The sequence below is a fragment of the Castanea sativa genome, chromosome 8 (assembly GCF_040712315.1).
Source record: "Castanea sativa cultivar Marrone di Chiusa Pesio chromosome 8, ASM4071231v1".
Taxonomy (NCBI): Eukaryota; Viridiplantae; Streptophyta; class Magnoliopsida; order Fagales; family Fagaceae; genus Castanea; species Castanea sativa.
The window spans coordinates 27,308,454-27,380,542 of NC_134020.1; the positions used below are offsets into that span (position 1 = coordinate 27,308,454).

Consider the following 72,089-nt stretch of genomic DNA (forward strand, 5'->3'; position numbering starts at 1 on the left):
AACCAGCAGCCCCTCTAGAATGACTGAGTTCCGGACAATCAGCCTCTGTAATGTAGTGTACAAGCTCATTTCCAAAGTATTGGCCAACCGCTTGAAAGCTGTCCTACCCTATTTCATCACTGAGAACCAAAGTGCCTTTACTTTAGACAGGTTGATTACGAACAATGTTTTGGTGGCATTTGAACTCATGCACTACCTGAATCACAAATCTGAAGGAAAAGAGAGCTACATGTCTATCAAGCTCGATATGAGTAAGGCGTTTGATAGGGTGGAATGAGACTTTGTTAAGGGGGTTATGGAAAAAATGGGCTTTGACAGGAGATGGATCGCCCTTATTATGGAGTGCATATCCTCCGTCACATATTCGGTGATCATTAATGGTGAAACTCACGGAAACATCACCCCCTCCAAAGGCTTGCGTCAAGGCGACCCTCTCTCCCCCGGCCTCTTCCTCCTTTGTGCCGAAGGTCTTTCTGCCCTTATTCACCAAGCGGCTAGGCACCAATGCATTAATGGCATTTCCATCTGCAGGGGCTGCCCCACAATCACCTACCTCTTCTTCGCCCATAACAGCTTATTGTTTTGTAAGGCAAATACCGCAGAGTGTAAGGATCTAGTAAACATCCTTAATGCTTATGAGAAGGAATCTGGGCAGAAAATCAATGCTGATAAGTCATCTGTCTTCTTTAGCCCAAACACTCCCCTTGAAGTGAAAGATGATATATTGAGGATCCTCAGCCCTATGTAAGACACTAGGCACAAAAAATACCTCAACTTACCCTCATTAATTGGAAAATAAAAAACTCAGGTGTTTGCTGAAATAAAGGAGAGAGTGAGCAAAAAGCTGGCTGGCTGGAAGGGAAGGCTTCCCTTTATTGGGGGTCGGGAAATTCTCATTAAGGCCATCGCCCAAGCTGTCCCAATGCACACTATGAGTTGCTTCCAGTTGCCTAAAACTCTTTGTGACGATTTTGAGCAAATGATGAGGAACTTCCGGTGGGGCCAAAGAGACCTAGAGTCAAAGATGGCTTGGATTAGTTGGAAGAGGATGTGCAAATCCAAACTTTTTGGAGGTATGGGCTTTAGGAACCTCCAAGCTTTCAACTTAGCTTTATTGTCCAAGCAAGGGTGGCGGATCCTTTCAAACCCCGAATCCTTGGTGGCAAGGATTTACAAAGCAAAGTATTTCCCTCATGGCGATGTTCTAAACTCCAAAAAAGGGAACAATCCTAGCTATGCGTGGAGGAGCATACACAACAACCTAGAAATCATTAGAAAAGGCACACGGTGGAGGGTGGGAAACGGCAAGCGGATCCATATTTGGGAGGATAGATGGCTCCCAACTCCGACCACCTATAAGGTAATCTCCCCCAAAAAACCTTTTGACAACTTCCCTATGGTTGCCTTGCTCATTGATGAGGATACTAAATGGTGGAAACCGGAGCTTGTGTGGTCCCTTTTCCTTCCTTTTGAAGTTGCCAGCATACTTAGAATTCCCATTAGCTACAATCTCCCAGAAGATACTCTGATTTGGATAGGGAACAAGCGTGGCACCTTCTCTGTCAAGAGTGCTTACTACATTGCTTTGAAGGTAGTTGAGCAAACTGAAAGCGGGGAGAACATTAATAGCCACTCATCCTCACCCTTTTGGAAGAAAATTTGGCAGCTCAAAGTCCCTCCAAAGGTCAGAATCTTTGCCTGGCATGCTTGCAAGAATGGCCTTCCCACCATGCTCAATATCCAGTGCAAAAGGTTGAACTCTTTTGGTTTCTGCCTTTTATGTGACAAAGAAATGGAGTCCACTTCTCATGCCCTTCCGCTCTGCCCCCATGCTAGGAAAACTTGGGCTCTATGGCAAGATTGCCCGATGGACATTACAGTCTCAAATATGGACTTTTTGGACATTGCAAACCAGATCATGGAAAAAGGGAACCCCGGGGATTTAGACATCTTTTTCATGACAACTTGGACCATTTGGGGAAATAGAAACCAAGCTGCCCACAATGATGCGCGCATCCCTCCTTCTCAAGCGTGGAACTTAGCAAACCAAGCCCTTTATGCCTTCAACAACGCCTGCTCCCAGTCCCCCCTCATGCACTCTACAGCTCATGTCAAGTGGATAGCCCCTCCCTTGGATTCTTTCAAGATCAATGTGGATGGCGCCACCTCTGACCCTGGAGGGCTCTCAGGCATAGGAATAATCATTAGAAACTGTGTAGGCAATCCCATTGGAACTCTAGGTGAGCCCCTCCTATCCAACTACCCCGCCTTGACCACAGAGGCACTTGCCCTCCATCAGGGTGTCCTCTTTGCATTGGAATTGCAGGTCCATCACGCCATCTTTGAATCTGATGCACTGTCGATGGTCCAAGCTCTATCTGTGGAAGACTTTGTAGGTGAGGTGGGTCACATTCTTAAGGATATCAAGTCTCTTTCAAGTTCGTTCACCAGCTGCTCCTTCAATCACTTGGAAAGGGAAGGCAACAGAGCAGCACACGCTTTAGCAAGAGAAGCCAAGCTCTCGGGTCAGACTCAAATTTGGAAGGGTGTCACTCCCCCTCCAATCCAACAGATTCTAAGGGACGATTTGTTGTAATTTTATGTTGTCTGCTCTTAAGTTTTACCCCTGTACTTTGTTGTATTTCAATTTCTTGTTGGAATGTCAGTTATTCCAAATTTACCCAACAAAAAAAAAGTAGAAAGTTTAATTGTTCATTGCATACTAAGAAAACAAATCATACTAATAAGTTAATGCAAATAAGTTATCATTCTACCCTAACAAAAATTCAAAAATTACAAAACTAAAAAAAAAGAAAAAAAAACTTTTTCTGTACCAGCCGGTACGCTTGGTATGGCCGGTATGCCTGATATTTAAACCGGTACGAAATGTTGACGTTTCTATACTAGTATACGTATTGGTACGGTATTGACTACCTTGGCACAAATAGAGATGTTTATGCAAGAGAGAAATTATAATAACTATCGTGTCAATAATAAAAAAAATTATAATAAATAAACTTAATTATAACCACTATCTTAATTTAGACACTTGTTAATAGGACATTATTTATTTATGAGTTGAAAGTAATTAAAAATATAATTATATTAAGTGGGTTTTAGCTAACTCAACTGGTAAAATCTCTTATGGTTGAATAAGAGATCTGAGGTTCAATCCCCACCTACACCAAAAATTGATTGATATCTTGTAAATAAAAAAATAAAAATAATAAATTAAAAAAAATAAAAACCAAATATATATTTTTAGAATAATAAGAAAAAAGCCAAATCACATGCACACTTATATTTTGCTTATTTCAAGAGAAAATACAAATAAAGAGAGAAAATAATATTCAATGATCTTGTAAAGATTTGATGATCTTCCCCAAAGATTTGATGGAATATATATATAAAAAAGTCCCCAATTAGTTTATTAAGTTATATATTTATTTAAAAGAGATGATTAGTTCATGATATCTTTCGCTTCCCCATATGAATGTTGTCAATTCTAAATTCACCCCTTTGCTCTACTGTTAGTTTTTATTTTATTATTTATTTATTTTATTTTATTACGAAATTCTCCGTTACTAGTGGGGGTCGTAATTCTTTCTTTATTCAAAGTGGTTTAAGTATGATTTTGATCTTAATGAATAAAAGAATCTTTATCATTACAGGTTTTAGCTTTTAGGTTCGGATGGATTAACAGGTTCGGATCCGAATCTATCAAATATAAATCCAATAGAAAAAAAATTAGTTTAAAAGATGAAAGATAGTAAAAGAGGCTTGGGTCACAAGCTAATTAAGGTCACCGGTGGCTGTTGGCATCAAATGTTTTGACTTTGAGCATGTCAAAGTAGACAACAAAATTGTACAACAAGTAATGGACACTAGTTCCTCAACTCTTGTAGCCCAATTTGGCTTTAGCTTTTGCTTCGCTTTTACCTCTCCCCCCAATTCTCTTCCATCAGTAATTAGATCACTTTATAACTAAATTATCAATTTCTTCTTGTCATGTAACATCTAGAGTTATGGCCAATGATTAGGGTATTGGTATAATGTAGGTGATCACAAGTTCAAGCTCTCAAATGTGATGCCGGAATGTTGGTTTAACTTAAGGATGATTACATTCTCACACTTAAAATCAATGACATTTTGCGTCTTTGATAAAATTGAGGTTACTTTATGGTTCAATCTACTTGAGGGAGTGCTTGTGAATCCCCTACTTAAGACCCCTCCTTTATAGTTTAGCTATTTGCTCGAGCGCTCAATAGTCGATATTGATGGATTGTCATTGAGGAATATAAAAAGATGCCAAGATTATGTCTTCATTTAGTTGTCCTTATTTATGACGATGTGTCAAGTTGTACTTATATGTCTTTATCCAATGATATTATTTGTAGTAATTACTAACAATTTAGAAATTGGGTCTTTAAAGCAGGAAAATATTTGCAAAAAAGGCTTTTGTGAAAAAAATACTTTACAAAAGATGTCCACATGTATTTACGTAAAGCCGAAGGTGATAGAATTATTTACCGATAGATATCTTGAACAAAACTATTATTTGTTTGGGTTCATTTACTCAAATTATTATTATTATTATTATTAACAAACATAAGAAACTAAAAGGAAGAAAACAAAAGAGCCCCTCCCTGAGAGCCCGAGTTTTGTGAATGAAAAATATCTCATGGATGGTATGGGCTGCCATATTTGCTCCTCTAGCGACCCAAATTGGAAGGAAAAGATAGGAGATAGAGCTGCCAGTTCTATAAAATTGCTATGACGTTTCTAATTCTCCAATGAGGCTTGCAATAACTGCTTCTTAATACCTAAAATTGAATGCAATTAAGGGAGTCTCTCTCGATTATAATAGCTTCACAGTTGACCTGTGATTCAAATTAAACCACGACATTATTTCTAGAAGAAATTATTTACAGAATAGTGTCAACCACGAAATTATTTCTAGAAGAAATTAGTGTTAAATTGTTAATAAAAAAACAACCGGAAATAAATTATCCAATAGTCTACCTGCCCCCTTTCCAAGTTAATTAATGATCACAATTTCGGGTTTCACACTTATGGATCATTATTATAATTATTATTTTATGAACCACTAATTGGTGATTACATCACGCAAACCTGTATCAAGTATTTATTTATTTTGTTTACTCTTTAATCAAGTCACATATGATATAAATTATGATCCAAATAAGTGCAACACAAACGTCAAGGTGTTTGGTCATGTTCTTTTGTCTAAACAGCTCATTTCAATTATTTTAGTATTTGTGAATCTGTGATCCATTTCTTCCTCACCCAAAACCAATTGTTCTGGTGCATGCCATCGTTACCACGTGGTGTGCAATTAAAAAAAAAACATTAACGCGTATTTTTATGATTTTTTTTATTTGCTGAGTAAATTAATTATTTTCTTGGAATCCACCACACTTTAATCTCTAATCATCTTGATATTTTAAAAGCTTGATGAAAATATATATAGAATTGTAATTTAATCCATGATGAAGATAACGATCTAATGAAAGGTTATTGAACATTGTAACATTATTAAAGAGAAATATTAAATAAATGAATCAAATCTATAGTTATATGTATTTATAGTAAAATTAACATAATATGTCAACATTGATTAGTAAATTTTTTTTTATTAATATTGTTGGTGCAAAAATCCCATTTTTTTTGTTGAGAATCTGGTGCAAAAATCCCACTTGATCAACAATTAATTATATATGTGATTTTAGATTGCACTAAATAATTTCTCGACCAACAGAAATTTATGAACACCATAAAATTAATGTGACAGTAATGCCATAATATATGTTATTTTTAGTTATATACAATAAATAAAAATTAATAATTTATACGATTTTAGATTATACTAAATAATTTCTCAATCAATATAGATTTATGAAAAACATAATATTAATATGATTATGATAACATAATATATAATAATAAAGATTAAATGCATAATTCTAGATATGATTGTTCAATATTTATTTTGAGGTGAAAACGTACTCAAACAGCTTACTTTTAAAGAGGTTTATTTTGGGTTACACGTGACTTTTTTTTTTTAAAGATATTAGCTAAATTCCCGCATGATATGCGGTACAACTTATTATTAATTCTCTTCAATATTTTAATAATTTTATCAAGAATCTTGTATATTAATTGGTTGACACTTCAATTTCTAATAGAGATATTCATGCTTTAAAATCCCCAACTATCGATGTATAAAAAAATTTTGAATAAATTTCCTTGTAAAAAATTGTAATATTTAGTTATTTTATAGACAAAATAAAAAATTACACTATATATGTGTGTGTGTGTGTGTTCACAAATTGAAAATTGCATAATATAGTGGTTAATAGATAAGCATGTTTCATGCCAAAAATGCATATATCCTTCAATTATTATTATTTTTTACATTCTTGATTATGTGTTACTAATTTTTTTCCCTTTTTGTTGGACATTGCTTCAATTGTTGCATGATATAGTGTTTCAATTTTTTCTTATACATAAAATAAATTGTTTCTCATATAAATCTTAGAAAAATTATATTAACATTTCATCATGCTATAACAAAATAAATATATTTATTCTATTACATACACGCGTCCGCGTGAACACACACACACACACACACACACACACACACACACACACACAAACATTACATGTGACTGAAAGGACTTAGGAAATTTAAAGAACTAATATTTATTTTAGTGAATTCACAAATATTTAATTTTTTATGGCTTTTGTGTCAATTGTTGTCAAAGCAACTAAACATGAATAAGAAATTCATATTCTAAATTTATTATTATTATTCCAACTAAAAATTATCTTATATAGAGTTTATAAAAATAATCATATAAATTCATTTGATATAACTAATTAATGCACAACTATAGATAATTAATATATGCATTTACTCTATTAGCTAATTTAATGAACTAATACTTTGATATAAATGCAAACTTTGTTGATTTAGAACCCTAAATAAAGAGAACTTCAAGAAATGCGTCACATGTCACAACCTCATACTCTCTAATATAAGGCCTCTACTTATATATATATTGATTGATTGATTAATTATGTGATTTGAACTTATGATGTTTATTTAGTGATGCTTGCCTTTTGCTATTAGATATAGACACTAAGTTGCTTCTTTTTATTAATTTGATTTAGTCTTAGGTTTTTCGTTTGGTAAAAAGAGTTTATTAGTTGGGATGGGGGTTAAGGTTTGAACTACAAAAAAAATGTCATTATCATTATGTTATCATTTCCCTTATAAAGATAGCTCTTATAAAGGTATTTCAATTTAAATTTTTTAGAGAATCTTTTAGAGGTTCGGTTAGCCTCTTTTTACATTAGTTTCTTTGTAATAATATCTCTTCCCTTGGGGAGAGTTCACTAATCTTGATCTATCATCCATTATTTTATAGAGAGGTGCTACGTGCACAACATTTTTACAACAAATCATAGATGGTTAGTTGTTATTGGTTCAAATTTGAGCCTAACACTAAGATTACTTTTTTGCTCTAACAATAACAACCAGTAACAACCTGCCATTTAGGACTTGTTGTAAAAATGTTGTGAAAATTTTATGGATATATCATTTCTCTATTTTATATCTTTCATAGAATAAAATAAGAATGTAATTAATAATTAAATACAAAAATAGCTCGTGTGTCACATCAAGTAGGAGAGGTGTCTACATTGGTAACCCATGTTTATAAGTTTGATTCAATGAAACAGAACTAGGTTTACAACTTCTAGCTTCATAAAACAAAAGCAACGATATCCATACATGTTGACCTATTACATAGTCAAGGAAAACCAAAAGAAAAGTGAAAAAAAAAAGAAAAAAGAAAGAGAAAAGGCATGATAGTCCAATCCAAGGCAGTTGCGTGATAAGGACTAAACCTTAAATTATACTAATTTTTGGGTAGGTGCTAGGTTGAATCAGCTGATTCAGGAAACAGGAGAAGGAACAAAGAAATCAAAAGGAGAGCAATATCCAAATTGTGCAGAATGAGAGATAACTAAAGCAAATACATTAAAATATGGCCAAATTAAGAGAGCTAATTAAGACTAATCAAAATACTTGGTCCTCAAGGTATATAAGCAACAGAGAGAAAGAGAGGCTTAGTTCCCAAGCAACGGAGACAAGGTCACCAATGGCGTCACATAGGTTGACCATGTTGAAGCAAATTCATATAAGGCAGGGTTCACATGTAATAGAATTGTAGAAGTTTAGGATGTTCACATTTGAGGGAAAAGTCGTTCTTAAAATTTCTGCCACATTTGACTTGAAAAGTCTCCCCTGTAGAATGATAAATAAGATCCCCCCCGAGGTGAGGATGATGTTGGTGGGCCCAGCAGATAGATGGACCCCCTCAGATCAAAGCTATGTCTAGACTCTAGATTCACTCATGTCCTGTTAGCCCACGGAACTTATTGTGTGGTGTTTACTATTATTTTTTCTTTTCTCTGTTTTGGGGTCGTGCAAAGTGACAAAGTGTGTACTTCAAATAGATGATACTAGAATGCATTCAGCCAAAAAGAATGCCAACAATATCTGGCACTTTAAAAGCTTAACCGCATACTTCTCCATCCTGATTGATTTATTTTATTTTATTTTATTTTAAAGGGAATATTATAATAAACTATCCTGATAATTAAGGTAATATCAAAAGTTTTTGGGTTTTAAATATTAATTCCATTTGTACATTATTTTATTTATTTTTTAGTTTTTCTTTTCTTCGCTCTTTTCCTTCAGATTTCACGCCATAAGCGCTCTCTCTCTCTCTCTCTCTCTCTCTCAAGCCATAAGGGTTTCCAGACTTAGTAAAGGATTTTTTTTTCAAAATAATATCAATTTTTAAACAATTTCATTAGTTAGCACGAATTGATGTGAATGAGTTTTAAGTTAGCACAATTTCGTTCGTTAGTGTCAATATAAATTTACACAATTACTGTAGTAATAATTTATTTTTCTGTAAGTTTACATGAATTGATGTAAATGAGTTTTAGGTTTAGTTGAGTGCTCTTTTACACAAAATCTAAACAAATTTGAACACGTGATTGAAGAACTCAATCAAAATTTCTTTCCACGTCCTCCAGATTCATATGTCCGGAGATTCATATACTCCAAACACATAGCATAGAAACTGCGGTATGAGTAAGCTGAGAAGACTGCTTATCTCTTTCCTCTGTGAATAAAACACCCTATGATTGTGTATTTAACAATGTACACTAGTAATACTTTTTAAGGTCAAGTTTGTAAGGATAAGCTCTAGTTTCCTTTAGTTTTCCCCATCGATGATTTAGGGCTTGATGTAGGAAAGATAAAGAAATCTATAAAAAAATAGACGCAAAAAGAATTCACAATAATCATCCCAAGGCACATTGTTAACACATTATAGGTTGAATTGGCATTTTCGTGGGGCTCAAGACATAAACCTCTTGTGGCATCTATTTTAAACAATTGGCCTACCCACTAAACACTGAACAAAGTAGAAAGAAATATTAACGAAGGATATCAAATTCAAGTTTAAAAAAACAGAAGAAAAAAAGAAGAAAGAAAATTAAAGATATTACACAAGAGATGAAGAGAAATGATATTTTAGTATTTTTATTAGGGTCATGCTAACGAGTGCCCTTAGGGTATTGGTTAACAATCTGTTTTAAGAAAGTTTTGACACCAATTTTATAAGAAATGAAAAAAGTTGTTAAAACATTAATTGTTTTTTTTTTTCCCATAAAAACTTTTTTTAAATGGATTATTAACCAATACTCTAAGAACATTCATTAGCATTTTCCTTTTTATAAAAGAAAACTTATATAAAATGTTTAGACACGAATTTCAAAAGATGGGTCATGATGATGCTGAGATCGTCAGTCAAGCAGGTTCGTCTAGATAGGTCAGCACGGGCTTCATCTTTGTACCTGCAAGGTTAAGGATGGAATCCTCTTTGAGTGGTCATCGGTGTGGTGCAGACCACGGAGTCTCTGATGGTAAAGTCAATGAATGGAATTGGCAAAGGGGGCTTATGAGAGCTAGAGCAAGTAAAGAAAGTATCGGTGTTTCAACGTGTGTGTATATACCTGCTTTAGTTTTAAAGTGTATCTTATATATATATATATATATATATATATATATATATATATATATATATATATATATATATATGCCCTTTTCTTCCAGCCATTGTACCCTATTTAAGGTGGCATAAGTGCCTCTTTTGTAACGCCTCTGTGCTCATTCAATGTGGACTTTGATGGGTCTCCAACGGTCTTCTTGGCTGATTCGTAACCACTTGAGGTATTGAATGTTCCTCTTTATGGCTCTTCTACCATCGTCCATACTGGGTCTAGGTGGACGATGGTACTTGATGGGCTCGTCTGGACAATGATATTTATTGGGCCTATTAGCTCCCCCCCCCCCCCAGTTCTGTGGTCGTCCTTACATGTAATGACCACAAAGTCGCATTTAATGCGTAGTGGCGGCGCCGTACGTGTCATGGCCACGTGGCACATTCTGACTGTTGGATGCTTATTTTTGGTTCAAGGGGCTTTTGGTTTTCCCGCTGGTTTTTCAGTTTCCTAGGTTTGGTTTTTTAAAAACTCTTTGCTTTCTTCTCCACTTTATCACTTCTTGCCATTTATGCATCTTTTTCTGAGCTTCTCAATCTTTGGTGTCTCCCCCTTTTTTTTGAGCTTGAATTTCTGAGCCTTGGAGTTTTTGAGGTACGATTTTCTTTCCCTTTTCTTTTGCTTTTTTTTGTAGCGACATTCTTTTGCCTTTTCTTGTTATGTTCAGAAATATGTTCTTCTTTTTCTTTAGTTTCCACGCTTGGAAGTTCTGAAATTTGGCAACTATATCCCTCTGTCTCTTTTCTTTTTGCGTGATTAAGGGCATCTTTAGGTTCTTTCCATACCCATTGTCCTTCAATTGAAGGGTTTGTAGTTGGGGGTCACGATTTGGATTTGGTATTGATTGATCTATTTCCTTTATTGCGTCAGTCTATAGATTGGTTTGAGGAGTTAGTGGGTAGCCGATGAATCATTTCTGAGGTGAGGTCTAGTGAACTAGAAATTGGGTTGTCGTCTAGTGATGACCCTGTTAAGGCGGAGGTGGATACTGCTGCTTCTGACCGAAGAGAAGTTAGGGCTTTTCATGCCCTCGGGGAGGCGTGTGGTTTGGACTTTGACACCCTCTCTAGGTTTAGAGATAGGTTTCAATTCCCAAAGAGGGTTAGAATTCGCCTTCCCTACGAAGAGGAAAGGGGTTGTCATTTCTTGCCTAGGGAAGTGTGCTTTTACGAAGCTGCTTTCTAGTGCGGTCTTAGGTTTCCTGTCCACCCCTTCATTATGGAGCTCCTGAACCATTTCAACATCGCTCTTAGGCAACTTATGTCGAACTTGTGGAGAATCGTGATTAGTTTGATGGAGATATGGATGGTCATCACTGAAGGTGACATGATTAGGGTGGACAAATTCATACACTTGTACCGTTTAAAGGAGTCAAAGGAGTACGGGTACTACGAACTTGTGTCCTGGGTTTGGAAGATGAGGATCATTACTGATCTACCTTTGTCCTTCCGATACTGGAAATCAAGGTTCTTTTTCGTGTTTGGGGACGGATGGGAGACTCCTTCTAATGAACTTTGGGGCGAAGTTCCTAGGTTGCTTCGTCGTTGGAGAGCCCTGAGTCTAGGTGCGCTATCTTCTTGCCAATCCTTTCTTTTTCTTCTTTTTCCTTAATTTGTTACTAACCTCCTATTTTTAACGTGTGTGCAGTTAAGAAGCATCCAAAGCTTAAGAGTAGGTACAAGAAGCGCGTCCAAGCTGCTTCTGAATATGCTAAGACAATTGACGACTTCGACGACTTGGTCGATCTGAGAACTTTAGCTCGTCACTGCCTTGGTTCAGAGCCTTTCTCCTTTGTTCTGCGCGCTATTGAAATTGAGGAGAAGAGTAAGTGTTCATTTGGTTCGTCACTGCCTTGGATTTTTTTTTGACAAGTGTTTCTCTTCTGTAGAGATGACGATGAAGTTTAACCAAGAGGTGTACACCAAGATGAGGGCCAGAAAGAACGAGCCTTTCTCGAACCTCGGGAAAAGGGTGGTACGGGTGGTTGAGAAGGGAACTCCTTTGTCCCCCTGTGTTTCCGTCCTTGAGGCCACGAGGGTCGTGTCTCCTACTACCTCGGTGGAGGAAATCACACCTCGTCCAAAGAAGCAGCAGGTGATAGACATGGGTAAGGAGAAGGTTGACTCATGGTCGTTAAGTGTTTGGGACGACACTGGCCTAGCTCTAACAAGGACGCATGATGTCTTCACTGCCGAGGATCTTAAGGTGCTCTTGGGAATACCCTCCAACGAGATCGTGGGTCGTCACATCCACAAGCTCATCTAAGTGATGTACTTGTATTACTCTTTTATTTTATTTTATTTTTTGCGCATGAATCTGAAGGTTTGGTGTTTTACATGATCTCTTTTTCAAGTGTTGGGAGAGGCGATCCACATTACGTCGGAGTACTTGAGTCACGAGGTGAAGGCTGCGTTAGTGGGGTCCAAGGTGGAGGCTCTAGAGGCGGAGAATGATAAGCTAAGGAGGGAGCTTATTTCTGCCATGAATGAGGTTAACACTGCCAAGGAAAATGCTAAGGCTTTGGCTGACGACCTGAGGACTGAGAAGCAGCTGACCATGGAGAAGGATGAGCAACTCCAAGCTGCGAACCAGAGGGTCAGGACCATTACTGCTAAGGCCGTTAAAGCCTTTCAACAAACTGAGGAGTAAAACAATGTTCTCTTCAGTTGGTACTACAAGGGCTTTGAACTTCTTCGACAATATCTCATCAAGCACCTTACTAGCGTGGACTTAGGGAGTCTGAACATGGAGGAGGTGGACAAGGAAATGGAGATAGACAAGGCTTCTCAGTTCGCGGTTGTTGCTCTTGAGGGGAATGCTCCAAAGAACACTCTTGTTGGTGGTGATGAGGCTGCGGCTTGACATATAATCTGTCTAGTATACATATATATATGTGTGTGTGTGTGTGTGTGTGTGTTTGTTTGTTTTTTGGTGCCCATTGTGTTTTTTGGGCTCTAATTTCAAGACAATGCTTTTTGACCAGTGTTTTTTTAGGCTTTAATTACTGCTTTCTAGACAATGTCCTTTACCTAGTGTTTTTGGGTTTTAATTGTTGATCATAGGGAAAATATATTTATGCTATGGTTTATTTTTGTACCTTTGATGGTTTTTTTTCTTCTATTATTTTTATTGTCATTATGCTGACATTCTTGGTGATTTGTGTGTGACTTGCATTTTTACAAGAGTCTTTGTCTGCTTTCGTTTTCCATTTATAACTTGTATCCGTCCAAGGAATTTTGGTAGTCATTCCTTTTTGGGTTGTTTACATCCAGTTAAGGAATCTTATCACTTGGCTTCGTTAGTGATTTACATCCATTTAAGGGAATCTTATTACTTAGTCATTTTTAGGTGATTTACATCCAGTTAAGAAATCTTATCACTTGGCTTCGTCGGTGATTTACATCCGTCTAAGGGAATCTTATCACTTAGCCATTTTTACATGATTTACATCCAGTTTAGGAATCTTATCACTTGGTTTTGTCAGTGATTTACATCCGTCTAAGAGAATCTTACATTTTTAGGTGATTTACATTCATTTAAGGAATCTTATCACTTAGGCATTTTTAGGTGATTTACACCCAGTTAAGGAATCTTATCATTTGATTTCCTCAGTGATTTACATCCGTCTAAGGGAATCTTATCACTTAGCCATTTTTAAGTGATTTACATCAATTTAAGGAATCTTATCACTTAGGCCTCGTCAGTGATTTACATCCATCTAAGGGAATTTTATCATTTAGCATTTGTTGGGTGATTTACATCCATTTAAGGAATCTTATCACCTTGGCTACTTTCGGTACTCTACACTTGCATACAATTTGTTGGAATTTTTGGCTGAATAGTACGTTTATTGCTTTATTTCAAATGAAGATGTCACTTTTGTGAATACAATGATACGTTACATTTATTGATGATATTTCTTCAGATGCTTGATGTTCCATGGTCGTGGTAGCTTCTTCCTGTCCATTGTCTCCAGGTGGTAGCTACCCTATCTGTTAGGATGTGTGCTCTTAAATCTTATTGTATGATACTATGTATGACATTATGTATGACTTAATGTTATGATAAATAAAATTGTTTTATTATTATCTAAAATAATGGTAACATGAATATTTGGACATTATCATGTAGTCCATGAGATGCATAGTATGTGATTTATATGAAAAGTCACAGAAGATATAAATTACAAGTTCTTTGTAAACTCAGAATTCTAGTTTGTAGTCGGTGATAAAATTGGGCATTTCATCTGCGAAGACTATAACATATCAACTAAGATGATTTGTCTTAATCATGGAAGTAGAGACTTCTAGTTGGTATGCTAATATGTTTTAAGAGTTAAGACATATTGCATTGGACCGCTGTGAAATTTATTATTTTCCTAACGACTGTCAAATGAATAATAAATTTCACGACTTCTATTTGCATGAACTCTTAATCTTGAGAGAATAATGGACATGATCATAAAGTGTAGGTTACTTTGATATATCAGGAGTGAGATCTAAAGTCACGATCAAAACCTCAGTATGTTGGGTAGCCACATTTAGTATTGATGGAACATATATTCTCAAGATGAAAATTCATAATCTCTTAACAGAGATATAAAATATTCCATTGAGATAAGTTTAATGAGTTTAGTTATTCAGAGTGTTAAGCCTAACCACTTTAGTAAGGAGATACAAAAGTAAATATTTATGAAATTAGATTTCATAAATATATGATGAATAATTTAAAAGTATTAAACCGGGTACTCAAAGATTAAAATGTAGTAATCTTTAAAGTGGTAGTCTACATTCATGATTTTGTATTATTACGAATATTTTATAAAGGGGTTGCATGTATAATAAAGTCTTGGGATATAATTTATTAATAAGGCTTAGAGTGCAATTATATTTATATAGTGATATTAAATATAATTAATGGTAACTCAGGGCTTGTCAAGAGTTGACGGAAAAACCCAAGATCCATTGGAGCTAGTGTCTTATTGGTCCCTTTTGGTCCCACTCCAAGCCACACATTAAAGCTCAGTTGGAAAGGCCCAATAGGTCATCCCAATTAGATAATCAGTTAGTTATAAAGGGAGAAATATACATAATTTTTTTTTTTTGATATTAGAGAAAGAGAGACATCATTGTGAAATGATGTGTATGTGTGAGTAAAACGACTTAATTATTCTCTCTTGAAAACTGATTGAGAGACCACACTTCTTGGGCGTAAAGCGAAATTGGAGTGAAGATTAAAAGTGTTCCCAAGTACTTCTAATATTTTGTTTTGAATTTCACCACACCAAGGTACGCTATCTTGTTCTTAAATTCTAAAATTTACATAGTACATGTTATCAATTATGAATGAAATAAATCCATGTTTGTTTTTTCTTCTGTGTGTTTTGTATGAGATATAAAACCAAATTTTCCAACACTGTCTCGATTAATGGATGACCTTGTAGGGCCTTTCCCAGGCTGGTCTAAGCTTCCCTTGGGTTGGATCCTTTGTCGCCGGAGTGACTTTGTGTAGAACAAGGTCTTCTATGTCAAGTCTTCTGAGCTTCACCCTTTTGTTGTAATAATTAGCCATCTTCTGCTGATACCTCGTCATCTTCTGGGATGCTAAATCTCCTACTTCGTCCAGGCAATCCAGATTGACTCTCAATTAATCGTCGTTACTCTCTTCATTAAAGGCCGCTCTTCTCATGTTGGTGACTCCTACTTTGACTATGATTACTGCCTTGGTGCCATAAGTAAGTCTAAAGAGTGTCTCTCTTGTCGGGGTTCTTGTTGTAGTTCTGTATGCCCACAAGACATTTGGCAATTCCTCTGGCCATGTGCCTTTTGCCTCCTCCAGTCGAACTTTAATGATCTTCAGTAGTGTTTGGTTCATCACTTCCATCTGTCTACTGGCTTGCGGATGACCTGGAGATGAAAACTGGTTCTTGATCCCCAATCCCGAGCAAAAGTCCCTGAAGTCTTGGCTGTCGAACTGTCATCCGTTGTCTAATATGATTGTCTGTGGTATCCTGAATCTTCAAACTATATTCTTCCATACAAAGTTCTGGATCTTTGCCTTTGTGATAGTTGGTAGTGCTTCTGCTCCAACCCATTTAATAAAGTAGTCAATCGCAACCAGTAGGAATTTTACTTGTCTCTTACCTTGGGGTAGTGAGCCCACGATGTCAATCCCCCACTAGGCGAATGGCCATGGGGAGGTTATGGGCGTCAACTTCTTTCTTGGGACGCATTGAACATTCCCAAACCTCAGACACTTGTCGCATCGTTCAACGAATTTCTTTGCGTCTCTTTACATAGTAGGCTAGAAAAAACTTGTTTTGACGAACTTACTTACCAAGGATCTTGGGCCTGCGTGGTCTCCACACACTCCTTCGTGAATCTCTTCCAGGATGTACTTAGCTTCACTTTCTCCGACACACTTTAGGTAGGGCATTGAGAACCCCTTTTTGTACAAGGCGTCGTTCAAGATGGTGAACCTGGCTGCTTTCTTCTTGACTTTCTTGGCCTTCTCGACGTCTGCCGGAAGTCTCTGTCTCGGAAGAAAGACAAGATCAGGGTCATCCAGCTGTTTTCGTTTTGAACTGCAAAGGTGTGAAATTCTTCAATGCTAGGACGCTTCTAGACTTCCATCTTCAAGTCTGTGATCGACAATTCTACTTTTGACAATGCCTACTTCACTATCTCATCTGCTTCTGTATTCTGGCTCTTGAGGACTTGTACGAATTCTACCCGATCAAATTCTTGGACCAGATGCTTTATTAGCCTCAGGTATTTCTGCATCTTGTCCTCCTAAGCCTCGAATTCTTCCTTTATTTGTCCCACCACCAACTTAGAATCACTTTGGAGGCTTAGGTTTCTAGCCCCCCAACGCCTTTTCTATCCTTAATCCCATTAGTATTGCCTCGTACTTCGCCTTGTTGTTAGTGGTGGGATACTGAAGTTGAACTCCATATCTGAGTGTATCTACTTCGGGGGTGCTGATGATAACCCCTACTCCGCCTCTTTTTCGGGCTGACGATCTGTCAACCTAGATCGTCCATCTCTCCGCTTTGTCATGCGCTCCTTCTTCGTCAAGGGTCATGAACTCGGCGATAAAGTCTGTTAAAGCTTGTGCCTTGATCGCTGTTTTGGGGTGGTACTCAATGTCGAACTGGCTTAGTTTGATCACCCATTGCACCATACTTCCTGCAGCCTCAGGCTTGTTTATCGACTTCCTTATGGGTTGATCCGTCATCACCAAAATAGGATTCGCCTGGAAGTAGGAGCGCAACTTACGAGAGGCTACAATTAAAGCGAATGCAATCTTCTCGATCCGGGGGTATTTTGCCTCAGCTCTTTGGAATGCTTGACTGACATAGTAGACCGAGAATTATGTTCCATTCTCTTCTCGAATCAAGGCTGCGCTCACGACTGTAGCTGATACTGCTAAATATAGATATATGTCTTCTCCTTCTTTGGATGGGCTCAGGAGAGGTGGATTGATCAGGTAATGTTTAAGCTCTTGAAAAGCCTTCTCGCACTCCTCCGTCTAGGTAAAAGCTTGTTTCGTCTAGGTAGAAGCTTGTTTCAGAGTTTTGAAGAAGGGCAAGTATTTGTCTGTTGCTTTAGAGACGAACCTGTCGAGTGCTGCTATCTCCCTGTTAGTTTTTGGACTTCTTTCACCATTCTTGGCAATGTCATCTCCAATATGGCTCGTACCTTTTCTAGGTTTACTTCTATCCCCCTCTAAGACACCATAAACCCTAGAAACTTCCCAGATGCAACCCTGAAAGCGCACTTGCTAGGATTCAGCTTTATCTAGTATTGTCTGAGAGTAGTGAAGGTCTCCTTGAGGTTTTCCAAGTGTGCAGATTCTTCCTTGCTCTTGATGAGCATGTCATCCACGTATACCTCAATGTTTCTCCCAATCTTACTGAACATTCTGTTGACTAACCTTTGGTAGGTTACTCTTGCGTTTTTCAGCCCAAAGGGCATTACCTTGTAGCAGTAGAGCCCCTGATTGGTGATGAAGGAGTCTTCTCCTGGTCTTCCTTTGACATCTTAATATGGTTTTATCCCGAGAACGCGTCCATGAATGTAAGGAGCTTGTGTCCTGCCATGAAATCCACAAGTTAATCTATTCTTGGTAGGGGGAAACTATCTTTTGGGCAGGCCTTATTCAAGTCTGTGAACTCTACACACGTCCTCCACTTCCTATTTGCCTTCTTCACTAGGACGACATTGGCCAGCCAATCTGGATAGTAGATCTCGCGAATAAAATCTGTTACAAGCAATTTGCTTATCTTCTATGATTGCTTTGTTTCGTTCAGGGGTAAAGACTCGCCACCTCTACTGGACGGGCTTCCTTTCAGGATCTACATTTAATCAGTGTTGGATGAACTCAGTTGCTATGCCTGGCATATCCTCGTGACTCCATACGAAAACGTCTAAATTTCCTTTAAGGAATTGGACTAGCCTTCTTTTCATCTCCTCGCTTAAAGTCGTCCTTATCCTTGTGGTTTTTTTTGGCTCCCTGTCTACCAGCTTCACAATTTCTAGGGCTTCCACTTTCTCTTCTTCCTTCTCCTCAATCATCCATGTATGGTTCTCCTTTGTGGCTAACACCGCTTGGTAGCATTCGCTGGCTAGCACTTGATCTCCCTTTACTTCACCTACGCCATTCTTCGTTGGGAATTTTACCTTCAGGTAGTAGGTGGACGTGGCTGCCTACCAGCGGTTGAGTGTGGGCCTTCCAATTATCACGTTGTATGAGGAGGGACAGTCTACCACTAGGAAGTCGAGCTGATGAGTTAACTGTCGGGGGTAGGACCCTACCGTGACCGTGAGTGTCATTATACGTTTGGGATACACTTGATTTCCATTAAAGCTGACAAGGGGGGACTTAAAAGGCCGTAACCTTTCGGGATCTACCTTCAGCTACTGAAAAGCGGAGAGGTAGATAATGTCTGCATAACTACTGTTGTCTATGAGGATTCTCCTGGTGTTAAACCCTTCTATCATGAGCATGATAACCAAGGGGTCGTCATGTGGCTGCTTCACACCTTTGGTTTCTTCTTCTAAAAATAGGATGTCCATGTCTGTCTTTCTCTACTGAAGGGGTGGTATCTTGTGGACGCTGTTTACTGTCTCTATTGTGACTTCTTGAGGAATTTGAAAGATCCACGTGTGGATGGTCCTCCTGTGATCGTTTTTATTTCTCCTATCGCGCTTTGTGGATAGTGAACCCGTTGTCCTTGTCCCTCAGAACAACTTCGTGCTTCTCCTTGTTATCACTTCTAGATTTGCTAGATTCCCCTTTCTTCATAAACTTCTGCAGCTTCCCCTTCCGAATGAGTTCTTCTATCTGCTTCTTCAGGTTTCTGCAATCTTCAGTGTAATGCCGTGGTCGTTATGAAAACGGTAGTATTTCTTCTTGTCATGCATATTAGGTGATGAGTGTAGCGGCCTTGGCCATTTAAGGCAATGTTTGTCCTTAATTTGCGTCAAAATTTTGTCAACAGACATAATCAAAGGGGTAAATTTACCATCTGAGGGGTTTTATCATCCTTTTGCTTATTTTGTTGGTACCCTAATGGTCTCCCCTTTCTCTTTTTTGTCCCCTCCGGTCTTCTCCCTTTCCTTCCCTCTCCTTGGGCTTCTCCTTGTCCCTTATTGCTGCTAGGGCATCTTCGGTGTTCATATACTTATCCACTTTCAACAGCATTTTTGCCATCGTCTGAGGAGGGCTTTTCGCAAGTGTGACCACGAACTCTCTGGACTTCAATCCAACCTTGAATGTTGTCAGTTGCACTTTGTCATCTACTTCATCCACCTCCAAGGTTTCTCTGGTGAAATGTTTATCTCCTTCTCCCCTTGCCTAATGGTGAGCAGGTGGTTTGCCGGCCTTTTTGAGTGTTGTCCACCGACGAAATGGCGTAAAAAAGAATTGACCAATTGCTCGAAGCTATCAATGTAGCTTACTAAACCACCCCCATGTTGCTCCCTTGAGAGTGGTGGGGAAGGAACGACACAGTATCTCATCAGGGGGTTGTTGAAGACCCAGAGTTGTCTTTTAGGTGTTGAGGTGGTCTAGCGGATCTTTCAGAACGTCGAATGACTCGAGTTTTGGGAGACGAAACTTTGAAGGCATGGGGCATTCCAGGACCTTTGTTGTAAAGGGCGAGTCCGTCCTCCTGACCATCTTGTCTACGTTCCAATCTGTTTTCTCCCTTATTCCACTTCTTAGCTTGTCCATCTCCCTTCTCATTTCCTTGACGAGGTCTGAGTTCGCTCCCTCAGGGGTATTTGGTCGTCGATGGTCGTTCCTTCTTTGGCTATCTCCATCGTCGTTTTGGTTGGTCCCAAAACGATTATCTTCCTGCTGAAGTTGCAATCTCATCTCCTGGTTCTGCCTTGTGAGTTCCTCTATGCTGGCTATGAGTGTTTGGATTTTTAGGGCTAGTGCTATAGAATCTTAAGGCGTGCTGGACTCCATTTGGACCATAGAGTTTAATGGAACTATGCTTTCGAACTTAAGTATGAAATTGTCATCTCCACAGACGGCGCCAAACTGATGATGTCGAGATCGTCAGTCAAGTAGGTTTGTTCAAATAGGTCAGCACGGGCTTCATCTTTGTACCTGCAAGGTTAAGGATGGAATCCTCTCTGAGTGGTCACTGGTGTGGTGCCGACCACAGAATCTATGATGGTAAATTCAGTGAATGGAATTGGCAAAGAGGGCTTATGAGAGCTAGAGTAAATAAAGAAAGTATCAGTATTCAGCGTGTGTGTATGTGCTTTAGTACTGAAGTGTATCATTTATATATATATATATATATATATATATCTCCTTTTCTTCTAGTCGTTGTACCCTATTTATGGTGGCATAAGTGCCTCTTTTGTAACGCCTTTGGGCTTATTCAATGTGGGCTTTGATGGGTCTCCAACGGTCTTCTTGGCTAATTCGTAACTGTTCGAGGTATTGAATGTTCCTTTTTATGGCTCTTCTACCATCGTCCATGCTGGGCTTGGGTGGATGATGGTACTTGATGAGCTTGTCTGGACAATGATATTTATTGGGCCTATCAGGTCATATAAAAGTCAACTATCATTGAGGTGAAGTGAAATGGAAGGATGATGAAATAGCATTATTCTACTTAGCTAAAATAAAATAAAAGTAAATAATTAACATCATTCTAGGATATAAGACCATGGATTAGCATCATCCTAGAATATAACGGATTATCGACGGGCATATTAGTAAGGAAAAAGTATTTGTTTTAAATAAGTAAGAAGGATAAAGGATTAAATTAATACTTCTAAAAAAAGGATTAAGTTAATAGGAATAAGTCATAACTAAGTAATCGTCAATTGTTTTTCTCAAAAAAAATAAGAAAAAAAAGAAAGAAAAGAAAAGTAATCGTCAATGGTGATGATCCTGAATCCTAATGGACACATTTATAATAATTAAAAAAAAAAATCCTGTCAATAAATACTTACAAACTTACCCCATTTTAGCTCTTCAATAACGTGAGACTAGTTTTGACTAAACACAGGTATCTACAAATTTTTTTTTAGAGATAATTATAACATGCTACTAACCCCACAGTTTGAACCCTTTCCCCCCAGACTCCCGAGCACTTTGTACATGGAGAGTTGTTAATTCAGCTACAAGACCTTTGGTAGGTATCTACCAATTGATTATAAAAAAAAAGGTATCTACCAATTAATTAAAAAAAAAAAAAAGTAAGAAAGAGGACAGGCAGACCAAATGGTAGATGCCTTTTAAATGGTAGAAACCAACAATCACAACGTTAAAAAAAATGTGCCTTAAGAGTTGGGATGATTATCAATTAAATTCATGATAATTTTAGTTGTTGAGGTCCTTGAGTATAAAAATTATGGCAAAAATTAATGAATGCAATAAAAACATTGGTTTAAGAAATATTTTTATAAACTTTTTATTAAAAAAATGTAATTGATTTTTTGACTAATTTTTATATTTCCCATAAAAATGGTATTAAAACATTATTAAAATAATTACTGTGCACTCTTGGTGCGATGGTCACTCCACAAGTATAAGTGCTTGTGGGGTGTAAGGGGCAAAAGCTAGGTTTCAAGTCTTCAAGAAAGAGCTTCACACACACATACACTTAGATTAGGCTAGAGTAGAATTTCTATCTTGTATAAAAAAAAAATAAAACTTTACTAAAATAGTTCATTAATAATACCTTAAGGGTACATTTTAACTAGGCCAAAAATTTTTAGGATAAAACTAAAAATAAAATTCATTAGACAAGGTAATTTAAATTCCTCCGTTAAATTCAAACAATCCACATGTTTTAGTCATGCAAACAAAGAATGATATGAGGTGCATTCACATATTTATTAAAGAGAAAATTAATGAGCCTCACTACACTGGAAAATAGCAAAAGTAAAAAAACAAATGTTTCTTTAATTGATAGATATGCAATTCCTTAAAAAAAAAAAAAGGTGACATGTCCAAGGCCTATGATAGAGTCAATTGGAATTTTTTGAAGGTGATCCTCACTGTTATGAACTTTGATTCCAAATGGATTAATTGGATTGTGGAGTATGTATCTTCAGTAGAATATGCGTTATTGATAATTGGAAAGTATGACAAGGTCCTTTAAGCCATCCCAAGGTTTAAGACAAGGAGACCCTTTATCTCTTTATCTTTTCCCTTTATGTGCAAATATTCTTTCCATTTCTTTAACTCAAGCTGGTGATCTTAAGAAAATCAAAGGAATCAAAGTTGGTAGGAATGGTCTCTCATTCTCCCATTTACTGTTTGGTGATGATTCTTTGTTGTTTTTTTAGAATGGATAACAATTCTATTCAAAATCTTCAGCTCATTTTGAAATGGTATTGCTCCATTTCGGGTTAATCCATCAATTTAGCAAAATTTGATGTGTTTTGCTCACCAAACATGCCTAAGGAGGAACAAATATGCCTAGCTAGAACTCTTCAGGTCAATCTTGTTCAACATCCCAGCAAGTACCTTGGTGTTCAATTCAAGTTGAAAGGTAATAGAATTGCTGATTTTCAATTTCTCATTGATAAACTTAAAGCAAAACTTCAAAGATGGAAAATGAAACTCCTTTCTCAAGCTGGTAGAACAACATTAATAGCCTCTGTTTTGCAATCTCTTCCTTAATATTCCTTCTCATGCTTTAAAGTTCCAGACCATGTTTGTAACAGAATGGATTCTATTATTTGTGCATTTTGGTGAGGTCATGAACATGGTGAGAATAAGCTTCATTTACTTAATTGGGACAAGATCAATCAACCTAAGGGGAGAGGTGGGTTGAAAATTAAGAAATTCAAGTACATAAATCAAGCTATGCTGAATAAACAATACTGGAGAATTTGTCATAATCCCCAATCCCTACTAGCTAAAACCTTTAAGGCCAGGTACTTTCTTACCTGTTCTATTAATGACTATAGGTCTAAGCCTCATCACTTATGGGTTTGGAGAAATATCATTAAACAGGAAAATCATGTTTTAAGGAACGGAAAGTGGAGAGTTGGGGATGGGTACAATATTCCTCTCAATTATAGGTATTGGTTTCCTCATTCAACTTTGAATTTATCACAACATCATCTACCTACAAGTACTGTGGGGGATTTGATTGACCATAATACTTGAAGTTGGAAGGTGGATTTGGTTAGAAGGCTGTATCCATTTCCTTAAGCCTTGAAAAATTTTCAACTTCCAATTTCTAAGACAAATTCTATGCAGGATAAGCTTCTTTGGAGGTTCTCTAAGAATGGGGAGTACCAAGTGAAGAAAGCTTATGAGCTTTTAACTTGAGATGATTCAAGTTGTCCTCAATATTTTCAGGCTAATATGGGATGGTGGAGAACCTTTTAGAAAATCAAAGTACCTCTGAAAATTAGTACTTTCATCTGGAAACTACTCCACAACTGTCTTCCTACTTTCCTTAATCTTCATGTCAGAGGTATATCATCTTCAAAATTGTGTCCACTGTGCAATGAGGAGGAAGAGAGTCATACTCACCTTTTTCTTCATTTCCCTTTTGCAAGAGCTTGTTGGCACGGGTCTACTTTGACTTTACACACATCTGAAATCATCAATTTATCTGTGCAACAATGGTTGAAGCATTTACTTTCAAGAAATATTCATAATGGTTCTGTATCTATGCATTTTTTGCAGGATGATTTTGTCACTCTTTGGACAATCTGGACTTACATGAACAGGGTGGTTCATCAAGGATTGAACCCGAATCCAGTGGAAATTATTTTAATAGCTCAAACCTTTTCTTGCAGGTACAATGACTCTCTCTCACGATGCAGCACCTCAGCAGACAGAGAAGGCAGATGCACCAGATCAGAGGGGCAATCTGTAGCAGGGGATTGGCATCTAATTATCAAGCTTGCAGGAGTTAGAAGCAGGAGACCATATAGAAATAGCACTACTTCCAAAGCTCTAACAATTCAGGGAGAAAGGATGTTTTTTGGAGTGAATAGTAGCAATGCTAGAACATTAATTGGGGCATTGTTGGAGGATGTGGTTGAAGCGGGTCTGGCAGCAAAGGAACAAGGTTTTCACCATGTTTTGTACCTCACTGACAATAGGAAATTTATGCAGACTTTCAAGATGAAAACAGCATCGGATTGGCTAGATAGTACTAGACTGGCTGATCTTAGTTTTTTGTCTAACTCTGGTTTTCATTGTGATGTGCTTTGTGTACCCCATGTGGTTGTTAAAAAGTCTTGGTCTGTAGCTAAATTGGCAACCCATGTGCCAATTCATTTTTGTTGGTTTTCTCCAATTGCTGTTGGTATGATGTAACTTGTACTATGTATATGTTTTCTTCCTTGAATGGTACGGGAAAAAAAAAAGTTAATCGATTTTTTTTATTTAAAAAAAAAAAGTAAAAAGTTCAACCCTAACCAATGCATTGAAATACTCATTAACCTAACCATGTTGGAATAAAGAATGTCACAAGGGTACGTGTTAATGTGTATTTAATACTCTATTAATGTTTCTAAAAAAAAATGCTCTATTAACTAATATTTTTATACATTTTTCAAAAGATAAAATCAAATTATGCATTAATGTTGAAAGAAGTACACATAATTACAATAAATCTGTGCATACAAGCTAATTATGAATTATTGACAAGTATATTTTCTTTTTCTTTTTGATAAATATGCATTATAATGTATAATTGTGCATTTATTATTCCTTGAGGTATGTGGACAAGACCAATGCCACAAAGACATCACCAGGTGAGTTGAGCCAAATGATATCTCCCAATGCCTTGAGTGCATAGGGAACATAGGAGCCTCGTGTCGAGCTTGGGGGGAGGGCTAAGATGTTTGGGTTTGTTTGGTTAGGCATTTTGGAAGCTTAAAAGAGTGTTTGTAAAATCTAAAACTTTATTTCGTAATAGCAACTCTTCATAACATTTTTACTAATGTTCATTTTAAACCAAAAACATTGTTTTGCAATAACATATCCAAACGCAACATTTATGTCATACTTCTAAGTTCTAACCAATTTATTTTTTAATGCCATGGCTTATTACTTAGGAGGACAAAAACCAAAGTATAGTTTGGCGTCCAATCTTGTATCCCATTCCCATATGAAGAGTGAAGACCATGCGACTGGAAGTACTCATTTGTTAGTTTGAACGGTAACTGTAACGATGTCAATACTAGATACGCACAATGATTTGGAAGGTAATTTTAGTCGAGTGAGTTTAGAAGTCAAAACATTTGGCTTTCGCCAGTGACATATTGACAAATGTACATAACCCAAAGCCTCTCAGTTTGACTCGCTGGTGACTGGTCACACCTCACTGCGTTCCACGAAAGTTCGTTAATTTCACCGTAGTATAAAGCAATACAAAAGCCTCCGCATCGTTATCTTTACTCTTTCTCTATATATTTAGGAGAACCCGAATCTGGAGGGTTCGAATTTCCTGTTAGAAACAAGGCTGAGCTGAGTAGAGAGCCCCTTTGTTTTTGAGTTATGTACACGCTGCTTTCTTCCGTGTCGAACTGTAGCATCTTTCTCTTCCGCTTCTGACTACGCTACTACTCTTCTCTGCTCCACTTTTTCACGTAAATCATGATTATCTAAGGTTCTTCAACTATAACTCTTTCTTCTTTTTATTTTTTTGCTTTTTGTGTACATCCATGTTTGCCTTTTTTTTAGATCCTAGTCTTTGATCTCAATATTACTAGATTCTAGTTTCCCAAATCAGTTTGAGACATATATAATCAGCTAGTTACGTTTTCTTGGCTTTGTTTGACCCAATAAATGATTATGGATTCAAGCTCTAATTTCCTAGACGGTTTCACTACCATGTCACCAAATTCTGAGGACAATTTCTCAAATCTTATAAATGAGTACACATTCAATCAACTCTCTGCTCCTACTACAGACCTTAACTTCCTCGGAAGTCCAAATCTTTCTCCTGATTCTGATCTGGGTCCTACTGGTTTTGAGCTCTCGATCATCACAGCCGTTGGTCCAGAGGGTCAACCATATGATGCACCACATGTTGCTATTCCGCCTATGTTGCAGGCAGATTCCACGTCGTCCCCGTACGACAGTGATTTCTCTGAAACAGTTCTCAAGTACATAAATCAGATTCTTATGGAAGAGAACATTGAAAACAAGCCCTGCATGTTTTATGACCCTTTGGGTCTAAAAGACACTGAGAAATCTTTCTATGATGCTCTTGGTCAAAATTACCCTCCTTTACCAAATCTAAATAGCGTTGACAGTCCTGTGTTATCTTCAAGTAGTTGTGATTACGGTACTTCTAGTACTAGTGGTTCTAGCACTGTCAATGATTCTCAGGGGCTAAGTGATCTTGGAGAGCATAACTACCAGTCTTCTTTTTCACCGCCTCCTATTCTGGGTGAGTATAATGTTGTCCAGTCTAATTTCAAGCCCACTGATGAATCACAGTTTTTTGGGAATTTGTCAAATGGTAGTGTGAATTATTTGGGTTATGGGGTGGAGGTTATGGCTCAGAATATTTTTACTAACAGAGAATCGATGTTGCAATTTAGGAGGGGGTTAGAGGAAGCTAGTAAGTTCCTTCCTAAGAGTAATAATTTGGTTATTGATTTGGAGAGCAACGTGGTTTCTTCTTCCAAGAGGAAGGGAGAGGATCTAAAGGTGGAATCTTTGGTGGGGAAGAGTGAGAAAGAGAATTATTTGCCGGATGGGTCAAGAGGGAGGAAGAATCATGCGAGGGAAGAGATAGAATTAGAAGAAGGTAGGAGCAATAAGCAGACTGCTGTTTATGTAGAGGAGACTGAGTTATCAGAAATGTTTGATAAGGTTTTGCTTTGTACCGAAGCGCCAGCTGCAATGTACGGTGATAATTGTGAACATTTACAGAATGATGTAAGCAAGGCCTTCTTGGAGACACAAGGTGGTAATGGTGGGAAAGGTAGTCGTAATAAGAAGCAGGTAAAGAAGGAGACAGTTGATTTGAGGAATCTTTTGATTCTATGTGCACAAGCTGTCTCAGCAGGTGATGTTAGAACTGCAAATGAGTTATTGAAGCAGGTTAGGGACCACTCAACCCCTTTTGGTGATGGGTCTCAGAGATTGGCTCATTTCTTTGCTAATGGTCTTGAGGCACGCTTGGCTGGAACTAAGGTAGGAACTCAAATATTTTACACTTCATTGGTTTCCAGGAGGGTGTCAGCTACTGAATTGTTGAAAGCTTACCGAGTTCATCTTTCAGCCTGCCCTTTCAAGAGGATCACACTTTTCTTTGGTATGAGACATATTTTGCGTGCAGCAGAGAAAGCAACTACTCTTCATGTTGTAGATTTTGGTATCCAATATGGTTTCCAGTGGCCAATTCTGATCCAGTTTCTCTCAAAAAGACCTGAAGGACCTCCCAAACTACGCATTACAGGGGTTGATCTTCCTCAACCTGGATTCCGTCCAACAGAGAGCATTGAGGAGACTGGTCGTCGCTTGGAAAAGTACTGCAAGCGGTTTAATGTTCCTTTTGAATACAATGCTATAGCATCACAGAACTGGGAAACTATTCGAATTGAGGAGCTTAAGATTGAAAGGAATGAGGTGCTTGCTGTGGCTTGTGCATTCCGGATGAAGAACCTACTTGATGAAACAATTGAAGGGATTAGTCCAAGGGATGCATTTTTAAACTTGATAAGGCGGATGAAACCTGATATTTTTGTTAATTCTATTGTTAATGGGTCCTTCAATGCCCCCTTCTTTCACACGAGGTTCCGAGAAGCACTCTTCCATTACTCTGCATTGTATGACATGTTTGATGTTACTATATCCCGTAATAATCCAGAGAGGTTGATGTTTGAGAGAGAGTTCTATGGGAGGGAGGCTATGAATGTTATAGCATGTGAAGGGTTAGAGAGAGTTGAGAGGCCTGAAACATACAAGCAGTGTCAAGTCAGAATTTCAAGGGCCGGGTTCAAGCTGCTCCCGTTGGACCAAGAGCAAATCAGTATGTTCAGGGCTAAGATGAAGGCATGGTATCACAAGGATTTTATGCTTGATGAAGACAACCACTGGCTTCTTCAGGGATGGAAGGGCCGGATTGTCTATGCTTCCTCTTCTTGGGTGCCGGTTTAGGAATCATGTACCATATATTTTTGTAAAAGCACTTTCTTTTGGGGTTGTAGAAACTAGAAAGTGACAATGTGTGTACTTCAGATGGATGATATTAGAACGCCATCAATCAGTGTCAATTAACCTGATATATTAATTTTATTCATTTCTAAAATTTTATGTTTCGGGAGAAAACATGCATACATGGTATAGCATCACAAGGTTTGGCAATACAAACCATACCTTGCTGTTTTTTCACTAAATTAAAGTTATTTTGGACATGTAACGGAAGAACTCAGATAAAAACTTCTTTCCACGTCCTCTAAACTCGATATATTTGGAGATTTGTGTGCCCTAACACATAGCAGAGAGACTACGATATGAGTAAAGCTGAGAAGATTTTGTGTTGACGTTCAAAGTTGGGAGTATAACTAAACACAAGATATTCTTAAAATTTAAACTGATGGGCTTGAATTGTGATGAATTAAGTTTGTTTGGTAGAATCATATTCTGGATCTTTTATCCTTTTTGTAAGTATATTCCACTAAATCTTACTACTTTTCATCACCATTAATCTCATGGAATGATAGGATTTTATGCATCTATAACTTATGTATGTAGTTTAATAATATTTCACCTCTTATACAAAACAGAGTTTATGGGCATATTTTTTGTTGGCATTGCTACATCAATTTGTATCAATTATGATCCTATTCCAATTTGAATAAAACACCCTACGAGTATGTATTTAATAATGTACACCAATAAGATTAAGTTTTTAAGGTCAATTTTGTATGGATAAGCTTTAGTTACCTTTAGTTTTCCCTATCCATGATTTAGGGCTTTATGCAGGAAAAATAAAGAAATCTAAAAAAAAGAAAAAGAAAAATAATTCATGATAATTAGGGCTTTATGTAGGAAAAAAAAAAGAAAAAAAAAAGAAAAAGAAAAAGAATTCATGATAATCATTCCAAGGCACATTTTGATTTTTTGAATTTTGATACACATTCCAATGCACATTGTTCCCACACTAGAGACCGAACTGGCATTTTCGTGGGTCTCTACATAAGCCACTTTTTCATCGACCATTTGCCAACAACATTTGCCAACAACCTTTAAGTGTGCTTTCATTAAGGTGAAGTGAGACAGGATGAAGAATTGAATTAGCATCGTTCTGTTTCTCAAAAAAAACAGAAAAAAGAATTAGCATCGTTCTACTTAGCACCAAAAAAAAAAAAAAATTAACATCATTCGAGAGATATATAGATGTTCATACTATAAAATAATATTAAAAAATACATAATAGATTCTTTTATTAAAAAAAAATAATAGGCAATTTTACTTAATCGATAATAAGTAATAAGTAACATTATATTTAACGGATACAATCACAATTTAATATTATAAGAGAATTCAAAAACTTTTCCTCCAAGTTTTATTTTTTATTTTTTTAGAAACAAATACACGCACACATAAGGGAGATAGAAAAAGGTTCTAACACAAAAATACACTACAATTTCATTCAAAAGCCATAATAACTTTTAAGGAAGAATGAGGTAAATTATACTACACACAAGTTAGTTAAAAGAAATAATCATTTACACATGTGAATGGCAACATGAATAGTTAGATATTATTATTATTTTATTTAATGGAGGTGTAACACCAACATTCACTAAGTAAAAGTATTTTTTTTTTCTCATTTGGCCAGTTTGGATAGAGAGTGGGTAAAGTAGAGTTGGTCAAAAATGACTGCAATTTTCGACCAACTTTACTCTACTCACTTCTACTCCCCTTTCATCCCCCTCCTTCCCTCTCCTTTCAAACTGGCCACAAATAAAAAAGGATTCGAGCCTTAAGTCTTGACTTGTAACTATTATGGGGGGTGAAAACTCCTGAATAAATATTTGGGCTTTGCGCCTGATTGCTGGTACCAGTTTGTTTTTTATCAGGGCCTCCAGACCCACAAATCAATTTTCATTGTAAAGGTCTGAGGAGTTGTCCGAGGAGGAATGTATCCTCGGACAGACCCGGCAATGACCCTGGGACTTGCTAAACGGGTTAAAGGCAGAATTCTGGAAAAACTGATGGGTAAGATGGTGATCCAAGCACCCTCTAGAAATGAGGATGTGAAAGAAATATCTAAGGAAAATGCTGCTACCATTACATTAAAGACCCTGCATTTACCTCCCTGGCCGCATTAATGGGAAAATGACCTCTGAACAGTAGGATTCAGCCTCTCTGCTATTATTTGAAGACTTCAAGAAGGTGGTGGATGTGACAAGTATCCAGGGGGGAAGATTTGTATGACACGTGTATGAACCAGTGAAGAAGAAATATATAAGGAAACGAAAGAGGAAAGAAGGGGGGATCTCTGCACTTTCCGCTGAGAGAAAACAGGAACTAGGAATTGTAAACTTTGACATAGAAAGAGAACATATATACACATATCATCCTCGGTTTACGTCCGAAGAGGCCTCTTTATCATATTTGTTTACCATTTGTTTAGATTGTGGCACTTTAGTCTGTTAATCAACTTCTAACATCCTAAACCTAGATTTCAAACCCATTCTCTATAAGTTTTATTGTATAAGGCTCATTGGGCCTGAACTCAACACTTGTTTTTGGATCCGGGTGCAATTGTGCACTTACAACTATCATACTTTGGTATGATTATAGTTGTTTCCTTATCTTTTGAGAAACCAATGCTTTGAGAGTGTAGGCGTGGATTAGGTGGCACAAGTGTTCTTGGAGTTGAATCATTGTCTAATCTCAATCTTATCCAAAACAGCAATAATTTTAGTTGTGGAGGATGTATATTTTAAGATAGAACTTAGATATTATTTCTTAATTATATAATGTACTTCAAATTCCTTGATTAAATTTAAACAATCTACATGTTTTAGTCTTGCTAATTATCTTTTATGAGTTTGGTACCCTATGACATTCGATAGGGAAGTATTTAATGTAACCTGCTATAGTGACTTGATATGGAAGTATTTAATGTAACCTGCTATAGTAACTTTTCAAGTCATACGTGAAAACTTTCCGCATATTTTCTCTCTCAATCGTAAAGAGTAAGAGTATTACAAGTGAGTCATGCTATTGATAAACTATTTTACAACATTTTTATAAATTATTGAAATGATAGATTTTTACAGTTTTTTGTCTAGACCCACCACTAACATCACATTTATACTTGCCAATAACTAATCACCACATTACTAATTTGTAAAAACAATTGTAGAATAATTTGTGGAATTTGCATTTTCCATTACTAGTACTAGCTTGTAATCTTATGCATATACATGGATACACTTAAAGATATGCAAAAAAGATGCATAGTATAATTCATATATATATAATTTAAATACTATTAGTATTCATTCTTATATTCTGTTAACTCTTTAAAAAGTATTGTAAGAATATTATTAGGTATAAAATGTAAATAATCCATGTTTATTTTATTTTAGTTTTTTATTACTTCTTAATTTTTGTTATTGTGAAACATTCTTTTTTATGATTAATTTATTTTAAACTCTTTGGTTTTTGTACTCAATAACTCAATTGGATGAATATTTATGATGTGGTCTCACATTTGGTTTTAAAATTAGGAAATAAAATTCTCTAAAAATAAATAATTTAGGAAACATGACTTAAAATTGGACTCTAATTTGAAATTCTAATTAGACTTTCTCTAAGCTTTACCTATTAATATATATGATTAATGCTACAGTCACAAATTATTTTATAATATTTTTACAAATTGTTGATATGACCAGCTTCTTATTAGTTTTTATCTAAATCCACCATTAACATCACTTATTCATTTATCAATAACTAGTCACTCATCAACAGTTTGTAAAATTGATTGTATCTTTAGCATTATTCTAATATATATATATATATATATATATATATTTATTTATTTAGAGAGAGAGAGAGAGAGAGAGAGAGAGAGAGAGATGCACAAATGTGCATCTGTCAAAGAAGAATTTAATAGGGCTCACTATATTAAAAAGCAACAATACCGTACACCCTTAGTGTGGTGGTTACTCCACAAGTATAAATGCTTGTAGAGTGTGGGGGGTAAGGGTCAGGGTTCAATACTCTAAAAGAGAGTTTCACACACATATACACTTAGATTAGGTTATAGTTAAAATTTTATCTTGCATATATATATATAAAAAAAACAATAGTAAATAACTAATACTTCTTTAATGGACAAATATGTAACTCTTCAAAAAAATCTAATCGATTACAATTAAAAAAAAAAAAAACTCAACCTTGACTAATGCCATGAGGTACCAGTTAATTGGAACTTTCTAGTGTAATGAATGTCTTAATTGTACAAGTTAATCAGTTAATCTGTTAACGTGCATATAATGCTCTATTAAGTAATTTTAAAAAAAAATTCATAAAATAAAATATAATTATGGACAAGTGTCCTATAAAGCACACACACCCACAATAAATTTGTGTATACAAGCAAATGAATTATTGTCAACTATATTTTATTTTTTGATAAATGTGAACAATAATTATAATTGAAAATTTATTATTTATTGACATACGTGGACAAGACTCACGCCACAAAGATACCCGATTAACAAAGATAGTGCCAAATGAGTTGAGTCAGAGGTTACTTCTCCGTGCCTTAAGTGCAGAGGGAAATATATTGTTTTGAGCCTGAAGAAAGGCCAAAAGTATTTACCTAAATATACAAATTATTTTATAAAATATTTATGTGATAAGTGATTATTAGTAAATAAAAATGTAATATTAACGGTGAACTTAAATAAACACAAATACGAACTTTTTGTAAAAATGTTATAAAATAGTGTGTGACCATAGTTAAAATAAAAATGCCATGATTTATGATTTATAAAGTGTATGTTTGACAAAAATTAAAAAGTTAGCTTATTTTATTATTCAGTTTATTTTTAGTACTATTCATAGGTCCCATTACACTTTTTGCTACTATTTATAGGTTCTATTGTACTATTTCAGTTAGGGGTGTGCGTGATTCGGTTGGGTCGGTTATTTCCTAAATTCATCACCGAATCAATAGGGATCGATTTTCTCATAATTGGAACCAATGCACACCGCTTAGGGTCGGTTTTCCGAACTATAGCGGTGCGATTTTTTGCGGTCAACTTAATCGGTTTGATCGGTTTGAAACATTAAAAAAACTGTTAATTTTTTATAAAAAAAAAATTTGGGCTTTCAAGCCCAATATCAATACAAAACATGTTCATGTTTTCAAGAAAAATGTCCACTTGACAAACTTTTCCCACAAACTTGTTCACACATAAAAAAACACATAAAAAAAAGCATGTTATCTATACAAACTTTATTTATTTATTTAGCAAGTTGTCAAAAACTTATAAAACAAAATGTCCAGTAAGTAGTTTACAATTAAGCACTAAGGCAATAGCTTTCTAGCTCAAATTCAAAATCCTTCAAAAATAAAAATAAAATAAAAATACAATGGTCATTACTCATTAGTAAATAGTGAGCTAGTGGCTTAAAGAGAGCAGAGAGTGAGAGTGAGAAACTGACTTACCAGCTTTGGTGCTATTTGGTGAGGAGTGAGCTAGCAGCTTTGATGCTACTGAGTGAGGGCAGTGAGGCTTGAGAGAGAGAGAGAGAGAGAGAGAGAGAGAGAGAGAGAGAGAGAGAGAGAGAGAGAGAGAGAGAGAGAGAGAGAGAGAGAGAGAGAGTATGTATGTGTGTGTGTGTCACGCCTCGACCCCGTGTGCATGATATTGTCCTCTTTGAGCGGCTTGAAGGCTCTCTTAGTCCCTCAAGGTTTTGTTCTTCCCTAGGTTGCATTGGGGAAAAGGCCTCATACACAACAAGGGAGGGCATTCCTTATAAGCATATCCCTATGTGCTTCTCTAGGCAATGTGGGATTCCATGAAATGCAAGATCCCCTTTTGGGTCATTACAATCCACCCCTCTTACGGGCACATGCGTCCTCGCGTGTGGGGCTCACACTTCTAGCTAGGGCATGGCTCTGATACCATCTGTCACGCCCCGACCCCATGTGCATGATATTGTCCTCTTTGGGCGGCCCAAAGGCTCTCTTAGTCCCTCAAGGTTTTGTTCTTCCCTAAGTTGCGCTAGGAAAAATGCCTCATACACAACAAGGGAGGACATTCCTTATAAGCACATCCACAAGTGCTTCCCTAGGCAATGTGGGATTCTATAAAATGCAAGACCTCCTTTTGGGTTACAACAATCCACCCCCTTACGGGCACACGCGTCCTTGCGTGTGGGGCCCACACTTCCGGTTAGGGCATGGCTCTGATACCATCTATCACATCCCGATCCCGTGTGCATGATATTGTCCTCTTTGGGCGGCCCGAAGGTTCTCTTAGTCCCTCAAGGTTTTGTTTTTTCCCAAGTTGCGCTGGGGAAAATGCCTCATACACAACAAGGGAGGACATTCCTTATAAGCACATCCACAAGTGCTTCCCTAGGCAATGTGGGATTCTATAAATTGCAAGACCTCCTTTTGGGTTACAACAATCCACCCCCTTACGGGCACACGCGTCCTCACGTGTGGGGCCCACACTTCCGGTTAGGACATGGCTTTGATACCATCTGTCACGTCTCGATCCCGTATGCATGATATTGTCCTCTTTGGGCGGCCTGAAGGCTCTTTTAGTCCCTCAAGGTTTTGTTTTTTCCCAAGTTGCGCTGGGGAAAATGCCTCATACATAACAAGGGAGGACATTCCTTATAAGCACATCCCCATGTGCTTCCCTAGGTAATGTGAGATTCCATGAAATGCAAGACTCCCTTTTGGGTCACTACACAGAGAGAGAGAGAGAGAGAGAGAGAGAGAGAGAGAGAGAGAGAGTTCTGAGTGTTGAGAGAGTAAAGAGGGTATTTACATCACCTAAACCCTACCACAAAACGTTGGCGTTTTGTCTTTTTTTTTTTTTTTGAAACAACTTACTGAAACGACATTGTTTTAGTTCGTAGTACACACACACACACACACACACACACACAGATATCGGTTCGGTACGGGAAAGGATCGGTTTTAGGATTTCAGTCTGATGGTTTTACCGCATCGGTGTCGGAAGGCCCATTGTGCTCCGCTCACCAGTGTCGGGTTCGTCAGTCGGCCCAAACCATGGTTCAGTTGTTGTGGTGAGGTTGGGCCATGGTGGTGAGGTTTGGTTGTTGCTCAGTCCTAATTTCAGCTTACTTTTATCTTTATTTACAATACTTTCAACAAAAAAATTTCAGTTTTTACAAAATAAGAGGATCTCAAATAGACTAAAGACAAAAACCAAAGTGTAGTTTGGTGTCTGGAGATTCCAATAGAAATCACTCATTCACTCTATCACAGTCCCGTATCAAGACAAGAGTGAAGACAATATGAGGAGAAAGTATCGATTTGTTACTTGAATGGTAATTGTAACGAGGAAATTATGATGTCAAAAACTAGATTCGCACAATGATCGGTAAGGTAATTTTAAGGTTTGTTTTTAAGCTATTTATTTTGTTGAAATTAAAATTTTTTTTACTGAAAGTATTGTAGATAAAAGTAAAAATTAGTTAAAGTAGTATAATGAAATCCTTAAATAGTACTAAAAAATGTAATAAAACCTATAAATAATAACCAATCCATTTTGGCATTCCTCCATGTTTTATTACCATAACTAAAAAAAGGACAAAAACCGAAGTATAGTTTGGCGTCTACCAACAGAGAATCTCTCTATCCCATACGTATATCAAAGAGTCAAAGGCACGATACGAGTAGAAGTACTGTGATTTGTCACTTTGAAAGGTTACTAGAAATGGAATGGTGTCAAAAACTTGATTCGCACAATGATTCGTAAGGTAATTTTAGTTTGAGTCATGAGTTGACGAGTCCAATCCTATGATTCGTAAGGACAAAAACCATTCATGCGTTTAGCTCACAGACCAATCCAAGAATCGATCAGAAAGACTTTTTGTTTATAGATTTGTACAAGTACACATAACCCAATTCCGCTCTGTTTGGCTCGCTGGTCATTCACTGCTCACCTCGTTCCACGAAAGTTCCTCACGGTAATAAAATAATTCTTTAATATTACCTATAAACTAATAGGCAATAGCAGCCTATCTTTACCGTTCTTAAAAAATATCTCTCCTATATTAACTGGGAGAAGTACCCAAATCTAGAGGCTTCAATTTTCCTCTGTCACAGAAAAACCTGAGAGCTATTTGGATTCTGAGTTACGTATGCTACCTTCTTCCGTGTCTCCCTCACTTTCTCATCTTCCTCTTCCGCTTGTGTCTGAATGTTCTCTGCTCCACTCGTTCACGTAAATCATGGATATCTAAGGTTCTTCTTCTACAAGTCTTTTTCTTTTCTTTTTTTTCTTTTTCTGTACGCCTATATATGTTATTTGTTTCAAGATCCTAGTCTTTGATCTGAATATTAGGTAGTCTTTAATGTTTAGTAAGTCTCAGATTTTAGTTTCCCAAATCAGTTTGAGACGTAAAATCAGCTAGTTACTCTTTCTTGGCTTTGTTTGACCCTATAAATTATGGATTCAAACTTTGATTTCGTAAACGGTTTTTCTGCTATGTCGCCAAATTCTGAGGATCAGTTCTCAAATCTTATAGACGAGTACACATTCAACCAACTCTCTCCTCTTCCTACTACAGACCTTAACTTCCTTGAAGGTCCAAATCTTTTGTCTGATGTTGATCTGGGTCCCACTAGTTTTGAGCCCTCGATCACCACCACCGATGGTCCAGAGGGTCAACCATATGATCCACCACATGTTGTTATGCCGCCTACGTTACAGGCAGACTCGACGACGTCCCCGGACGACAATGATTTCTCTGAAACGGTTTTCAAGTACATGAATCAGATTCTTATGGAAGAGAACATTGAAAACAAGCCTTGCATGTTTTATGACCCTTTGGGTCTAAAAGACACTGAGAAATCTTTCTATGATGCTCTTGGTCAAAAAAACCCTCCTTTACCAAATCAAAATAGCCTTGAGAGTCCTGGGCTTTCATCAAGCAGTGGTGATAATGGTACTAATAGTACTAGTAGTTCTAGCACTGTCATTGATGCGCTATGGCTAAGTGATCTTGGAGAGCATAACTACCAGCCTTCTTTATCACCGCCTCCTATTCTGGGTGAGTATAATGCTGTCCAGTCTAATTTCAATCCCACTGATCAATCACAATTTTTTGGGAATTTGTCAGATGATAGTGTCAATCATTTTGGTGATGGGTTAGCGGTTATGGCTCAGAATATTTTTACTAATAGTGAATCAATATTGCAATTTAGGAGGGGGTTAGAGGAAGCTAGTAAGTTCCTTCCTAAGAGTAATAATTTGGTTATTGATTTGGAGAGCAACACGGTTTCTTCTTCTGAGTGGAAAAAAGGAGACGATCTAATGGTAGAATCTCTGGTGGTGAAGGGTGAGAAAGAGAGTGATTCGTCAGATGGGTCGAGAGGAAGGAAGAATCATGAGAGGGAAGAGATAGAATTAGAAGAAGGTAGGAGCAATAAGCAGACTGCGGTTTATGTAGAGGAGTCTGAGGAGACTGAGTTATCAGAAATGCTTGATAAGGTTTTGCTTTGTACTGATGCGCCTCCTTCACTGTATGGTGATAATTGTGAACCTTTGCAGAATGATGCTAGCAAGGCCTCGCCACAGACAAAGGGGCAGGTACAAGGAGCTAATGGTGGCAAAGGTAGTCGTAATAAGAAGCAAGGGAAGAAGAAGGAGACAGTTGATTTGAGGAGTCTTTTGATTCTATGTGCACAAGCTGTCTCCACAGGTGATGGTAGAACGGCTAACGAGTTATTGAAGCAGATTAGGCAACACTCAACCCCTTTTGGGGATGGATCTCAGAGATTGGCTCATTTCTTTGCTAATGGTCTTGAGGCACGCTTGGCTGGCACTAGTGTAGGAACTCAAATGTTTTACACTTCCAATAGGGCACTGTCAACTCTTGAAAAGTTGAAAGCTTACCAAGTTCATCTTTCAGCCTGCCCTTTCAAGAGGATCGCATATTCCTTTTCTAATAAAATGATTTTTCATGCAGCAGAGAGAGAAACTACTCTTCATATTGTAGATTTTGGTATCCAATATGGTTTCCAGTGGCCACTTCTGATCCAGTTTCTCTCAAAAAGACCTGAAGGAGCTCCCAAGCTACGCATTACAGGGATTGATCTTCCCCAACCTGGATTCCGTCCAGCAGAGTGCATTGAGGAGACTGGTCGTCGCTTGGAAAAGTACTGCAACCGGTTTAATGTTCCTTTTGAATACAATGCTATAGCATCACAGAAGTGGGAAACTATTCGAATTGAGGAGCTTAAAATTGAGAGGAATGAGGTGCTTGCTGTGAATTGTGCATTCCGGATGAAGAACCTACTTGATGAAACAGTTGAAGGTACCAGTCCAAGGGATGCTGTTTTAAACTTAATCAGGAGGATGAAACCTGATATTTTTATTAATTCTATTGTTAATGGGTCCTATAATGCCCCCTTCTTTCTTACGAGGTTCCGAGAAGCACTTTTCCACTTCTCTGCATTGTATGATGTATTTGATGTCACTATACCCCGTGACAATCCACAGAGGGTGATGTTTGAGAGAGAGTTCTATGGGAGGGAGGCTATGAATGTTATTGCAAATGAAGGCTTAGAGAGGGTTGAGAGGCCTGAAACATACAAGCAGAGTCAATTCCGAATTTCGAGGGCTGGGTTCAAGCAGCTCCCTTTGAACCAAGAGATCATGAGTTTATTCAGGGCTAAGATGAAGGCATGGTACCACAAGGATTTTATTCTTGATGAAGACAACCACTGGATGCTCCAGGGATGGAAAGGCCGGATTGTCTATGCTTCCTCTTGTTGGGTTCCGGTTTAGGAATCTTGTACAATATATTTTTTGTAAAACTCTCTTTCTTTCTTTCTTTTGGGGTCGTAGAAATTAGGAAGTGACAAAGTGTGTACTTCAGGTGGATGACACTAGAATGCCAGCAATATCTGAAACATACAACTATTGTCAATTAACCTGATAGATTTGTTTTGTTTATTTTTATTTTTAAATTTAATGTTTTGGGAGAAAACTTATATACATGGTATAGCATCTGAGCATAAAATTTTCGAAATGTTAGGATCACCCAGCATTACTTTAGAACCCCTATAACACAAATTTGGGCTTAAATCATTTTTAATCTAAAACTAGCAAATTGTCTCTTAGTCAAGCGCATGTGATTAACCAAATTTCTTATTGCAAGCATAAACAAATATAAACTAAAACATATAAATGACCGTATGAAAATGTAGAAAATAAGCAAACCAAAGCAAACATAAAGGAGCGTTTAAGAAGAAGAGAACTCAAGCACTCAAACGGAAAAACCTCCCCGCTGATCACACCATTGGAAAATCTCAACTAGATGAATAGTAGTAGTACTCTCCAAGCTCATATTACTCTATAAACTTAGCCTTCCAAACTCCAACTAGCGACTGACTTCTCAAAGTCCTTTCTTCAACTAGCTTGCCAGGGAAACCACCGTTGAGCCGTCAACTTGAAGCTACCAATGGGATTTGTAATGGCTCTTATTGTTTCCTAAACTTCAACACATACAACACTTAAGAAATTGTGCAGGAGGTGAAGGTAATAATTTCTCTCGAGGATGTTAGAATGAAGAGAGGTCGGGAGCTTTTCAAACACTTAAGGCTCTCTCTCTCTCTACAAGATAGATGGAATAAAATAAGGTCTCTCGTAATGTTTATAGTCAGATTCCACTCTCTAGCCCCTTTCAGCATGCACAGGTTGTGAATGTTGGACTATTGGAAAAGGCTAAAAAAGCATATTAGGAAAAAATTGAACAATTTGTTTGCATGCCGGTTGTGACATGGCAAATGGCGGAATGCCTTGTCAGAGAACCACCAGGATCTTCTACCAAATGTCATTCGCAAGTTGTGCAGGTCGCATGGAGGTCATGTATATGTAGCAGAGGCAACTCTGACCATTGTTTGATCAAGCACTTTATACCCAAATATAATTTTGTCACTAACTTAAGCCAATGTTAACATGAAAAATATGTACTTAACAAAAACCTTACATTGTTTTTTCGCATAAACCAAGCTAGCTTGAACACGTAAGAGCATTCACAATGGAAATTGTAAATGCCATTTGTTAGCAATATTTAGCATCAAGCCTCAAAAGTACTCAACAACTCGCTTGCCAAACTTGTAAAATAGTAAATTTTTTTACAATATTGCTACAGTACCATCTTACTTCTATGATGGTACAGTAGCATCTTGAATAAATATTTTATTATTTGTTTTCTCTCTCTTAGCCACTCAATTGTCATTTTTTTTTTCTATCTCTATCTTCATCATCACTCCCTCTCTCACATCTCTCTGTCTTCTTCTTTTAAGCATGCCATCGGAGCTGGGTTGGAGGTCGGCATGGAGATCGGCGTACACTCAAATTCTTTTTTTTTTCTTTTCCCCCTCTGATTCTATCTTTGTCTTCATCCTCACTCACTCTCTCTGCTTTTAAGCATGCCACCAGAGCTGGGTTGGAAGTCAGCGTGGGCGACGTGGCGTGTGGTGTGGTGAGATCGGCATCGTGTGCCTCGCAGTGGTGTGTGAATTTCGGGTGGGTTTTGGGTTTGATTTTCAGTGCCTCATGTGGTAATGAGTTTGATTTCCGGTGGGTTTTGATGTGAATTTTTCTTTAATTTTTTGTGCGTTTCTGTCCATGGTGGTGGTGGTGGGTGTGTTGTTGCCGTGGTGGATTTTTCTTTGATTTTTCTATTTTTTTGTGTGTTCTTGCTATGGTGGTGGATTATTTGTGTTGTCGTGGATGTTTTTTGTGTTGCTGTGGTGGTGGTGGATTATTTGATTTCTTTGATTTTTTGTGTTTTTGTGAGTTTCTTGTGGTAGAGGTGATGGTGATGGGTTTTTTTAGCGCTTGTAGTGGTGGGTTTCTTGCGACAGAGGTGGTGGTGATAGGTGATTGAAAGGGAGATAGTGAGGAAAAGATAAATAGATTGATGGTGGAGAATGAAGTAAGAGAGATTAGATTATATATATATATATATATATATATATATATATATATATATATATATATATATATTATATGAGGATCAGGTAGTATATATTATTTTAATAAATTGAATAGAAAAATAAAAGTTAAGATGTTGGGTGTATAGTAAAATGGTAATGATATAATTAATAAAGTAATTTTTTGAGATGATAAAATAGAATATGTAACTCACAACATTTTTTTTTCTTTAAACTTAAAACATTTTGAATTTTGTTTCATGTGTGTAGCTCACAAACCAATCCAAGAATAGATTTGAAAAACTTTTTTCTCCGGTATGGACAAGTACACATGTATCAAGATTTTGAAGAGAACACCAAAAATTTATCAAATATTTTTTATTGAGTATGAATTTTAAAAATTTAATTACTAAATAGTTTGTTTTTTATGTTCTTAATTATTATGTTAGATCTTATTTAAATACTATAAAAAATTTAAAATTTAAATATTTAATTGATAATATAGTTATTAATTTTTTATTTTCTTAAAAATGAAGAATTATAAAAAAATATAATTAAAACATGCCAAAGATTAAAAAATTTATATAAAATAAAAGGGTTTTACTAACGTGTGTCTTAGAGATTATATTAGTAATCAATTTTAATAAATTTTTTATAAAAAAACAAAAAAATAATTCATTGTTTTAACAATTTCTCGTAAAAACTTCCTAATAGTTAATATGAGCGCACAGTCATCAAAAGATATATTAAAAGTTGACGGGGTTATCTTAATTTCTGTAGTGTGAAATCTTCTTCCCCAAGCATCTCTGCGTTTGACTAGTCGTTCACTGTTAACACCTGTGCAGTGCTTTCGACGAAAGTTCGTCACCGTAATAAAGTAACAGCAGCCTTCTCAATCCTCATCACTATCTTTCCCTATATATTAACTGGGAAAAGTTCTCAAATCTAGAGGTTCCATTTTCCTATGTCACAGAAAAAGCTGAGAACTCCTTTTGATTCTGGGTTACGTTCGCTACTTTCTTCCGTGTTTCACCTTCACATATCTTTCTCTTCCGCTTCTGAGTACTCTTCTCTGCTCCATTTGTTCACTTAAATCATGGATATCTAAGGTTCTTCTACTTGTACTCTTTTTTCTTTTTTGCTTGATCTTTGTGTACACCTATATATGTTTTTTTTTTAGATCCTAGTCTTTTATATGAATTTTACTATATTAGGTAGTCTTTAATGTTTAGTAAGTGTCAGATTTTAGTTTCCCAAATCAGTTTTAGACATAAAATCAGCTATTTACGCTTTCTTGGCTTTGTTTGACCATATTAATTATGGATTCAAGCTCTGATTTCGTGAACGGTTTTTCTACCATGTCGCCAAATTCCGAGGATCACTTCTCAAATCTTATAAACGAGTACACATTCAACCAACTATCTCCTCCTCCTACTGCCGACCTTAACTTACTCGAAAGTCCAAATCTTTCATCTGATCTTGATCTGGGTCCCACTGGTTTTGAGCCCTCGATAACCACCACCGTTGGTCTAGAGGGTCAACCATATGATCCTCCACATATTATTCCGCCTATGTTGCAGGCAGACTTCACTTCGTCCCCGGACGACAGTGATTTCTCTGAAACGGTTCTCAAGTACATAAATCAGATTCTTATGGAAGAGAACATTGAAAACAAGCCCTGCATGTTTTATGACCCTTTGGGTCTAAAAGACACTGAGAAATCTTTCTATGATGCTCTTGGTCAAAATTACCCTCCTTTACCAAATCTAAATAGCGTTGACAGTCCTGTGTTTTCTTCAAGTAGTTGTGATTACGGTACTTCTAGTACTAGTGGTTCTAGCACTGTCAATGATTCTCAGGGGCTAAGTGATCTTGGAGAGCATAACTACCGGTCTTCTTTTTCACCGCCTCCTATTCTGGGTGAGTATAATGCTGTCCAGTCTAATTTCAATCCCACTGATCAATCACAGTTTTTTGGGAATTTGTCAGATGATAGTGTCAATCATTTTGGTGACGGGTTGGCGGTTATGGCTCAGAATTTTTTTACTAATAGTGAATCAATATTGCAATTTAGGAGGGGGTTAGAGGAAGCTAGTAAGTTCCTTCCTAAGAGTAATAATCTGGTTATTGATTTGGAGAGCAACATGGTTTCTTCTTCTGAGTGGAAAGGAGAGGATCTAAAGGTAGAATCTCTGGTGGTGAAGGGTGAGAAAAAGAGTGATTCATCGGATGGGTCGAGAGGAAGGAAGAATCATGAGAGGGAAGAGATAGAATTAGAAGAAGGTAGGAGCAATAAGCAGACTGCGGTTTATGTAGAAGAGTCTGAGGAGACTGAGTTATCAGAAATGCTTGATAAGGTTTTGCTTTGTACTGATGCGCCTCCTTCACTGTATGGTGATAATTGTGAACCTTTTCAGAATGATGCTAGCAAGGCCTCGTCACAGACAAAGGGGCAGGCACAAGGAGCTAATGGCGGGAAAGGTAGTTGTAATAAGAAGCAAGGGAAGAAGAAGCAGACAGTTGATTTGAGGAGTCTTTTGATTTTATGTGCACAAGCTGTCTCCACGGGTGACGGTAGAACGGCTAATGAGTTATTGAAGCAGGTTAGGCAGCACTCAACCCCTTTTGGTGATGGATCTCAGAGATTGGCTCATTTCTTTGCTAATGGTCTTGAGGCACGCTTGGCTGGCACTAGTGTAGGAACTCAAATGTTTTACACTTCCCATAGGTTACTGTCAACTCTTGAAAAGTTGAAAGCTTACCAAGTTCATCTTTCAGCCTTCCCTTTCAAGAGGATCGCATATACCTTTTCTAATAAAATGATTTTTCATGCAGCAGAGAAAGAAACTACTCTTCATATTGTAGATTTTGGTATCCTATATGGTTTCCAGTGGCCACTTCTGATCCAGTTTCTCTCAAAAAGACCTGAAGGAGCTCCCAAGCTACGCATTACAGGGATTGATCTTCCCCAACCTGGATTCCGTCCAGCAGAGTGCATTGAGGAGACTGGTCGTCGCTTGGAAATGTACTGCAACCGGTTTAATGTTCCTTTTGAATACAATGCTATAGCATCACAGAACTGGGAAACTATTCGAATTGAGGAGCTTAAGATTGAGAGGAATGAGGTGCTAGCTGTGAATTGTGCATTCCGGATGAAGAACCTACTTGATGAAACTGTTGAAGGGACCAGTCCAAGGGATGCTGTTTTAAACTTAATCAGGAGGATGAAACCTGATATTTTTATTAATTCTATTGTTAATGGGTCCTATAATGCCCCCTTCTTTCTTACGAGGTTCCGAGAAGCACTTTTCCACTTCTCTGCATTGTATGATGTATTTGATGTCACTATACCCCGTGACAATTCACAGAGGGTGATGTTTGAGAGAGAGTTCTATGGGAGGGAGGCTATGAATGTTATTGCAAATGAAGGCTTAGAGAGGGTAGAGAGGCCTGAAACATACAAGCAGAGTCAATTCCGAATTTCAAGGGCTGGGTTCAAGCAGCTCCCTTTGAACCAAGAGATCATGAGTTTATTCAGGGCTAAGATGAAGGCATGGTACCACAAGGATTTTATTCTTGATGAAGACAAACACTGGATGCTCCAGGGATGGAAGGGCCGGATTGTCTATGCTTCCTCTTGTTGGGTTCCGGTTTAGGAATCCTGTACAATATATTTTTTTTGTAAAACTCTCTCTCTTTCTTTTGGGGTCGTAGAAATTAGAAGTGACAAAGTGTGTACTTCAGATGGATGACACTAGAATGCCAGCAATATCTAAAACATACAACCATTGTCAATTAACCTGATAGATTTGTTTTGTTTATTTTTAATTTTTAATTTAATGTTTTGGGAGAAAACATGTATACATGGTATAGCATCAAAAGGTTTGAGCATAAAATTTTCGAAATGTTATGATCACCCAGCGTTAATTTAGAACCCCTATAACACAAATTTGGGATTAAATAATTTTTAATCTAAAACTAGCAAATTGTCTCTTAGTCAAGCGTATGTGATTAGCCAAATTTCTTATTGCAAGCATAAACAAATAAAAACTAAAACATATAAATGACCGTATGAAAATGTAGAAAATAAAGCAAATCAAAGCAAACACAAAGAAGCGTTTAAGAAGAAGAAAACGCAAGCACTCGACGGACCAACCTCCCCACTGGCCACACCATTGGAAAATGTCAACTAGTTGAATAGTTGTAGTACTCTCCAAGCTCATATTACTTAATGAACTTAGCCTTCCAAACTCTAACTAGCGACCTATTTCTCAAAGTCCTTTCTTCGACTAGCTTGCCAAGGACACCGCCGTTGAGCTGCCAACTAGAAGCCATCAATAGGATTTGTAATGGCTGTTATAGTTTCCTAACCTTCAACACATACTTACAACACTTCAGAAATTGTGCTGGAGGTGAAGGTAATAAAATTTCTCTCGAGGATGAAATAAGCTCTCTCCTTATGTTTATAGTCAGATTGCGCTCTCTAGCCACTTTCAGCATGCACAAATTGTGAATGTTGGACTATTGGAAAAGGCTAAAAAAGCCTATTAGGAAAAAATAGAACAATTTGCTTGCATGCCGGTTGTGACATGGCAAATGGCGAAATGCCTTGTCAGAGAACCACTTGGATCTTCTACCAAATGTCGTTCGCAAGTTGTGCAGGTCGCATGGAGGTCATGTATATGTAGCAGGGGCAACTCTGAACTCTGACCATTGTTTGATCAAGTACTTTATACCCAAATATAATTGTCACTGACTTAAGCCAATATTAACATGAAAATTATGTACTTAATAAAAACCTTACCTTGTTTTTCGCATAAACCAAGCTAACTTGGACGCGTAAGGGAAGAACTCTATATCTGGATATTCATGTGCTCCAAAAACAGCATAGATACAAATTATGATATGATTAAGCACCTGCATCCAAGGATGCAAAGAAAAAATTTATTTTGCATCCTCAAACACAATTTTATTTATTTTACAAACTTATTTTACAACTTATCCTATATTCCAATTATTATTTTTACATACAATCTAATAAAATAATATAAACTACCTAATAAAATAATAAAAAGTATACTTATCTCACTCTTTCCTCCCACTATTTTTTTCTCTTCACACACAACCACAAGATTAAATAGTATTTTTTTTTTTTACAACCTATGAATAGTAAGGTTTCATATATGCAAACTTAGAGCATTACTATCAGGTATTTCTTTAAAAAATGTCATTTTGACACACCAAAAGCCTACTTTATTATTTTACATTATTATTTATAATGCACCATTCATCACATGTTCTATTATTTGATTCTAAACATTAAAATAATATATTCATCATATTAAATAATATATATACTCAAAACCTAGTAATATACACACATAGCTCATTGGCAGTCACCACCAACCAAGAACCAACAACCATCATTACAACTACCACCACAACAACCATCTCTACAACCACTGCCACAACAACAACCACCACTACAACCACTGCCACAACCTACAACCACAATCACCGGATCTTCCAGCAAATTCCAAATCCAAAAACCTCAATAAAAGAGAAAAAAAAAAAAACTCAAAATCTTTAACAAAACTCCAACCCAACAGATCAATCAATGAGGCGATGGCGGCTTTAGATTGGTGGCAATGGAGTCTTCAAACCAGAGGTGATGACAGCGGCTTGATCGGTGAGGACGACTTGATTGGTGAGGGTGAGGGGATCAGTAAGGGTGAGGGAGGGTGAGAGGATCAGTGAAGGGATCAGTGAGGGTGAAGGGGTGAGGGAATTTGATGATCTGAAGAAGAAAGAGAGAGAACACGGGTTCGACAGAGAGAAAAAGTTGAATAAAATATTGAGAGGAGAGAGAAAATTTTGAATAAAAAATGATTTGTTTGGTTTGGCATTTTCATCCGTACTGGGTTAAAGATGAGAGTGCACTGTAGCATGTTTCAAAAAATTTTGGCATTTAGCACCCCTCATGATGGTTTGTTTTTGGCATTTGGCACACCTGATAGTAATACTCTTACTATTAATAGGTTACAAATTTTTTTAGATATACAAACCTTGATGGAGTGGGATTTTATTGTCGTAGGCTGTAAAATAGCAACCGGGATGTTTACACCCCAATGCTAGTGTCAAAGCTGAGAAGAGTCTTAAAATTTAAACCGATGGACTTTATTAATCAAGTTTATTAGCTAAAATCATATTCCAGTGATATTTTATTCTTTTTACTGAGCGTATTCCACTAGATCTATTTTATTATTATTATGAACGAATTCCACTAGATCTTAGTATTTTGCATCACCATTAATTTTATGGAATGGTTGGCTATTATATGGTTTATTGTGTAGTGTAGTAGTTATTTCACTTCTTATACAAAAAAGAATTTATGGGCATATTTTATTGTTAGCACTGGCATTGCTACATCAATTTGTGATTAATCATGATCTTTAAAAAAAATCACGATAATCATCTGGAGGCACATTGTTCACGCGTTATTAGAGCATTAGCAATGGGTTTTTTAAAAATATTTCATTTTACTATCTTAAAAGCTATTTTATCTATTATACTGTGGTGCCCTAGCCCAAAATGCCTAATGGATTTTGAGGTCAGACTCCCAATTTATTTGCTTAAGGTGGGTAAAGAGTTTCCTACAATGTAAAAACCTTTTGAGACCAACCTAACGGCCTAAGTGAAGGAATCTAAGGCCCAGTCTGTATTCTACTTCTCTATGAAGGCTTCTCGAGGAGACTTAAGCTTAGAATTGAGCTTATCCTTTTTAATTGTATCTCCCTTTTTTTCTCTAATGCATCTCTCCCCCCCCCCCCCCCCAATTTTTTCAACCAACTTTCTCACACCTTCAGCCCCTATTTAAAGACTTCTCTTAGTGGAGTTGTCATGAAAATGTGGTTACTTTTCATGTTGGTGGGCCCTTATGGGATATATTCCTGACCAGATGGGATATACCTCTCGTGACAGATGTAACTCTCTTAAAACTTGCACTTGTTGCCAAATGGTGCTCAATAGGCGATTTTCCCTATGGCACTACCATTACCATCCCATATAGGCCCTGACCTTATTTGGGCCTATATTCTTAAGTATATAGAGGCTGATGGTTTGGGCTTATACCTGATGCCTGTACATATACCATACCACTTTATAATACTCTCAACCTCCTAATTTTTATTTTCCTATACAACACATTAAAATAATATATCTAAACAATAAAATATATAACCCAAAACCATCTCTCTCCTCTCTTTAATATCTGTCTTTCCTCCTATTCTCTCTCTCTCTCTCTCCATTGTGAACAAACCAAAAACCCGACACAGACACAAACACAATTCAAACCCAACCTCCCCACCACCTGCCAATCATCAACAACAACAATCTGCCACCACCACTATCAACAATACCATTGCTGCACCACCAACCATAAACATTATCAACAACACAACCTCCACCCAAACCCACCACCTCACCACTATTGCACCACCCAAATTAACCCAACAAATCACAACAAACCCATATCAAAATCACCCAAAAAAAAACCAAGCAAAATCACAAAAAATCCATACCAAAATCACCCAAATCACTCCAGACAAATTACCCACATAACCCACTGCCACCACCACCAATCCAAACACAACCTAACCCACTGTCATTAATCCAAACACCTCCCACATCGGGACCAAAACCCACCACCACATGCAAAATCACAACCCCTACCACATGGGACCAAAACCTATCTAAGAATCAAACCCATAGGGAAATAAAAATATAACTGATCAAACCACTGTAATCTCCACCATCGATCTCCGACCTCCACCACAAACCCACCTCAGAAAACGGGTTTAAGAGATCTATTTTTTGGAATGAAGAGATAGAGAGAGACGATCTGGCCATGAAAGGGAGAAGAGGGTGAGAGGTAGAGCTGAGATTGGTGGTTGTTGTTTTGGGTTTGAGAGATAAATAGATAGGTTAGAGGTGAAGAGAGACTACCGTGGTGTTGGTGATGATGAGTGGCAGAGCATGGAAGCTCTAGCCATAGAAGGGAGAAGAGAGTGAGAGAAAGAGCTAAGAGATGAGAGATTCAAAGAGTGAGAAGGACAAAGGGAGAATAGAGAAGGTAGGAGAGAAAGAGAAGGGTAGAGAGTAAAATGTAAGTCAGAGAGAAGAGAGAAGTGGGAATAAAAAGGGTCTTAGAGCATTCTTATCAAGAATGCTAAATATTTTAGCATTTAGCACTTTAAAAACCTACTTTATCAATTTTAACATACCATTTTACAATTCACCAAACATCAAACATTCTATTTTCTTTTTACAACTTCATTTAAATAATATTATTTTTATTTTACCACTTTCTCTCTCTTTCCACCACTTTCTTCTCAATGGCTAGCCATTGTCAGCCACCACTACCACCACTATAAACCATCAACATTCAACAGCAAACCAAGATCGGCAAACCCACTGCCACCAAAATCAGCATCCATCCAAAAATCAACCCCATAGCAAAAAAAAAAAAAAAAAAAAAAAAAAAAAAAAAAAAAAAAGCAACAACAACAACAGAAACTAAACTAAACTTAAGAGAGAGAAGCTCACCGTGAGAGGAAGAGAGGGAGGCGGAGGATAGAGTAGCGAACAAAACCCACAAACCCAAGACCCACGGTGGCCACGGCAAGCAAAACCCATCAAACCTAAGACTCACGCCTCAGCCACAGCAACCCACCTCAGTCACCACCCATCCATCTCGTTTTCAACCCCAACCAAAACCCCTTACCCCGATCTCAACGCCAGCCAAAACCCGCCGCCCTGATCTCAACCTCGGTCACGTTGATGATCTATGAACGTAGACCCATGAACCCAGACCCACAAACCCAGACCTATGAACTCAAACCCACAAACCCAAACCCATAAAATCGCCAAAGCACACCAGACCACGACCCACGACCCATGACCATCGGCAGAGCACAATCATCGGCAGACCACACTCATTGGCGAACTACATCGGTGAAGCACAGAGAGAGAAGAGAGAATAAAGAAGCGGAGGGAGGAAGGAGAAAGATAGAAGAGAGAGAGAGCCTGAGGGAATAAAAAATCATTTTTGTTTTAGAATTGGAGCTACAGTGCAGTCTCAAATATGAGATTGCACTGTAGCTTGAATCTTAAAACTTTAAGATATAGCCGGTTTAATGGAGTGGTTTTTTTTATCTCAAAATGCTAAAAAAATAGGATTTTTAGCATTTGAGAGGCTTAATAAGAATGCTCTTAGAGGCCGAATTGGCATTTTCATAGGCCTCAACATAAGCCATTTTTTTGTCACCTATTTGCCAATAACTTCTTTGTGTGATTTCAGAAACATTTTGGGTCATCTATTTTAAACAATTGGCCCAACTACCTAAACACCAAACAAATGATAAATTGAAAAAGGGAATCATTAACATAAGATATCAAATTCAAGTTTAAAAAAGAAAGAAATTTCAATATGTTTATAAAAGGCTAAAATGCAAAACTGACCCTCTAAGTTTTACATTTTGTCATTTCAGTCCTATAAGTTTCAGTTTTGTCATTTCAGTTTTCTAAGTTTCAAATTTTGTCAATTTAGTCCTCCGTTAGCCTTCCGTCAAACGTTAATTACAAAAAAAAAGGGGAAACTAAGGGCTTAGGGAACGACATCGTTCCCTAGCTCCTAGTTCATTCTTCAACAATGGAAAGATGAACTTTCTTATAGCTGTTTTGTTCAAGTAAAGACAATATTGATTGAATTCATTTTCTTGCAACTGCTTCTCAAAAGGTGAAGAGTAAGAGACTTGAATAATTAAATCAATAACAAATACCATTAAAGAAAAATCCTATTACTAGCAATAACTTTAGATTTTTAATCATAGGCAATTCGTTGAGCAGGTTGAGTGCAAGCCTTTCGTTCCAGTTTTTGCCGCAAGCCAACTCTGCTTGTAATTCTTGTAACTTTTTGCCATATTCCTCCTCAGTTTGCTTTTGTATCCATCCAAACAACAAAATCCAACTTTTCTAAGAAAGTAAAAAAAAAAGAAAAGAAAGAAAACCTCATGATCTTGTCCTGTGCCTCTAAAGTCATGGCACTAACCTCATGATCTTTAGACATGCTTGTCTTTTAGCCTTTACCCATATTTGCTTCTTTTCTACTTTTTTTTTTTATTTTTTTTATTTTTTATTTTTTTATCCCGGATTTTTTGAAAAGAAAGAGAAGTTTTTCTCAAAAGAGACGAGACTTTCCTGGAGAGATGTAAAATGAAATGGCCAGGGGAACGACGTCGTTCTCGGATCCTTTGGTTTTTTTTTAATTAATGTTTTTTAGTTTTTTTAGTTAAGAAATTAAAAAAAAAATCATCCAAAACGACGTAGTTTTGGTTAGTAAACGGTAGCATTTAACGGAAGGTTAACGGAGGATTGAATTGACAAAATTTGAAACTTAGAGGATTGGAATAATAAAACTGAAACTTAAAGGACTGAAATGATAAAAGGTGAAACAAGGTGAAACTTAGAGGGTCAGTTTTGCATTTTAGCCTTTATAAAATGTTTTGGCATCAATTTCAAGAAATGGGTCAAATGAGAAAAAATTGGGGTTATCTAGAGGTCGGTTCAGGTTAGGTTTGTGCTTAACTTGAATCTGATCCACTCACATTGGATGGTAGAAGGAAAGACTTGCCGTTGACCATTACTAACCATAGATCAAGTCAATTTTGGTTTGGGTGGATGATGGTTAGATTCGAGTAAAATTGACAAAGAAGTGGAGTAAAACGAGTCATGATCTTGATTGATTTGAGATTGGGGGAGAGAGGGAGGATGATGGTTGATGAGGAATGACAGTTTCCAATGAGCTTCGGTTAGTCGGTTTGGTTTCAGTCAAGTTTCAAATCCCACCCACTACTCGACCAACTCATATTGGTTGCCGAAGTAGGAAACCTATTACCAGTAGCCTATTTGCTCAGTTTGAGTCAATTTCGTTTCGAGTGGTACTTAATCAGATAGTTTCATTAGGTTACCAATCAGCTTGGACAATCCTAGAAAGGATGATGGATTGAATTAGCATAATTCCACTTAGCAAAAAAAAAAAAACATCATTCGAGATATTTAGATGTTTGTATTACAAAAATAATATTAAAAAAAAACATATTATAGAAATAGGTGATTTTACTTAAGTTGCAATAAGTAACAAATAACATTATTTTTAAACGATAACAATCACAACTTTAAATATTATTAAAATTCACAACTTTTCCTTCAAATCAGTTGAAAAGAATAATCATTTACATATGTGAATAATAACATGAATAGTCAAAATTTTAAATATTTTTATATACATGCCAATAGTCACTTACTAAGTAAAAGTCATTTTTTATTCTTAAATAAAAAGAGGTTTTGTTAATTGATACCCTTAGGGATTTTGTTAATAGATCATTTTAGAAAACTTTTAATATCACTACCATAAGAAAAAAAAAAAAATCAGTTCTTTTTTCTTTAAAGAATTTTTTAAAATATTTCTTGAATCAATGCTCTTAAGACATTCGTTAACTTTTCTTATAAAAAGAATACGGGCCATCCATCCTAACTCGTAACTATCATACTTTATCCTTTGAAAAACCAATACTTGAGAGTGTAAACATGAACAAGGAGCTGCAAGCACTTTTGGAGTTGAGTCATTGTCTAATCTTAGAATCATCCACAACATTAATAATTTCAGTTGTAAGAGAAAAAAGCTTTATGATAAAACTTAGATATATGTCTTTTTATATATACTTTAAATTCCATTAAATTTAAATAATCTACATTTTTAGCCATGAATGTTATTATTATTATGTATTATTTTTTTTATTATAGATTTGTGTCTTTTGACATCCTAGAATGAAACATTTAGATGCAACCTGCTGCAGTAACTTATCAATGTTTTTATGACACAAACATACACTTGCCATATTTTTTCTCTCAACCATAAAAAGTAGGAGTATTACTAATTTACTAGAATGTGATAAGATATTTATTTCATATTTCTAAACAGTTTATAAAAAAAAAATTTCTAACCAATTTAAATTATAAAAAAAGCCATGATTTATAAGGATAAAAACCAAAGTATTATTTGGCGTTCCAACAGAGAATAACTCTTATCACATTACCTTATCAACACAAGAGTGAAGACAATACCAGGGGAAAGTACTGATTTGTTACCTTGAACGGTAGTTGTAATGTTGTCAAAAACTAGGGCCGTTTGGTAAAAAGGTTTGAATAATGTTATTTGTAATTTTCTAAAATATGTGTGTTAAAAAGGTGTATTTTATAAGTGTATAAGAGCATCCACATCAGTTGGTGGATAATCATCTATAATCCAAAATCTCTATTATTTTACACATTTTAGCTCAAAAAACTCCCACATCAGTTGGTGCAAAATTTTGTAAAATTGTGCAAATCCACCCACAAGCTACAATAACCGTGTAAATATATACAGTTACTGTAGCTCGTTCATTTATTATTTTATCAATTTCACGGTTCGCTCATTTTTTTTTTTTTTTTTTTTTTTTTTTTTTTTTTTTTTCTCTTTTCTCCGTGCTCAACAAACTCAATAACTGCTCTCCTCATCTTTTTTCCTCATATGCACACAGAGATACACTAGCTCCAAAAAACAAAAAAAAAACACAAATACACAGATCGGAGCTCGTGGGCTTGCCTGATCGGAGGTCGTGGGTGGTGCTCATGGGTCTTGCTTGACTGGATCGGAGGTTGTGCTCGTCGGTCTTGACTGGATCGGAGGTTGAGCTCATCGGTCTTGGCTGGATTGGAGCGCGTGCTCGTCGAGCTTGACTGGATCGGAGGTCGAGCTCATCGGCCTTGGCTGGATCGGAGGTCGAGCTCGTCGGCCTTGGCTGGATCGAAGTGCGTGCTCGTCGGGCTTGACTGGAGAGGAGCTTGATCGGAGCTTGGGCCATCTCCCGCACCAGCGTGGATGGGCCGCGCCGCTTATGGCGCCGCCCAGGAGCAAGGCCAAGTGGTGAGCGGCTGATCGAGAGATGGGTAGAGTGTAGAGAGATGGGTATAGAGAGAGAGTGTTTATTTAGAAATGGGGAGAGAGAGATAGAGAGTGCGTATTAAAGGGGGATCGTTGGGAAATAATAAAAAATTTGAGAGAAATGATAAAATATTTAAGAAAATGTGTAAAATAGATGAACTGATGTGGGTATTTTGTAAAATTAAATATGTAAAATAGAAAAAATAAATTTTTAGTGTAAAAATAAATATGTAAAATGAATGAACTGATGTGATTATTTAAAAAAAAAAAAAAAAAAAAATATATATATATATATATATATATATATATATATATATAAAATGTTGTTTAGAAGCTGAAAATATACGTAAAAATCAATCTAACATTTTGATCAATGATCGGAAGGTAATTTTAGTTGAGTCCTGAGTTTGACAAGTCAAAAGACTCAAAACATTTTGAATTTTGTTTCATGTGTGTAGCTCACAAACTGACAAACCAATCCGAGAATCGATTTGAAAGACTTTTTTTCTCCGGTGACATATGGACAAGTACACATGTATCAAGATTTTGAAGAAAACACCTTTAAATTTATTAAATATTTTTTTATTGAAATATAAATTTAAAAAATTTAACTGATAAATAGTTTGTTCTTTCGATTCTTAATTATTATGTTAAATCTTGTTTAAATACTATAAAAAATTTAAAATATGCCACTTGAAGATAAAAAAATTTATATAAAATAAATAGAATTAGGCATATATTAATAATATTTTAAAAATTTTTTTTTTATAAAAAAAAAGAAGGTAATTCTGTTTTGATAGTTTTTCAGTTTCCTCTAATTTTTTTTGCAAAATGAATAATGAATATGTGTATCAAGTGCACACATAAAAGATATATAAAAAGTTGACAGGATTATCTTAGTCTCTGTACAGAGAAATCTTTTTCCCCAAGCATCTCTGCGTTTGACTCGTTGTTCACTGTTAACACCTGTGCAGTGCGTTCGACGAAAATTCGTCACCGTAATAAAGTAACAGCAGCCTTCTCAATCCTCATCACTATCTTTCCCTATATATTAACTGGGAGAAGTACCCAATAATTTAGAGGTTCCATTTTCCTCTGTTACAGAAGGAGCTGAGAGCTCCTTTGATTCTGAGTTACGTACGCTAGTTTCTTCCGTATTTCCCCTTCTCATCTTTCTCTTCCGCTTCTGAGTACTCTTCTCTGCTCCATTTGTTCACTTAAATCATGGATATCTAGGGTTCTTCTACTTGTACTCTTATTTCTTTTTTTGCTCTTTGTGTACACCTATATATGTTTTTTTTTAGATCCTAGTCTTTTATATGAATTTCACTATATTAGGTAGTCTTTAATGTTGAGTTAGTGTCAGATTTTAGTTTCCCAAATCAGTTTTAGACATAAAATCAGCTATTTACGCTTTCTTGGCTTTGTTTGACCATATAAATTATGGATTCAGGCTCTGATTTCGTGAACGGTTTTTCTACCATGTCGCCAAATTCCGAGGATCACTTCTCAAATCTTATAAACGAGTACACATTCAATCAACTATCTCCTCCTCCTACTACAGACCTTAACTTCCTCGAAAGTCCAAATCTTTCATCTGATCTTGATCTGGGTCCCACTGGTTTTAAGCCCTCGATCACTACCACCGTTGGTCTAGAGGGTCAACCATATGATCCACCACATGTTATTCCGCCTATGTTGCAGGCAGACTTCACTTCGTCCTCGGACGACAGTGATTTTTCTGAAACGGTTCTCAAGTACATAAATCAGATTCTTATGGAAGAGAACATTGAAAACAAGCCCTGCTTGTTTTATGACCCTTTGGGTCTAAAAGACACTGAGAAATCTTTCTATGATGCTCTTGGTAAAAAAAACCCTGCTTTACCAAATCAAAATTGCGTTGAGAGTCCTGCGCTTTCAACAAGCAGTGGTGATTATGGTACTAATAGTACTAGTAGTTCTAGCACTGTTAATGATGCTCTATGGCCAAGTGATCTTGGAGAGCATAACTACTGGCCTTCTTTATCACCGCCTCCTATTCTGGGTGAGTATAATGCTGTCCAGTCTAATTTCAATCCCACTGATCAATCACAGTTTTTTGGGAATTTGTCAGATGATAGTGTCAGTCATTTTGGTGATGGGTTGGAGGTTATGGCTCAGAATATTTTTACCAGTAGTGAATCAATATTGCAATTTAGGAGGGGGTTAGAGGAAGCTAGTAAGTTCCTTCCTAAGAGTAATAATTTGGTTATTGATTTGGAGAACAACACGGTTTCTTCTTCTGAGTGGAAAGGAGAGGATCTAAAGGTGGAATCTTTGGTGGTGAAGGGTGAGAAAGAGAGTGATTCGCTGGATGGGTCAAGAGGGAGGAAGAATCGTGAGAGGGAAGAGATAGAATTAGAAGAGGGTAGGAGCAATAAGCAGACTGCGGTTTATGTAGAGGAGGATGAGTTATCAGATATGTTTGATAAGGTTTTGCTGTGTACCGATGCGCCGGCTTCAATGTGCGGTGAGAACTGTGAACCTTTGCAGAATGATGCAAGCAAGGCCTCGTTGCACACTATTGGGCAGGCACAAGTAGCTAATGGTGGGAAAGGTAGTCGTAATAAGAAGCAGAGCAGGAAGAAGGAGACAGTTGATTTGCGGGGTCTTTTGATTCTATGTGCACAAGCTGTCTCAGCTGGTGATGGTAGAACTGCTAATGAGTTATTGAAGCAGATTAGGCAACACTCAACCCCTTTTGGTGATGGGTCTCAGAGAGTGGCTCATTACTTTGCCAATGGTCTTGAGGCACGCTTGGCTGGCACTAGTATAGGAAGTCAAATGGTTTACAAGAGGGTGTCAGCTCTTGAAAAGTTGAAAGCTTACAAAGTTTATCTTTCAGCCTGCCCTTTCAAGAAGATGTCATATGGCTTTTCTATTAAAATGATTTTGCTTGCAGCAGAGAAAGCAACTACTGTTCATATTGTAGATTTTGGTATCCACTATGGTTTCCAGTGGCCACTTCTGATCCAGAAACTCTCGAAAAGACCTGAAGGAGCTCCCAAGCTACGCATTACAGGGATTGATTTTCCCCAACCTGGATTCCGTCCAGCAGAGTGCATTGAGGAGACTGGTCGTCGCTTGGAAAGGTACTGCAGCCGATTTAATGTTCCCTTTGAATACAATGCTATAGCATCACAGAAGTGGGAAACTATTCGAATTGAGGAGCTTAAGATTGAGAGGAATGAGGTGCTTGCTGTGAATTGTGCATTCCAGATGAAGAACCTACTTGATGAAACAGTTGAAGGGACTAGTCCAAGGGATGCAGTTTTAAACTTAATCAGGAGGATGAAACCTGATATTTTTGTTAATTCTATTGTTAATGGGTACTTCAATGCCCCCTTCTTTCTCATAAGGTTCCGAGAAGCACTTTTCCACTTTTCTGGAATGTATGATGTATTTGATGCTACTATACCCCGTGACAATCCAGAAAGGTTGATGCTTGAGAGAGAGTTCTGTGGGAGGGATGCTATGAATGTTATAGCATGTGAAGGGTTAGAGAGGGTTGAGAGGCCTGAAACATACAAGCAGAGTCAAGTCCGAATTTCGAGAGCTGGGTTCAAGAAGCTCCCATTGAACCAAGAGCTCATGAGTGTAATCAGGGCTAAGATTAAGGCATGGTACCACAAGGATTTTATTCTTGATGAAGACAGCGACTGGATGCTTCAGGGATGGAAGGGCCGGATTCTCTATGCTTCCTCTTGTTGGGTGCCGGCTTAGGAATCCTGTTTGATATATTTCTGTAATAACTCATAATTGAGGGCTAGGTGGACGGGGATACTTTAGGTACCGTGCGAATGACTTTTGTTGTTCATTTTTAATGTTTTATCCCTCTATGTTTTGTACATTCAGGGAACTGTGATCATATCTATTTGTGTTTATATTCTTCAACCTTTTGTAGGTGTTTCTATAAATTGGTTAACACAACAAGTGGAAATGAATCTAACTTTGTGGGTTTCATTTTTACAGATTGCTTGTGGTATAGTGGCCTTTTTGAGGAAAAACGTTGAGAGTTGTCATGTTTACACTCATCTGCTTTTCATCTGATATTTGATGCATTATCCAACCCAGTCTCTTTGATATGGATGATGTTTGAAGACATATTGATGCTAGTATAAGTATCATGTATATACAGTTGGTGTTTGAGCTAAGGATAGAATAAAAAGTTAGAATACACTGCAAATCCTGTTGGGAAGGAGATGGTGTAATTACACTAAACTGGCTACTGGCTTGCTTCTTGCGACTTTTGTATTAAAATCTGTTTTTTCTTAGTTGAACTTCCACGCTGGTGCGTATAATTTAGGGAGGGAGGTTGCCCTTCTCGTTCTTTGTACTCTTTAGATGAGCTGGAAGTTGTTTATTCTGTTATATGTATTAAATAATGTAGAATTTCAGAATTTCATGATATTGCGGTTCTCTTTTCTGGTTCCTTGATCAATATCTTTGCAAAACTGATCACATGTTTCCTTTTCGTATGGATGGTATCTTTACTATGATTTAATCAACTGAATATCGTTAATGCAATTTCAGATATATTAAATGTCATTCTTGGTGATCTAAAAAATGTAAGCTTGGCTAATGCTCGTATGTTGTTATCAGATGTATGCTGGTGCTGGGTTTGTCTGTCTGATTTTGGTGAAATCTATTTTGACTTATAAAATAAGGTGAATTGGTAAAGAGGGTTTCTTTATTGAAGGAGTTTTAGAGTAATGCCTCATACTTGCTCACCACAATCCACTGGTCCATTCCACAAAATTACCACACAGTCTGCCTCCTTGCCTCCTCGGCCTTTACTAGTGTTCTTCTGTCGACTCACCTCTGTTACCACCAATCATGACATTAACATTTCCCCCTTGCCACCATTGTAAAACTGCCAATGCCACCACCGAGTCCCTTTCAAGTCTTTAGAAGCATACTAACAAACATATTTTCCCTACAGTTCCCCATTCTGATTCTGCCTTGAAGTCATGGTATGCTTCAAATGTGAGTAGTGTCTGTCTCCTTTGTGCTACAACATGTCACCCATTATATTTTTCATAATTGTTACTGGCAATCAACATGATGATTAAAAGTACGATGAATATAAAAAAAAATTAAAAATTGGCAGCCCTGAAAGCTAAATTATGATTTGTGAAAGTCGAAATTTTGGTAAATTGGTTTGCACGTCAATTGTATGGAGTTAGGAATCCCAACTCAATATCATTATGCATTAAAATACAGCCAACTTTACTACCTTATTTAGTACTATGCTTTCTAAAACTAAGACAATCTTCTATCAGCAATTGCAGCTATACCCCCACCCACCGGAAGCCATGGCTTATGGTAACATGGTTATTAAGAAGTGTGCTCTGTATATCTGTTTGATGATGTCTTTCTCTAGAGGATAAATAAATCTCTCATCATAATGGTTGGTCTGATTGGGTTTAAATTCAAGCAGTATCTAGAAAATGTACTTGATGTTCCATACTGGTGCTTTGAATCATCTTGAATGTGGTTGTCGGATTGCTTCATTAGACTAAGTGCTCATTGGTGGATGATTAAAGGGGTCAAAGGGATGGTTGGGAGAGTTTGATGGTATCTCATCATAAAGTTCATAGTATTCTGAGTCTATGGGGGTGGGAACTATAGTCAAAAACTAATTTTCTCCCACTGCAAAATCTATAGATTTTTCCTTATCAACCAGAATTTTAGTGGTGAAAGTAGTGTCTTTGAATAGCGAATAATGTCAACTGGATAAATATTTTTACTTAAATTCATCTTTTGGAATCTGTTCTGTTTTATGTCTAAATAAAGGAGGGAAAACACATGTTAAGTAATAATAAAATCCTCATGCCTACTTACTTTGTCATTTTAAGAGGTTTGTTCGAAGTTTATATGAGGTTGGTTCAAAATCGTGGATATATAATATATGCATCAGAAAAGATTTTTTTAAGGGAAATGTATCAGAAAAGATAAACATAGCTTTGATATTATGTTAAAAATTAAGAGATATAGTTATAGTATAATGATAAAGTATACACAAAAGCATGAAGAAAAATATAAAGATAGCAAAGAGTGAACGCCTAAAATTAATGTTGTTCAGTCTTGTTGACCTACATTTATAGCAAAAAGCCTTTGATGGCTACATATTTACTCTTAAGCTTTGTATGGTACTATGAAACCATTGATGCGTATTTATAGTAGGCTAAATCCTATATTAAGTAATATTTGCACTACAAGTAGGAGTGACAATATTTGACCCAAAAATGATGCGGTTTTTTGTGCGTTAGTGTTGATGTAAATGGGTTTGTGTAAAAATAGGTCGACACACTTAACATTATTAGTAAATAGTTCAATTCCGTATTGACCTGTTTAACTCATAATTAATATGAAATGACCCCTTCTAAATTTTTTTTTTGAAATGACCCGATTAATACTAATGTCATTTTTCTCTAAAATAAATGAATTCTAAATGTAATTAAGTAATTAAAATAATTTTTGAATGGTTATATCCATAAATTATTCAGTGAAACTCTAAAGTCATTGACCTCTTTACCCAAAAGAAAGAAGGAAAACTTTTTTTTTTTTACTTTGTTATTCTTAGATTGTGTATTAAATGGATTGAAATGGGTTGTTTTGTGTCAACCCGCTTTATTCATGGGTTGTGTTAGGGTTAGAGGGGTTTGACATGATTATGAAATAGGCCATGTTAGGGTTGAGCTATTTATTTGAATATACACACCTTGACATGACACGAACATGATTCACTAAAACAAATTGCCACTCTAATTACAAGTAGGATTGAGAGAATACGAATCTTCCGTTCTATTTTCTGGATTCCATTTTCTATTCCACTAATTGTTGCATGTCATGGGTTTGATTTTTTTTTTTTTGGTTTTAAAATTTCGTTAGTTTATACATCAAAGTAAGACTATAATTACTTTATTTGCATTCTAACTAGAATTAGATATAATGAACCTGGATTAGAATTATATAATGGACTTGAGCCTTGAATAGGAATGTGCCTTGATATCTTTAACATCTTCTCATCTTTAACATCTTCTCTCGAACTAAGGGTGGAAGCTTGAAAACAATTTGAGTTTAAGAAGAACGTGAGACCAAGTTGGGTTTAGTAGACCAAGTTGGACCCTATGAAAGGGAGCGTAAATAAAAGGCTGAATGATGGTTGGATGCACATGATGATTGAGGCTTGAATGATGAACACAATGAATATCATACTTGTGGCAACTGATGATTATTGCCGTGTCCTGAAAAACTATTTTTGATTCAGTTTGAAGATGATAGAGACTCGTGGCTAGAAAGATAGCTAATAAAGGATACATATTAGAGGCGTGGTATGAGTGACGTGGCTTGAAGGGGATAAATATATGTGACTAGAAAGAAAGTTAATTAGGAGGCTATCAATGATACTTTATACTAGTCAAAGGGAAAGTTGAAAACTAGGTGCAAAAGGCACATGCTCATTAAATGTAATTGAAATCACCAAGATTATATTATCAAAAAATGGCTGATTTAGATGTTGTCTATGATATTGAACAAAGGTGATGTTTGTTACACACCCTATTGGCTATTACACTTTTTTTTTTTTTGAAACTGAAATAATAAGTTGAAGATACAATTTAAGCACACCTTTGCTGTAGTAGGGACTAGGGAGTCCTTAGTCTTTTATATCATCCTAGGCAAGCCTTTAGCATTGGTTAATGCTTCAGTACGTCTCATTACATATTCATAAGTTTGACCTTAAATGCTAGCAATATTTTTGGGAAAAGTATGAGTTCCTGATTTGTTATTAGTTTACATATGTGTATGGTTGGGATTAGCCCTAGGCCTTCCTGGGTGAAATGACCATTTACATAGGTCACAAAAGTGTTAGCCGCATCCATACTATATCCTAAATGAACTAATTTAGTCACCATTAATGTTTATTGTAGTTGTTGATACAACCTTGGTTAACCTAGTATGCCTGATATAACACACATCTACAAAACACACGCTTAATCAATATCCAATCAATCTGAGGCATCACAGGATGGTTTGAGTTGAAGTGGAGGATGGAGGAGAGGGTGTCAATAGGCTTGACCCTTCCACTAGGCTAATTAGACAGTTGCCTAAGGCCCCTAAGTAGAACAAGGTCACCCAAATTTTAACTAAAAATAATATTTTTATACCTATAAAAGTATTGATTAGGTCAAAATATTAGCCAATAGATTGAAAAACAATCAACGCATACAACAAAATTTTACATAATTTTACAATATTTCTAAATTAACATGTCAAATCACACATGGGCTCACCACAATCTTTAATTAAACTTTTTTCTATGCTAATTTAGAAATGTTTGTGAAATTGTTGCGTCCCTAGCATTAATCAAAAGAAATCGTGTAGAGTGTAGATTCACAACATTTTCACAAAAAATCCTAGGTGACAATTAGGGGTGTGTAAAAACTAATTTGCATCATCGAAACTGCCCAAAACCATAAAGACCACACCGAAGAAAAATCTACCGACAAATTTGAACACGGTGAGTGGAGGTCGGTGCTTTCTCTAACACTGGCATGATTTGTTGGTCAAAGGCAAAAAGACAAATATGAACCACCCCTTATATATACAAACACACACACACACACAAGACTCTTCATGCTACACTACACCTCTAGAACTCCTCTACGCTCTACCTCTTTAGACTTTAGAGACTCTTCATGTTCTCTGCACCTCTTTTTTCCAATCCAAATGCCTCTTCATTGAAGCCCACACCAACAAAACCCTAACCCTCATCACTGTCACACCAACCAAACTTGAACCTAGGTGCCAAATCTCTCTCCCTCTCCTTGTAATCGAAGCAAATTTGATGTGGGTTTGATTTTTTGTGGGTTTTGGTGTATAAATTGAGGTTTTGGTGTTTAAATCTTGGTTTTTCTTTTCTTTTGTTTTCTTTTGTTCTGTTCTATTTTTGTTTAGATCTTAGGTTTTGGTGTTTAGATCTTTGATTTTTGGTTTGAGATTTGTGGGTTTAGAACTTAGATTTTTAGATTTGTCTCTCTTGTGGTGGAATCTAGTGCAAACTAACTTCCGAATTGATGATAACCGCATTGGTAGAGGTTGGAAAACCGACCTTTAGTAGTGATGAGTAGTGGTGGCGAAGGGGTAATTGACCCCTATGGTTCGATGACAAATTTTCCCAAGAACTGTGCCGATCATACTATGCACAACACTAGTGACAATCTGTTATTGATAGGTAAAAACATGATGTCAAACCTCTAGGTGACCATTGTCCACTCATTTTATAAATTTAAAAATATATTTGTAGCTTTGTATACACACACACACACACACTAGTTGTAAATAAAAAAGAAAAAAAATTAAGTTTTGTGAAAAATTAATCAAGTCTCAAAAGGGTTCTCTAAATAATTTGTAATTAGTAATGAACATAATATAATAAAAAAAGATGATAATGTAAAAAAAAAAGAATAAAATAATTTTCAAAAAAATTTAGATGAACAACTCTCACATTTAAGCAAGAAATTCATTAAAAAAAAAAAAATCAAATCTCTTTGCATCTAAATAAATTAGAATAAATTTAAAGTAAAAATTATTTTATTAAATTTAAATATATAAAAGGCCTTAATTTAAACATCTCCTTAGGCTCCAAAATTCCTTGAGATGCCTTTGGGTGTCGAGGATGAGGCAAGTGCGGGATGTGGGGATATTGAGTGTCTTGGGGAGGATAGTTGAGTGGATCTAGGGTGTTGTGGAGGCAAATGAGAAGAAGATATTTGTTTTCTATTGAGGAGATAAGTTTTTTTTTTTTGGTAAAGGGAAAGACGAGAAGAAATTTTTTTTCTTTGAGGTCTTGAATTGCACTTTTACATTCAAAATTAAAATAGCCAAACTTTTTTTTTTTTGGTTTATAATTTATTAGTTAGGAATGAGGGAATTTGAATCCTAGTTGTTCCCATTGGAAACACTAGGGGTCAAGAGGAGCCAACTAATCGAGCACAAGACTCTTAGCCAAAAGCATAGTAGCCAAACTTGTAACAATTGTTACATTCTACTTGTAACTTTTCATATCTCCTTTCATTACTTCATAGAGTGTTTCTTCTACCGTGATCATGACCTCTTTGAATTCTTGGACCTTGATCTCCAGCATATCACTTGTCAGTTGTCACTTATAGAAAGTTTTGCTTGTAACATTTTCTCTATTACTTCCCTTGTACTTCTAATTAGCCTTTCTTCACGGGCTTGAAATGACACGAGTTCATCAATAGTCATTGGTCTTGAAGTGCCAAAGAACTTCAAGACCAATGACTCTCTCTTCATTTAATTTGTAATCACCGAAACTCATTGTGAAATAGTCCGAAATTGACTTGGACTCCTTCATGTGAAGGGCTTTGGACTCTTAGCTTACTGTTTGTAGGCGAATCTTCTTGACTTTATCAATTTTTTTGTGAGAGGTTTCAAGAATCTCCAATGCTTGTTTTGAGGTGGTTGCATTTGTCAATATTTTGAACATAAAATCGTCCAGTGATTGGTAACGAGTGGAAGGGCTTGTTAAGCCTTCTTACTAGCCTTCACCAATGCATCCTTTTGAGTTGGATTTTTAAAGTGGCTTCATCTTCTGGCTCCACTTATACTATCTCCCTTCTCCAACCCCAAGCATCTTGGTGATCCAGGCAAAGCTTTCATTCGAATTGTCCAATTGTCAAAAACATTACCTTTCGTAAGGTGAGAAAATTGTAATGAAAGCATCCCATTTATTGCCATATCTTTCACAATTCTATGGCTCTAATAACACTTAGTAGGAAAATAAGAAAAAACTCAATGTCATTAGAACACTCAAATATTTTGGAAGCAGTTAAGGACTATCAGTTTTTTGGGCTTACTACATTTGAGTAGATCAGTGTTGTGGGATGACATGCTGGTGATGGAAAAAGTCCATAAGATAAGGAGAATTAGTAGGACTTGTTTGTGGCCCACAGAGAGATTGATTTTGGGTTTCAAATAATATTATCACAAAAACTATCAATTCAAAAATAGCAATCACATACAAAAACACGAATATTTATGTGGAAAACCCTTTCTCCTTGAAGGGAAAACCCATGGGACAAACTCCGAATAATTTTACTATTATTAATTCAATTACAATATCTCCTGTGTATGTCTCACAACTAAAGAAAAATCTCTTATTTTTCTATGTTCTCACATGCATTAATTATCTCTCTCAAAGGCAGAAATACTTTGCTTTCTCATCTCTATTTTAAGCCATAGGACAAATTTTGAATAATTTCACTATTATCAAATCAATTATAATATTTCTTGTATATGTCTCACAGCTAAGGGTGCGTTTGGTACATTGAATGAGGATTACGACATGAATTGTAATATTTATTACTATGAATAAAATGTGCTATAATGTAATAACTAAACATATTTATAAGTTTGGTTGTGAGTTATAATATTAGAATAAAACGTAAGATTTATTTTAGGAAATATCTTATTCATACAATTATATCTTCTTAAAAATTGTTATTTTTTAAATTTAAGAGAAATATATGTTATTTTATTTTTATTTTATAATTGTTAGATGTATATGGAAAGTTTGTTTATTTGGAAATATATTAAGTTTTGAAATTATCGCACTTACTAAGGAATAACTAATACAACACTTTTAAAGAGGAATAATTATTCCTGATTTTGAAAAATAGTTATTCATAAGGAATTACCATTCCGTGCAATAAAAACATAATTAAACTAAAGAATAGCTAAACCATAGGAATAGCTATTATATTACAGTGCCTATTACAGTCTACCAAACATGCCCTGAAGAAAAATCTCTCTAGTTTTTCTTTGCTCTCACACATACTAATTATCTCTCTCAAAAGCAGCAACACTTTAAGCTCTACTTTCTATTTTATTATTCACACATAGCTCTCTCTTGGCTGTTTTCATTTTCTTTAAGCGGCTCCCTCTTGCCTACTCTCTTCTCTTCTCTTGTGCAGCAAATCTTGTTGCTGCTCTTACCCCAATCTTATGCGGCACACTAGTCCTTGCTTTTATATGCAAGTTTGCAGCCCCACATGAATCCAAGGAACACATGGATTCCTAACACTAGTTTAACTAGAGTTCTTGTCATGCTTGTGGCTACTTGCTGGCCAACTTTGGACAAAACCATTAAGAAGCTCGTCTTATGTGGGCTAGATTAATATGCGTTGATACACCCAACAACAGATACTCACACATGAGAGAGAGATTGTTGGGAATACAAGTGTGAGTGAAGTCCCACATTAAATAATAAAAACAAGAGGGAGTGGTTAATATAGCATAGTTGGTTCCATACTTAAAGGCTTAGGTCTTTTAGGTTAAATAATGTCTCTAGTTGTTATATTAACTACTCAATTGGAGGCTCTTACGGTATTATCTTCCCAAGACAAAACTTAGGTACAATATTTAAGTATTGTTCCTTAGGTTTACTTCTTAAAATTCAGTTGTGTGGCTGTACTTAACTAAAAATACGCTTCCATCCCATAAGAAAAAAGCCAAATAGCTAAATCTTAAGAAGAGAATTTAAGAAATAACACCTAAATACTATACCAAAATTTTTCCCCATCTTCTCAAACTATTAGATAAGTATTTGTAGGCTAGAATAACTACATCTAGAATGTTCATAATTAATTGATACATGCATCACTCCAAACATTCATACAAATTTCATTTATGAATGATACTAAATACATTTATAAAAGATGCGTTTGAAAATTATGTCAGTTTTGTGTGTTTGTCTTTATAATGGTATTAAAGAAAGTGTAACTGAAAGTTTACTTAGTGTATAAAACACTTGTGAACGTTTAGACCCCCCAAACACAAAATTTCCAAAGAAAGCTTATATTCAAACAATAGATGTGTGGAATATGAAATATAAGCAATACCCAATTTGACAAATTATTTTAACACGTAATTTAATCACAAACACAACAACAATTAATGGTTAAAGAGTAAGGGAAGAGAGATACAAACACAAGATAACACCGGCACGTGTTATTAAAGAGGAAACCGAGAAATTCGATGAAAAACCTCTTTGTTGCCCTTCAAGCGGTAAATGATCCACTAGAAAATTAGTTGGAATACATGAATAGCAATAGACCATTCAAACCTAATCTATCCGATGCAGCTAAGCCCTCTAACCTTCTTGCTCCAACAAGGTTACGCCGAACCTTGTCTTCTCTAAGTTACTGGATCCCGCAATAAGCTTCATATTGCGTCCGCCATCCTTGGCGTCTTCCAACACTTTCCAAAGCTCCAAAAACACTTTCAACACTTTGAATGGGTGTGGGTAGTGTTTGGGTACAAATCTCTTCTTAATGGGTATAACAATGGGAGAGGAAGGAGAAGAGACTACAAAGATTTCTCTTTAAGAATGAGTAGCTCTCTTTCTAATGAGATGGGTGTGTTGTAGAAACATTTCTTAGAGTTTTTCTATCAATAGCCACAACAAAATTTCGTGGGTATAAGGGTATTTATAGTAGAGTATGAGATGAAATGTGAAAAGTCAATTTTTCAGCAAAATAGGGTGCACTGGCGAGTCACTCGCGACTGAGATAAGTTGTGAATGTTAGGATAAGTGCCCTTTAATCCTATTGTATGATGCTATATATGATATTATGTATGACATTATGTATGACATTGTGTATGACTTAAATATTGTGATTAATAAAGTTATTTTATTATTATCTAAAATAATGGTACCGTGAATATTGAGACATTATCATATAGTCCATGAGATACATAGTATGTGATTTAGTCATAAAAGATATAAGTCACAAGTTCTTTGTAAACTCAGAATTTATAGTTTGTAGTCGGTGATGAAATTGGGCACTTCATCTGCGAAGACTATAACGTATCAACTAAAATGATTTGTCTTGATCATGGAAGTAGAGACTTCTAGTTGATATGTTTTAAGAGTTAAGACATATTGAACTGGACCACTGTGAGATTTATTATTCTCCTAACGACTGTCAAATGAATAATAAATCTCACGACTTCTATTTGCATGAACTCTTAATCTTGAGAGAATGATGGACCTGATCATGAGGTGTAGGTTGCTTTGATATATTAAGAGTGAGATCTAAAGTAACGGTCAAAACCTCAGTATGTTGGACAGCCACATTTAGTGTTGATAAAACATATATTCTTAAGATGGAATTCATAATCTCTTAACGGAGATATAAAATAATCTCTTAACGGAGATATAAAATATTCTCTTGAGATAAATTTAATGAGTTTGGTTATTCAGAGTGTTAGGCCTAATCACTTTAGTAAAGAGTTACTAAAGTATATATTTATGAAATTGGATTTCATAAATATATGATGAATAACTTAAATGATTAAACCGGGTATTCAAGGATTAAGATGTAGTAATTTTCAAAGAGGCAGTCTATATTTATGATTTTGTATTACTACGAATATTTTATGAAGGGGTTGTATGTACAATAAAATTTTGGGATATAATTTATTAATAAGGCCTAGAGTGCAATTATATATATATATATATATATATATATATATATATATATATAGTGGTATTAAATATAATTAATGGTAACTTTGAACTTGTCAAGAGTTGACGGAAAAGCCTAAGGCCCATTGGAGCTAGTGTCTTATTGGTCCATTTTGGTCTCACTCCAAGCCACACACTAAAGCCCAATTGGAAAGGCCCAATAGGCCAGCCCAATTAGATAATCAGTTAGTTATAAAGGGAGAAACATATAGAATTTTTATTAGTGATAATAAGAAATGGTGTGTATGTGAGAGTGAGACACACTTTCATTCTCCCTTTGAAAACTGATTGAGAGACCACACATCTTGGGCGTAAAGTGGAATTGGAGTGAAGATTAAAAGTATTCCCGAGTACTTCAATCTTTGGTTTTGAATTTCACCACACCAAGGTATGCTATCTTGTTCTTAAATTCTGAAATTTACATAATGCACGGTATCAATCATGAATGAAATAGATCCTTGTTTGTTGCTTCCGCTATGTGTTTTGTATGAGATACAAAACCAGTTTTTCCAACAATTAGTATCAGAGTCAGGTTTTCATATCATGATTGTATGGCATGTGGTTGAGTTTTAGATTTTAAGAATATTGTTATCTTTGTGTAGACATGGTTTGATAATTATGGTTTTATGAATTTACGTTATTAGCGTTGGAATTCATATGCCATGATTCACATATATAATATATAGATTGAAGTTTATGAAACTTCAAGATGATTTATATATATATAGCCATTAGAATTCTGCACAGCAACCTTAAATATTTATGGCCATGATATTCATTCAAAAGGAGCAGTTATTATCAAATGGTAGTTATTGTAATGGAGGGCACGAATAACTATCATTTGCTTATACTCATTCATTGCACCGTTTGGCTTGGAGTTTAATGCATGGATTGCATGGCTTGAACTTAAATGCACTGCTTGGCTTGGTCAATGAAAGTTATATGTAACTTACATTGACCAATTGTAAGTTATATGTAAGTTATATTCGTATATTTTATATATATATATATATATATATATATATAGTGTAATAATTATATATTACATATATTAATTTGTATATTATATTATATAATACAATATGAATTTTTATATGTAATAAGGGTTTTTATTACGTTATATATATTTATATATGTTAATGCTAGTTTAATAAAATTTATTCCTAATGAGATTATGATTATATTTTTCAAGGGTTTCTAGCATAATTATGGTTCTTGATCTTAAAAACCTTTAGTTTAAAATATCTAGTGGGAGAGAGATATAAGGGTTGGATCTCACGGTTTCCATTATCGGTTCATAGTAGTGTGGGTAAACACCTCGTCTTGCCGTATATGCCTCGCGATCCCAAAGGAGGGTGTTTACTTTATAGTACTACAAGATTGAACTTACCCATTTAAAGTAGTGTGGACAAACACCTCATCTTGGCGTATATGCTTCACGATCCCAAAGGAGGGTGTTTTGTTTCATGGTACTACAAGTTTAAACACTATAAAAGGGAGATGAAATGTGGCTACAAATGACTCTAGATAATGGTGTACACTAGACTAAGTGTCATGTTAACCTCCCAAAGGAGTTATGTCATTATTACTTAGAGGCTAAAGGTAATACGGCATATTGTTAGTGTTTTGATAAGAGTTATCTGATAGCACTAATAATGAGAATAGTTCTCAATCAATTAATGTGTTTGTAATAAATTTGCTACCAAGGAATTATAGACATGGATTGGGTTGTCGTTGCATATATTATTTTATGGTTTTATTAAAGTTCCATATTATATGCTTATATGCTAAATTGATAATGTCCGGTTTACTTATTATATTCATGTTTATTATTTTTAGTTTTAAATCATGGCATCATTTAGCCCACCTGTTGCTATTCTTAACCAAAACAAACTGACTAGATCCAACTATGTTGACTGGAAAAGAAATTTAGACATTGTTCTTACAGCTGAAGAGCACAAATATCTGTTTATTCAACTATGTCCTGGCTTTCCTTCATTAGATGCTCCTCTTGAGGAAAAACAGCGATATGATCGTTGGCAAAAATCTAATGAGATGACCAAGTGCTACATCCTAGCATCTATCTCAAATGTTCTACAGCATCAAATGCAAGATGTAGAACTAGCTTCGGACATCATGCTAAGTCTGAAGGAGATGTTTGGTAAGCAAGGCCGTTCTGCAAGGCAAGAAACTATGAGGCAAATTTATAATACCAAAATGGTTGCTGTAAGTTTAGTGAGAGACCGTTGTCTTAGGATGATTGCTAATTTGAACACATTGGAAGTTAGGTGCCAACATTGATGGAGAATTCCAAGTGGATATGATACTCTAGTCACTACCGGATTCATTCAAGGAATTCAGACTCAATTATAATATGAACAATTTTTTTTTCCTGAATTAATGAATGAGTTAGTGGTAGCGGAAGACATTCTTGCTACTTCTAGTGTTGAAGCCAATGTGGGTGAAGCTTCTACTTCTCAACCTAAGTCGAAAGGTAAGGGTAAAAAGAAGAAGAAGGACTTCACTAAGAAGGATGGTAAACAAATTGCCTTAGGGATTGCCGACAAAGGAAAGAAGATCAAAGAAAAGTGTTTCCATTGTGGTGAGAAAGGACATTGGAAGAGGAATTGTCCAATATTCAA

General features: G+C 36.3%; 4 protein-coding genes across 4 annotated transcripts; all 4 read left to right on the top strand.

Moving 5' to 3' along the window:
• Nucleotides 1–26,085: 26,085 nt before the first annotated feature.
• Nucleotides 26,086–28,936, top strand: LOC142605666 (scarecrow-like protein 33). Its single transcript, XM_075777097.1, has one exon. It carries the CDS (start codon nucleotides 26,461–26,463, stop codon nucleotides 28,783–28,785), a length of 2,325 nt encoding a protein of 774 aa, XP_075633212.1. The 5' UTR covers nucleotides 26,086–26,460; the 3' UTR covers nucleotides 28,786–28,936.
• A 7,980-nt stretch (nucleotides 28,937–36,916) lies between these two features.
• Nucleotides 36,917–39,873, top strand: LOC142607164 (scarecrow-like protein 34). The gene has a single exon (XM_075778588.1). The coding sequence runs from the start codon at nucleotides 37,314–37,316 to the stop codon at nucleotides 39,654–39,656; it is 2,343 nt and encodes a 780-aa protein (XP_075634703.1). The 5' UTR covers nucleotides 36,917–37,313; the 3' UTR covers nucleotides 39,657–39,873.
• Nucleotides 39,874–42,588: 2,715 nt separating this feature from the next.
• Nucleotides 42,589–45,667, top strand: LOC142607165 (scarecrow-like protein 34). Its single transcript, XM_075778590.1, has one exon. It carries the CDS (start codon nucleotides 43,132–43,134, stop codon nucleotides 45,466–45,468), a length of 2,337 nt encoding a protein of 778 aa, XP_075634705.1. The 5' UTR covers nucleotides 42,589–43,131; the 3' UTR covers nucleotides 45,469–45,667.
• Nucleotides 45,668–55,765: 10,098 nt separating this feature from the next.
• Nucleotides 55,766–59,301, top strand: LOC142607784 (scarecrow-like protein 34). The gene is made up of 2 exons (XM_075779413.1): nucleotides 55,766–58,682; nucleotides 58,866–59,301. The coding sequence occupies exon 1, from the start codon at nucleotides 56,298–56,300 to the stop codon at nucleotides 58,614–58,616; it is 2,319 nt and encodes a 772-aa protein (XP_075635528.1). The 5' UTR covers nucleotides 55,766–56,297; the 3' UTR covers nucleotides 58,617–58,682; nucleotides 58,866–59,301.
• Nucleotides 59,302–72,089: the final 12,788 nt, after the last annotated feature.

Excerpts from the sequence above, each read along its gene's own strand:
- LOC142605666 (XM_075777097.1), top strand. The coding sequence starts at position 26,461 with ATGATTATGGATTCAAGCTCTAATTTCCTAGACGGTTTCACTACCATG.
- LOC142607164 (XM_075778588.1), top strand. The coding sequence starts at position 37,314 with ATGGATTCAAACTTTGATTTCGTAAACGGTTTTTCTGCTATGTCGCCA.
- LOC142607165 (XM_075778590.1), top strand. The coding sequence starts at position 43,132 with ATGGATTCAAGCTCTGATTTCGTGAACGGTTTTTCTACCATGTCGCCA.
- LOC142607784 (XM_075779413.1), top strand. The coding sequence starts at position 56,298 with ATGGATTCAGGCTCTGATTTCGTGAACGGTTTTTCTACCATGTCGCCA.